Raw genomic sequence first — 72,089 nt, 5'->3', positions numbered from 1 at the left:
TACAGAAAGTCTCCTGCATCCAAATGAAAAGTAAATTTACTGTTTTAAGGAGCAACTGATTTGTGTGTTCTGCAGCAGGGCAGCAATTGCCAGTGGAAAGATCCTTTACAGTTTTTCTTCTCTGAAATGGAAGCAAATAATCTGGTTAATATTTTGCAATTTCATAATTTCCTCAAAAAAATTAATTCTTAAAAAAAGAAGTGTAGAGAAAGAAGAAACCCACATTGATAGGTGTCTTTTAGAGCTCAGAACCAGGGACATGAAAGTCCCTTCAGAGCAGCAGTAACATCTGCCATTCTCAAAATGCTATGGACTGTTTTTAGTGAGTTTTTCCCTTCTGCTCTCATTAACTTTACTGATGAAAGCCAAAGAAAAAGCATTTTCCTGAGAAGTTTCCAATTTAATAAACCATCACACCAAACAACTGTAACTTCCCAGGTACAGAAGAAGCTTACAGAAGTTATTTGAGACAGAATCGCTCCTTCTAATACTTACTAAATATGTGTTAAGCCTGTTAATGACTGTGCTGTCCCATCCACTGAGAATCTTGGACACATGGGATCAATTCCTTGGAGAGTGGTGGAGGCACACTCTTAGATTGGATCTGCAAAATTGGTTCCCTGGGTTTCAATATTTTAATATCCACTCAGAGTATAAATATGGTAACAGTAAAAGTTGTATAATGAGAAGTCTTTATTGAAGTATAAAAAATCTACCACTGATTCATGGAATGTGCAATGAATTTGCAAGGAATGCAAATGATGTGCTGATTTCAATTGAACTATTCTTACTTGCACCAACTGCAAATCAGGTTTGGGACATGTAAAGTGTCATTATTGGACACAGTGTTTACATAGGACATGCTTTTATTATTGTTCATCACTAATTCTTATACCCTTTCCTCTTCTACTGCCATGACATGTAGAAGGAAGTAGCCATCTAATAACTTCTGTGCTATTCCTTTTTCTCTGTTCTTATGAGTAGTGAGCAATATGCTTTTATTTTTTCCTGTGGATGTTTCAACTCCACTAACTGTAAAGCATCAAGTTATATTCACAGAAATTATAGTAAAAGACAGAAATAAAGTCACTGGATGTCAACATCTTGATCTGTTTTCTAAAAAAGAAAAAAAACACAACAAAATCAGTGTACTTCAGAAAAAAAAATGAAAAAAAAATTTTAAAAAATGAAAGAAAGCAAAAAATATGCTGTTGACAGGTGACAAGAGAAAATAACTCGTAGGAAGGTTTTAAGCCCTGAGGATTTATTTGTACCTGCTGGGTTAGAGACGGCCAAAGAGCAGAAATAATGATCAGACAGACAAATACACAACCACAAATAAGCCTGTGCCATTGCTCCTGGCAACTGTTCATTATTTAAAACAAACAAAGACCTGTTCTTTGTATAAAGGTAATGGAAGGCTCTGTTTAAAGATTGAGCATTCTGAGAGAACTTTGAAAGTAAAAGGCAGTGTTCCAGAAACATTTCTTGTGATAGATATTTAGAAACAGGTTGTGATTTTTCCAAAATCTGCAGCTCCATATCTATAGCAGTTCAGAAGGGGTTGTAGATGTCCATGTTGCTTTATTGCCATTTACTGACCCAAATAATTTCATTTAATTTCTGGTATGGTTTACATGCTCAGCATACTGGGTTTATTCAAAGGATGCAAATAAACTAGTAAATGTTGCACTTTGAAGGAATGGAAGGGGAAAATGGCATACATGAAATATTTTCTTTACATACACCACAGAATAAATCAGAAGCCCTAGACACAACCTTGATTCTGAGGGATGGCATGTCACCCTTCATGCATTCAAAAGTGTTGTTTGAATATCCCACAGGCACAAATATAACTTGCCAGTTCACCCAGGGAGTAAATAGTTTTTATAGTGTCACTTGGAGTGACTCCTCAGATGGTGATGTGCAGGATCAGGAGTTGGACCCAGTGATGCTTGTGAGTCTCTTCCAACTCAGCATATTCTGACATTCTATGAACTGCTAGTCACCTACACCATGAAAAAATCTACTGGAAGCCATTAGATTCATTTATCCTTTCTATTCTGGCTACTCTGTACTAGTGTTAATTCAACAGGCTTGAAGAAAAACAAACTTCCCACATACAATAAGGGAGCTTGATTCAAGAAGCCTGATGCAACAACATTTGCTTCTTTTCTTTTTCCTTTTTACTTTTGAAGAACTACATTGTACCCAGCAGTTTATCAGACTGACACATCTAGTTGTGTTACTGCCTGATGTGATGTGGCACAGTCCATCAGGTACTTGAGAGTCAGGTTCCACTTCTCCATTTTGGCAGCAGCCACTCAGTCCCAGCACAGGTTGCTTTTACTTTTTTTGTTTGCTCTGCTGGGTTATTATCACACATTTGAGTGTAAAATAACACAGAGCAGAGCTAAAGTCACAACCTTATGATGACGCATTCTGTACCTACGCTTCCCTCTCAGTCCTTCATGACCACACGGGTGCCTGAATGGTTTATCTAGACCTTCCATTTTAAAGAATAACAGAAAAACTGTGTTTGTTTTTTTCCCAGTTCCATATCAAGCTTAATGGTGCATGTCAATTACACTGCCATATCCAGGCAAGTGCATATACAGAGTTTAGGTTAACAAAACCAGCAGGACTGCAACTCCCACAAGAAAATTCCCTTCCAATTTCTTTGTTCAGCATTAGTCACCATCAGTATTCTTCCACCCCAGACTTATTACTGGGGTGCTCCACAACATTTCAGTGGTCTTTCTACATGCAGCTTCTGGAACTTTTCCAATAAAATGAGTCTGAATTTTTCCTTTGAAGAAAATGAATTTCCAGACAAAAAATAAATGCGCAGTTGAAGAGCTAACAGTCCTATCTCCTGTTGTTTCTCAGTTTCATTTTTAAGCGAATAAAAGGAAATCTGTGTAGTTTGAAGTCTGTAGGAATTCTCTCAACTACAAAGAAAGAAGCTCATGTTGCTGAGGTGACAGCAGACAGATAAAACCAATACTCAGGAGAGAAAACACCAGCAGCACCTCACATGGCTCAATTTGAAGCATTATTTTTATTATTTGCAGCTAAATCAATTATACCTAGTATTTTTAGCTGTGGATTGGATCTATTCCTAGTTTTATGTGAATTTTGATGAAAGCATCACTTTTAGCACACAGTCTGAAGGTTTCTTTGTAGCGAATAAATAATATATTCAAGCAATATTTTTCCCATTGAAACAAATATTTAAATAATTTCCACCTTCTCTTTAATTATGAATAACAATGCCCACTTTCATCCTCAGACAAGCCCCATACTTCGAAGATCAGCTTTGCCCAAGGTCTGCAGGCAATTCTAAACAAGTGTTTGAAGAGCCCTGAAAATGAGCCTAATGCTACTTGCCTCCAGGGTGGTTATCCCAGTTACACTCCCATATAGTGCTTATGCTAAAGAATTAACCTTTTAATCATACCAGAATGACTTCTGAGTGGCTCCAGCTGAATTTAAATAACAAAGGGAACTGAAAATTAAAAATTTCATAAGGGGTTTTAGTGGGTCAACTGAGGCAGGATGAAATAGCACAGATTCACTTGAGTAAATATGTGAGTATAGCAGTTACTTGTTTCCAAATTTAATTGCCTCTCTCTGGGAAAAGAAGTTAGGGTAATATTTGCAACACAAGAATTTTTGCTGAAATTTCTTCCCATCCATCAATCTTTTCCTCAATAATGTGGGAAGTTTGTTTTTATGAGCTCAGATATCTATTTTATAGTTGTAATACATAGAAGCAAAGATTACTCAGGGTTTGTTTTCATTTGGTGTGGGGTTTTCTTTACAGAAATTAACAGTTTAGCTTTGTGATTGCCTAACTTAACCAAGGTCACAAGGATAAATTGAGATTTAGAAAGGAAGTGTGTATAGTTCTGGGGATCTGGGCTCTGCTGTGCAGTTGCATGATCTCATCATCCACAAACTCATCCTTTCCCACAGATCTCCACTCACTTTGCCACTTTCTTCTCCTGCTGTCCTCATCAAGCAGGATGTAAGAAGAGGACAGGCTCACACTCATCCCACACTCATCCCACAAAGCACAGCCAGCAGGATCACAGAACAAGAAAGATTATTCCTTTCTCCGCCTCTCTTCTGCCATTTAGTTGTGAAACTAAGGGGACTGCATCAAGCAATGAGTATAGGCATGTCTGGAGCCAGGTCATTACTGCTCACTCAGCAAACTTAAGGGGTATAAGAGGAAGCAGAAGCAGACCCATGTAACAAATAGTTTCATTGACTTGTGGGGCCAGATGTGGCGCTACTGCAATTTCATTGACTTTTGTGAGATTATCTCTGAGTGAATATGGGCTGTGGAGAAATTAGTCCTCTAGGAAAAAATGACACCTCATCAGCCCATATTTTGCTTTCTGGAAAACCGCTTATGGCTTGAGAGCACAGATTAAGGCATGAAACAAAATTAAAAAAAAAAAAAAGAGCAATTACCAGTCAAGGTGAATATAACTAGGCCTAAATCAGTGTGATAGAAATTAAAAGGCTCATTTTTGTAAGATAGGAAGCTGTGTGGGACATAAACAAATGACAGAATTTTCTTTCTTTATGCAATAATAGAAGGTCCTTGGAAAGTAAACAAACAGCAAGCACTAGGAAGGTTTATGTCATAGCACAAGTTAAAATCCCAGCCAAGAAAGGGAAAAATACCTTGGATTTAGCTATAGCAATGAAAATATTTTAAAAGAACATCTGGACAAGCCTTCTGATAAAATGCTTGGATTTTCACAGGAAAAAATATGGAATAAAAATGTGCGTGCAGAAGAAGGAAAATACATGCTATATGAAAGCTCAGAATTAAAGAACAAGATTGTCAGGACTGGTTTTTAGCAAGTGGAAGAACTGAGGATCTCTTTAAGCATTTGATTGCCTCCCAGTCACAGTCTTAGAAACAGTCTCATGGCTCCAATATAGACCATTAATAGGCCAGATTCTTCATCCTTACTAACTGCATCTGGAGCTGTCAGCCTGTGACTCCTCCAGGGGACAGAGAAGGAAAAAACATTGCAAATCTCAGTAGAGCTAAAACAATAGAAGCCTTCAATGTACATTTGTTAGCTAAACTGGAGCAAGGGAGGTGTGGATGAATGTTCCCTTCTGCAGCTGTTTAAGAGGGGTGCTACTCTCCAGCAGGAGCACGGTAACAGCCAGCTGGCAAGGTGTGAGGCATGTGAACCCCTTCCACCATCCCACTGGGTTGCAAGGATTAACTTTTAGAATTGAAGCCCACAAAAGTGATTAAACACTCACCATTGTTGTGGGTTAACCCAGCATACTGAAGAACAAAACATCCAGAAGGTGGATCAGGCTGCTAAGGCTGAAGTGGCTCATGTGGATCTGGGCTGGCAACATAAGAGTGAATTATTCATAGTTCTGTTGTGGTTTAACCCTAGACACACTAAGTACCATGCAGCTGCTCATTCACTGCTCTCATCTCCACAGCCCTAGTGGGATGGAAAGGAGGATCAGATAAAAGTAAAAACCTGTGGGTTCAGATAATAATTAATAATTGAAATAAAATATACTACTACTACTACTAATAATAATAGTAATATAAAAAAGAGAGAGAGGAATAAACTAAAAATAAATCTAAGTAATGCACAATGCAATTGCTCACCACTCACTGACTGATGCCCAGCCTGTTCCCCAGCAGTGATTGTTATGCCACAACTGATATCTCATTTTTCTCCATCCCTTTGGTAGAAGAGTGAAGTTGAAAATTTGCTTTCACTTGGAAAAGTGTCCAGTACACCTGGAATCAGCTGCCCCAGGGATGGAAACACAGCATTACCATCTGCCACAGACTGATCCAGCCTGCACTGGAAGTGAGTGGAGCTCCAGAAATCGGAGATACACTGATGAAATTATTATGTCATGCTATATAGCAGAAGAGGTTTTTGAGAAGGGGAATTAAACAGTCTGAACCCTTCTGAAAAGTGTGTTGCCATAGAACAAACTAAAGTGTGGAACCTGCATGGGAGAATCAGTTTTTAGAAAAAGAATGGCAAGATGGACATCATCAGATGCCAGTGGGTCAATGGAGGTGACCAATATAATAACAACTATTTTTTCTTAGCATTATGAGTTTTGTAGAGTGAATATTCCAAATTACAGTCTGATTGTCAGTCCTCTCTATCAAGTGATCCAGAAGAGTGATTTCAAATGGGGGCCTGAGCAATGATGAGCCTTTGAAAAAAATCAAACAGGACATAGCTCATGCCAAAGACCTTGGGCCACTTTGGACAGAACAAGACATAAAAAATGTGCTCTAAAACACAGCCAAGAGAAATGTCTCTACCTGGATCCTCTGACAGAAAGCACCAGGTGAGACTCTAGGTCAACTCCTTAGGTTTTTGTGTCTGGGATACAGAGAATCTGAGGTGTGCTATACTAAAAAAGAAAATATTGGTTTGAGCTGCTTCAGAATTTTTTGTGTTGAAGACACAAGAAGCTCCTGCTAGCACACTGTCTGCCAGTGCTGGGCTGGATGTTTCAAAGGAAAGGTCCCCTCTACACATCATGCAGCTGATTCTACACAGAGTAAATGGGTCACACTGATCACACAACCAGCTTGAATAGAAAACCCCAGTCATTCAGGAATTTTGGAAGTGGTCACAGACTATGAAGAAGGCAAAGATTTCATAGTATCACTAGAGGAAGAGGTGACAAGCCCTGAAAAAGTTCCCTGTTGGACACCAGAAAAGGACCATTGTGGTTTAACCAAGCAGGTGCTTAAATACCACACAGTCAGTCACTTTCTCAGAGCCCTGTGGTGATAGAGGAGACAAATGAGAAGAAAGAGCAAAATTCATGGATTGAGATAAAAACAATATGACCGGAGAGAAAGGAAGCAATAATAATAATAATAATAATAATAATAATCCTATATACAAAACAAGTGATGACCTGTTGACCAATGCCCAGTCAGTTCCAAAATATCACACCAAAACTACCTTTCCTCCTGGTTTATATACTGAGGATGATGTCATATGGTGTGGAATATACCTCTAGCCAGGTTGTGTCAGCTGTCCTAGCTGTGTCCCCTCCTGGCTTCTTGTGCTCCCCCAGCTTCCTCACTGGTCAGGTGACATGAAAAAAGGAAAAGCCCTTGACTTAGAGTAAACACTGCTTAACAATAACTAAAATATCCTTTTTTTTCTGGTCAATATTCTGGTCCTAAATCTAAAATACAGCACCATACCAACTACCAGGAAGAAAATTAGCTCTATTCCAGCCAAAAAGAGGAACCTGTTTTTATCAATCACAATATAACATATAATTGTAATATTGCAACTATTATCAATTTAATATAATTGGAAATATAAGTTGATCTGATCTAATGTACTTGAGTTTGGGGGAAGAAGAAACTAAATAGAGTAGTGAAAGCGAACAACAGAAAGACTGTGTTTTCAAAAAGTTGTTAAAAGTTTTTGCTTCTCCTAAAATACTTGCTTCTTAATGAAAGCTTACAGCTATTCCAAAGTATTCTGGAGTCTGTTTTTGCTTTTCTCTTTGTAAGGGAACTTACTGCACTGTTGTATTTCAACCACTAAAACTTCCACACCAGGAACAGGCCAGGGGCAAAGTTACTCTGATTTTTGCACTGTCCCAGAACTGTGTTTTATTACTGTATCCCCTCAGGTCCCTAAGTTACAATAGATATCAAAGTCAGCTTTCCAAATCTATTTTCACAATAATTCAAAGTGGTTTCAATCTTTTTTTTTTTTTTTTTACATTTTCCATCTGTACCATGTTTAATATATGAAGCCAATTATATGTGAAAATGTCAAATGGTCTAATTTAATGAAAAAAAATAAAGACCACATGTACACTTGAGGAGAATAACCTGTGTTATTCCTTGCATTTATCCTATGCAGCAGAATATAAGTACAGGTTTTTGTAGCTTGTTCAGAAGTGTTGTTGGTAATATTTTTTTTTGCATTCGCTTGTCTCAACTTTATTCAAAGTGGATGTAAACAATAAATAAAATTATTGCCAAGGTTACTTTTCCTAAAAGTGGCTGTTATAATCAGAAAAAGGATGCCATAAAAATGGTATCTAATATCTTACATTTATTCTCCCTCAGTGACTTCTTTATCAATTGTGCTCATTTTGCAAGTCAAAACAAGATCCTTCTGACTGCCAATACTGCAGTTCTACATGTTACTTGAAAAGGAGACAATATTCTTCTACTCTCTTTTTCAACGATACAGATTTTTGAATAAAAACCATACCCACCCATCTGGATGATGATGCAGGAGGTAAACATAAGGCTTTGCAATTCTGCTTTGCAGTTCAGATAGTGGAAAACATATTTATAGTTAAATGTATGAAAATGCTAAAAACCTGAGGCAGATACTTGAGCTGCCAATTTGTGATTGTCCTTCTGATGCCAAAGCTTTGACTCCAACAGCAGGCCTTGAGGTATGGCAAGCATAGAAATTAATGCAGCAGTGATTTTGAGTAAGCACAGCAAAGTTTAAAATAGCTGAAATTATACTGAACTGTTGTCTTAGGCAGCATCTCCAGTGAGCTGATTGAGAGCTCAAGTCTGGACCCGAGTCACAGGACTTTTATGGCACAGTTTCTAACAAACTGTCAGACCCTTAGCACCTTATTTAGCCCTGAATAGTGTAGAAACAGAAAAAACTCAGAATGTAAAAATAGTCAAGACTGTTAAAACTCAGTGTTGTGTCGGTTTACAAATTTTCTGGTGGACTTTTGGCCTATGTATAGAAGAAACAAGGGAATCCACAATCAATGTAAGGAATAGTTTTCCACCTTTGATTTCCTTCTACCTTCTTCATAACAAGCCTATGTCTTTTCTGATTCTTTACTGATGATCAAAGATAAAGGAATGAATATTCCATTGTTACACCTGAAAATAAACTTTTTCTCTATAGCAGATACAAAGCACAGAGAATAACTGCTGGGACAGAGACAGAATTAAGGCTGGCATTAAAACCTTGCTCTGCCTTTTTTAGTGTTAGCGTTTTGCAGATTTTAGGGCTTCTTGTTTAAAAAGTATATCTTTGGTGTTGTGTGTTTCTTAATAATAAATTATGTCTTCCTGTTTTACATTGACAGGACCAGAAGCAACTTCTTGTATGAACCTAAAGTCTTACATTACAACATTGAAGGGGGAGATGTGGAAAAAATTAGGAGCTTTTGTTTTGGGAATGATGTTTTTGTTTTTTCCTCCCTCATAAATTTAACAACCAAAAGACTCATTTTGCTGTAGGTTCAGAAAATGTAAAATTTAAAATATTTCCAAGTGGCTGGCACATATCATTAAAAAAAATTATTTGCTCTAACTTGCTTTCTTTGATTTACTTGGAATCTTTAAAGAAACGATCTTTCTGCTCACTATTGACAATGTAACCTATTGTTTGTTAAGCGGCCAAGATCAATTTACAAACCTTTTTTTTAGAAAAAAACTTTAAACAGACAAAATTAATGGCATAGTATGTGCTGCTTCTGATAATCCAGTTAAAAAAGCAGCAATACAAATCTAATAAATGTTTTCAAAGTTTCAATGAACTGTCATCAGAGCAACTGCTGTATTGATCATCCTCTCTTTTCTTCTGCTCCAAAGGGTTACATTTATGCAGCTCACATATCTATTAAAAGAATAATCTTTCCTTCAATAACTTCTATTTTTTCTGAGCTTTTAGCACATTTGATGTGCTGCTGCTCTTTAGAGTTTAGAATTTATAAACAGCATTTTGACTGGCACACAATGGTTCAGTGTGAGTTACCTAAACCTATGCACTTATTTAACTATGGAAATTGTCACAGTGTCTTTCACAGCTCTACCTGCAACTGTGAAATTGTCTGTGCTCCAATACTTCATTGAATGCCTGACTTAGAGATGCTGAAGACTTTTGCAGTGTCAAACTCTAATTATCACCAAAGATCTTCTTCTAGGTGTTTGTTTACACATATATCACCCCAGCAAACTTCCCAGGACTTTACTTCTCTCTTATTTATTTTCTCCCATCCCATTGTATGTATTAAGCTCTAAACCAGCTTCTTCTTTAAATTTCAATGAAGGAAACACATTGCCATCAAGTTGCCCACCAGACATTGGTGCAATTGACATGATTTGCAGTAGAATAAGCAACAACCTAAGTGTGTTTACAGTGAATGCATTTTATTTTAGATGTTCAGCCTTGGGCACTGTCAGGTTACCCTCAGAACCTTCTCTAGGTTGACCTTTCCTTGATTAATGTTTTTCCCCTGGCAGAAACTTCTGAATAATCTTTCCCCCTTGCTATTGCTTTTTCTTTCTTTGCAGCTGCCTCTCTTCCTAACATACCATTCACCCACCACAAATAACTGTTGTATTTGTAAATAAGGCAGACAGACAGACACTGACTCATAGCCACGTATAGACCACCCAAATTGTCTGTAGCTTCCACCACATTTCACCTTTCTTGTCTGAAATTAACAATGACCAAAACTGGCTGCTATTAAAGTTCTGCAAAGCATATTAAAGGCAAGCTCACCAATAAAGTTTAATCATGTTTTTCTGAGCCATATTTCTCTGGTTCATATTAATGGGATTTATGATGTCTGTGTAGTGCAGGATCTTTGCCCTCTACTTTCATTTCTTTTCCCCTTAACTGAAAATGTAGCCTAGGTTAAACAAAAGCCATAAAAGCTATGATCAGTAAAAAGAGAAAATCAGATGCAGTGTGAGATGTTTCAGTCAAGCAGCGCAGTTAGAAACTCAACCCAGAGGTGCTGTTGATTCAGTTTATGTGTGATGCTGAATAAGCTGGAAGCTGTTCTCAAGATTCTTTGTTTAAAAACTGAGTACCAAAGAAAGTATTTCTGCCAAGTACTGTCCCATAGCAAATGAAAAAGTAATTTCATTCCTTTTTCATTTCCTCAGATTACAGACAGTCAGGAATCATACAAAGACAGAAAATCTATTCTTAACTTCACTGGAATGGGTGAATCAGTTCAGATTAAAGAAGAAACAGCACAAATCTTTGACTGAAACTTCAGCCAAACAATTTCAAATGTTCTAGGATAAAAAGGGGTTTAGTTAGCTTTGTGCTATTATTTCTAGTCCATCACTTCATCTTTTCTAGTGAAATCAAAATACTAAAATAACAGAAAAAATGTCCTTGTGTTTTTTCAAAAAACCTAGAGGATTGTTTTAGACATATGCCTCATGGTATGCAGAATATTTTTTCATGTCTGGCTGAGTTTGAAAGCAAATGAATGCACAATAGGAAATTATAAAAAAAAAAATTGAAAAAAATGTTTGAAAGTGTATGCTAGGGCAGATATGCAAATTAGTAATTTGCAAACAAGCTTTTGATAGAGTACTGTCAGCTGGATCCATACCTCTGTCCTTGCTAGAACTGATGGGCAGCACATGTGTCATATTTAAATCCTGCTATCTATAAACTATTGTTTGAGTGTAAGCAATCCATTCTATTTAGCTTTGAATACAACATATTATAAAGGAAAATCTAGTAAATTATAGAAGCCAGACAAATCAGAGCAGTGCAGATTCTAGGACTCCCTATATGCAAAAGGACTTTTCTGAGGTTGTGCTACTAATGATGTTACTGTGTGCTGCTGGAAGCTCTTTTTCAAAAGCTTCAGGATTAATTTGCTATCAAAATGGATGACAAACATTCACACAGAAAATAATGATATTTTTAATTCATAATTTATCATGTCATGTGATGTCATAAATTAAATAAAGCTGTATTAATTCTAAGTGAAAACATCCTTTCAGGGGATAGCAATCAGTTCTCACGTGATTGTGTTTCTCAGACAAAGTGGGAGGGTCTGTGAAATAGTTCTCCCTTAAAAAAATAAGTATTTTCAAAACCTGGTGAGGAAGTATAGAGGAAGAAATATCTGGAATGATAAACTGAATACAGTCATTGTTCAACTAAAAAGCAGAGTCGTTTAAATTTTTTTAAATGTAGAAACAAATTTCATATCACTTTTCAATCTCTTTTATTCAAATAAGATTATTTTTGTTGCCAGTAAGATTATTTTCAGTGTGGATAGGATAAAAAACTGAGGACCAGACTGAACAACCTTTTCTCTAGTGGAAAACCTGTGGATGAAATAATGACAAAATTTGATATCAAAAACCAACAAAGAGAAATATTTCACAAAATACATGCTGTTCTTTCTAGTTCTTTCACTAAACTATGAGGGACAAGAAGGAGCATAAGCTAAAAATATTCAGAAAAATTTGGTCAGGTAACCTTCTTCCCAGATATAATGATAGAGAGCACAGCACACTGCATTTAAGTAGGAAACTGAACAAACCCCAGGCAATTCTAACAACTCCCATGCTTCTGCTGCACTTGTGAATGTCAGAGTGCCTTGGAGACAAGGCTTCACTGTTGGCTGGAGGAGTCCTTGGGGAGGTGGGAGCTCTGGCTCAGATGTCTCTCTTCAGTTTGCTTTCCCTCCCCTTGCTGGCTGTCCTCATTCTCCTCAGAGAGCTCTTACTGCGTCAGAGAGAGCACAGAGCATTATCTCCTTTGTTCCAGGAGATAGCTGGGAAGTTGGAACTGAGCTGCTTGACTGTATTTGGACTTGGCTCATTATGAGCATACCCAAAAAAATTCACACAAGGAAAAATTGCAAGCAGAATTTAAGGTGCACCTAGATATTTAAGGAGTGAATGGAGATGTAAATGCTGGACAAACACAAAAGAACATTTAGGCTCCTTGGAATTCATCTGGACTGTGCAAGGGCCAGGCACAAACTCATCAAGTTAATAGTGGCCAGATTTCTACACCTATGTATTTTGGGTGTAGATACAGCATGATACAAAGGTGCAAACTAGGTATTGAAAGCAAATGCTGTCCTGCTAATGCAGAGCCCTGACTGTAAGTAGAACATGTTAAAACAGACACTAATTTTACAAAAAATGGAAATGTAATCTTGCAGTCCCAAATCCAACACAGCCTTCTCTAGTATAAACCCTCTAATTGTGCTCCTGGGAAGTGCATGCCCACTATGCATCTTCTCTGTGAATATGGCTTTGGATTAGATTTTTAGGTCTCTTAAAACACAGAATGGTAATGTGCAGGTTATTACAGATGGAGACAGATCAATACATCACAATACATCACATGTTTACAGGTAAAGTGGAGTCAAATAATTCCTTCCACTTGAATTTGATATTATATTTATTACTTCTTTTTAAGTTCTAAGTACCATTGACACAAATTAGAAATTTTCTGATAGTACCATGATTTTTAACCTAGCAGGAAAAGGCAAAACATGATTTGAAGGTTGGAACTCCAATGAGGTGCAGAGACCAGTATTCTGCACATGAAGAAGGGTGGTACAGGTCATAATGCTAGGTCCCCAGCAACATTTGTACTAAAAGCTGGTCTATTTTTACCAAAAAAAAAAAAAAAAAAAAAAAAAAAAGAAAAAAGAACTGAATTTGTCAACAAACTCCAGTGTCAGATAAGTGAAGTCAGTCATATTAAACTTTTCATAATTGACTCTCCTAATTTCTAATTTTCTGAGTAAGCATGTTAAAAACATTGAGTTTGTTTTTCAAAGGTCCTGAATAATTAAAGCCAAGGGAAAGACACATAGAAAATTCTTTAAGTATGCTGAAGTCTTTGAAAAAATCAATATTTTGTGATACAATGTTTGCAAGTTTAAGCTGCAGCTATTTTGGTACACATCTTGCTCATATGCAAATGGAGATTATCTTCTTACGTTACCTAATGAGCATTTAGATAATAAATTCATTACATGTCAGGCAAAATTTCTGCAATACTTGGCTACCTAAGAAAGTCAGATGGAAGGCTGGTAGTATTTTTTTACACATCACATTTCCCAGCGGCTGCACGTGAATTCTGTACTCATATGACTCCTTCACACAGTAGTGATATGAGAGAACAAGTTTCAGACACATACCATCTCTACTTCATTTTTTTTTTTCCATTTTTTCTTTATAAACTGGTTTTCATGGAAATTTCGTTGAGCTGATCACTCATTATATACATTAATCATCACATAGTGTTTAATAGCTTTACATAAGTATGGTGGTGCTTAGAAATTCAGGAAGGCATAAGGCTCTCCAGTTTCATCAGACATGTTCTGGGCAGACAACAGTGTGTAGTTAAAAAATATGATACTGAAACAAAGAAAATTACATTCTGTCCATTTTTCACTTGAAACAACAGCCAAACACATTGCTTATAGCAGTCAATTTGGACATTTCTAGGGCCCTGAAGAGAGATGGGAAAGCTGTTGGGCAGAGCCATCAGGTGCACTAATGAGATAAGGGAGCTGGAGAGATCCTTTGAAAATAGTTGTTGGAGAGGCTAGGAGGAGGGAGTTTGGAGGTTTGGGTTTTTCATTTTGGGGCCACATATGCTCCAGGAAAGATTCATATTTCCTATCTCAAAGGAACACACATAGCATACCAGTAGGAAATACCAAAGAATCATAAGCAGTGCCCAGCAACTTCTGCTCTCAGTGGATGTAAGTACAGAGATGATGAAAAGGCAGCTAAACACCAAATTGAATAACAGTGACTCTAAAATAAATCACAGTACTCAGTTCAAGTGTAACCAATATTATCCACATTCTTTTGCCAAAACAATAAGAAATTATTGTCAATTCTGGACAGACATTTTAAGACAATGTTTCTTTTCCTTCATTTCTAGAGGAGAAAACAATTGTGTGGAGAATGTTTAAGAATATATCTTTTTTCTTTATCAGACATTCCATAACTGACTAACCTGCTTATTCTCCTGGAAAAAAATAAATCAATAAAAACAATTAGTTGAGTTGAAATTGTATGTTTGACAGTTCAGCAAAAGTTCAATTTTTTCCAAAAGTGGATATACTAAACTCTGTGGATGAGTTTAAGTAATCTAGATTATCAAAGCAAACTCAAAATTACTCAGGTAAATAGACATTTTTATTTACAGAATTATTTAAAATATTTTTTTTTCTCTTATGATCTCTACTTGCTTAAAACATACACAGATTGTTCCAAAATCATACATGACCCAGAAAATAGAGATCTGAAATTTTTTCAGTATTTCTTTTTAGCTTGCAACCTTTTTCTTTCCAGTCAGTTCATGACCATTAAATTTTATATGTATTTTCTTCCACTAATGATGACAGAAAACTGATTCAGAAAAGTAATTGTGCTGGATTTCTTCAGTTTAAAAGAACACTTCTTCTTTTCATATGAAAAAAAAGAATATGAATAAAAAATTCACACATGCTCTTATGTTGTTTCAAAGTCAATGATCTTTGGATCTTTTGTCTCATAAACCTGTGGGGTTTTCTGGAGAAAATATTCACACAAATAAATGCTTTGTATATTTTAAAAAATAAAAATAACTCATTATGCTTTTTTATGACTATGAGATAATCATATCTCTTTTGAAACACCTCTCTGCAAGTGTAAACTACAAAATGCTCTCAGATCTTTAGGAGATCAAAAAGCTCATAGCTTTGAAAGTCAGTCTCAGTTAACTGCAGAAACTTCTACACATTTGGATACTTTATGATTGTTAAAATTTTGAATATTTAAAGACAGGACTAAGATTGGCAGAAAGTGGGGTGAGGTACTTCTTGAATGTGTTTGTGGTAAGGTACTTCTTGCATGTATTTGTGTTCAAAGGAGACTAGTATACAAATCTGCTTGCAGAAGAATTAATTTTGGAAATCTTAGCCAGTAAGAACATTAACCTTCATTAACTTTTAAATAGATTTATTCAGAAATTCTTTTCCTAATGATCTCACCCAGGGTTTGCTTTGACGTAACTGGGGCTTGTGTATCGAGCTGCTGAAGATTACTAGATTTGCCCTCATTCTATCTGAGGAAGAATATTTCCTCCTTCCATCCAAATGAGGTCCTCCCAGACCAGTCTATTAGGCAATGAAAGGAAGAATGGGGTCAACTAAAGATGGCAGAACACCATGGAAAACAAATGTCTTTTGAGAATAATGCATTACAAGATCTTCTGATGAAGGAAAGAATGGACCAACCCCTTTTCCTCTCTTCTCTTCTCTTCTCTTCTCTTCTCTTCTCTTCTCTTCTCTTCTCTTCTCTTCTCTTCTCTTCTCTTCTCTTCTCTTCTCTTCTCTTCTCTTCTCTTCCTAACAGAAGATTAAGATTTAATAATTATGTATTTGAAATGCAAAGGCAAAAATCATGTCTGTCATGTTATTTCACTTATAATTTTTGTCATATCTGAACATTACGTTGTGTATATTTTTTGTCAAAACTTGAATCAACACTAAGGGTCGAGGACACTATAATTGACTACCCTAGCAATGAACTTATCTATTCTTCATTTTCCAGATACTATGGCCTAATAAAAAAAGAAAACCTTATATAAAAGGAATACAGAATAAGAATATGGTAATGGGAAGAAGCCAACATAAACCAAATCAAGGAACAACACAATATCTTAGAGTTATATTTAGTCACACTCAGCTGGGACATGGGAAAGGAGACTAATTACAGAGGTTAGATGGGTCAGAAGTTAGGAAATTAACCTTAGATTTAGAAGACTCACATTCTATTCCCTACTGTGCCACAGACTTCCTAGGTGAAACTGGTCAAATCCTTTTACTTCTGTCTTGATTTCAATTCTTCACATGCAGAACTGAGGATAATAATACTTCCCCCACACATTCTGTTAATGATTTTCATTATTTGAATGTTACAGTGGTTTAGATTGTATAGATTCGGGTAAGGGCAAAGAGAAGGACAAAAGAAACGGTGTTTTTCTGAGAAGCTGAACTGCCTACAGAGAAAAAGACTCCAAAATAATTATAACCATTAAGGCAAACTCTGCCTTCAATGGGTTGCAATTCAGATAGCTGAAATTTATGCTGTAATGTCACTGTGGGTATTTATTTCCTTAAATCTCCTCTTTGTTTAAATCAGAGCCCTACCATTACTTTGGCCCATTTTTTTGTGCTGAAATAGAATGGTATTTATTAATAGGTTGCTCTTTTAGTTTAAGTCTATAATTTAAAGTAACTATGAAAGTCAAGATTCAGTAAAACCTGCATCCAGAAGTTCACAGAAGCTCTGGTAAGGGTGGCAACCTTTTTGAAAGTGTTCCTAAATTATATCAATTGCATGGTTTGTGGTATTATATACACTTAACAGTTTTCAGAGAACTAGCGGACAATTGAATCTGTTTCTGTACATTAATTTAAAAATATATATTTTCTCGGTCTTATATTTATTATTTTCAATGTAGCTGATAAACTGCTGAGGCTGAAATATATCAGGCCACTATGAATCCAGTATAGTCAGGACAGTTCATAATTGCATCAAATTGCATGATTCTTCCTTTAAAAAGTCAGGCCATGAAAAGACATTTCACAGGGAAAGTTAAGGGTAGCAAAAAAAAAAGACCAGCCAGTAACTTAATTTATATGCACACCCACAGACTCTTTCCTACAGCAAATAGACAGACAGCTCAGCTATCTACAGCTTTCTCTCACCTTTTCAGTACCTCTGTGTATCATTTATCCACATGAGTATTCCAATGGGTAAATGGGAGTGAGAGCAATTAACTGGGCAGTGCAGCCTAATGGAGTTGTGGCCCTCGTTATGTTCCCTTTATTTGCGTCACCTTCTCCAACTCTGCTTCTTCAGAGGCATCTGCCCAACTGCACAGCACTCGTCCCTGCTTGTGCAGGTAATGCTCTTCATGTGGCCTCTTAAATGGAAAAATTTATCCTCCGGGAAGTGAGTCACACTTCAGTTAATGATGATGCTGAAGTTAGTAGGGGACAATGCAAAGGTTAACATTATTATTTTGCAGCTGATATATTAACGGTATCATCCAGTTTTCCTGGGAAAAGAGCAGTGGTTAGCTTGGTCATAGTCACTATAAATTTCTGTAAAATGAAGAAGATCCAAAGAATAAATTTAATTCAGTCAAGAACTCACTAAAAAGCATTCAAAGATAGGGGAAAATATTTCCAAATTATTAAAATTTATTTCATCAGGTATAAATGTTGATCTCTATTTGATAAAACCACCCTTTCAATCCACCCCCCAGAGACTTCTCATGTAAATCAACTATGATTTACAGCTCGTGCATGACTTTATGCCCTTCTAGTAAAGTCTAAGTGTTACAGACTATTGAAATCAATTAAACTACTTATCACTATGCTTTAGAGTAGGCTATAAGGACAATGCAAAAGTTCTGAGATTAAGTTGTTTATTAAAAGCAAGAATCAACAGAATTGATAGGTAATTTATTTTCAAATATTATGAAAATGCCTACATGCATAATGATTACAATGGTATTATAGGTTATGTCAAAATGGTATGAAAAATCTTAGACATTAAACACATCTAATCAAAGATTTGTAGCATTTTATAATAGAGATCTAGCAAATTTCCATTAGTCTATAAAGAAATCTATAAGTAGGATTTATAAAATACATCAATTTTTTTTTAATTGATGAGTGTCACTATATAAGAATTTGCATCTTAAATGAAAATAAAACACAGAAATTCGACTACACAATAAATATTGCAGAAACGAGACCTTTTTCAATACCTGTGAAAGCCTACAAATTAAGGGTTTAATGTAATATTTTGCATACTATTTCATACTTAATTTTATTTTCATTATTCTTATTATATATGACAGAAAATTCATTAATTTAGGGTTTCTGTTGACATTTTTGTCTTTTTTTTTTTTTTTTACTTTAAGCAGCCCTCTTGCATGCTGCTCTGAGGAAGGTTTGAGAGGGTATGAGTCTTGGGTTTTGTCATTGAATATTTGAAAATAAACAGCTTCGAGTAGTAAATTTGCAGACAGATTTGCTCAAAATATCTTTCCTAAAGCATAAGAATAGATTGTTTTCCTTGGTTGTCACTCCCAACTCCCACTCCAGTAGCAGATCCAACATATCTTGAAGACAACACAGGACCCAAGTGGAAGTACAACCAATATACCAATGACAAAAGTTGTAGTTCAGAAAAATAAAGATGAAATAGCTCTCCTTTGCACCTACACACCTAAAAATAATTTTAACCCAGTTTTGCCATCTGAAAATACTTTCCTTCCACAAATTCTTTTTCTTTTTATCTCACACAATTTTAATATAACAACAAAGACAAATCTCTACATTGGATTCCAGTGCTTCCAGGACTGACTTGGTGTGAGTCAGATCTCAAGACCCTGAGTGACAGCAAACATACCACTCAACACCACTCATATAGCAAGAACTGACCAGGGCCAAAATCATCTCTCTAGTCAATCTCATGTTGATTCTGCTGTGTAAAGATTTTGTGTACAAAACCAAGAGAGCAAGGAATTTAAATACAATAGATGACATGAAATCTAGCCCAATTTTGACTTAAGGTACATGGTGGAGTGACCCAAATGAAACATTGATGATCCCATCATATGCTGTGTGACTCCCAAAGGACCAAAATCAAAGCCACAAATAACTGTCATTTCTTAGGAAGATCCTTAAACATGTTGATAAACTTTACTCCTAGCCATTGCGGTTTTTTGTGCAGCTGCTGAAACAGTACCTTGTCCTGCAGTATTCAAACTGACAGCAGCCATCCATAGCAGTAATTGCATATAACATTCCCTACAACAGAATCACAGTTGTCCATGTTTGACCCTGGCATGGAAGCCACTCATAAACACACAAACCCTCGTTTAAGCAGCAGACAGATCAGGAGGAGGGGGAAGTTCCCAGCTTTACTCCTGCCAGAACCTGGATGTGCCGCTTGGCTGTCAGATTTGGCTATGACAGCTTCCACCAAAGCGGAGAGAGACAAGTCATGCTGCCCTGTGACTGAGAGTGCTGCAGTGCAGGTCTGGGGAGCCCCCTCCAGAAGCCGCAAGATCTCCTCCTGTACCCTATGTGCAACAGTGGCTGCCAGGGCAAGGTTCCCTCTGCCTACCCCAACACAAACTTACCTGTAAAAGGGTTCTTGAAGCCATCTCAGAGCAAAAGCTGTATTCTCTCAACATATCCTTCCTCCTTTCCTTTGGTGAAACTCATCTTTCTGAGTTAAAAGAGAATATATCTTATGGTGTAAATTGGAATCCAGACTAACATCTCTCTAAAGACACTTATAATCAAATAGCATAAATCATATAGTTAACCTTTTGACACGGCAATTTTAATTAATACATTTTTAATCATACATGACAAGTTGTATCTCCTAATGAGTAATGACACTGGCTAGAGAAAGAAGTACGTATTGGGCTTCAGAAATTTTGCATTAGGCATGGCTGTGTGGATTTTAACAATCACCTTACTTCCCCATTCAGAAAAGCTCCTGAGCTGAAGCTTCAATACAAACATATGAGTTGCCTACAGACATTCTAAAAAAAATCTCTTTGAATCAAAGTCTTCACTTCCAGGTAGCTTTTTTCTCAATATGGACAATAGAGACTACTTAATCTAATTGCACTCTCACAAGAACAGAAGGATAATTCCTAAACTCTTTGGGGCTAAAAGATGTCACTCGCACTTTCATCTTGAGATAGTTTAATTACTAATCTCTACAGACAGGTTTTTCTTCTTATATGCAGTGAAGGAAGATGCAGGAAAAAGTTTTTATTTCCTTGTAATGTTAGTGATGTGTTTGATGGTCCAGTTCACTAGAAGATCAACAGCATGTGAAGATTTCCCCAGAGACCTTCATCGTTACTGGTGTAGATCTCACCACAATTCAACACATTTATTGCTCTGTCTCTTTTCACAGATGGCTGTGACACTAGTTTTCCTTCTTGGCTTTTTTTAGCAACTGTACATTAAAGAAAACAAGCTGGACTAACAAATCTTGTTAAGATTCTAACATAAAGCACTAAAAGGGTAGAAAAAATCTCAGTTAAAAGTGAAATGTACCATATGCCCTCGAACAACTATGCATCATTTAGAACTGCCTTTGTGACTGTCTTATTGTCCCCAATTGCACCTGGATGTATGTAGAGATAAAACTTTCACTACAAGCTGTAAATAGCTTCCTTTTCATTATTCTTTTTGTCAGTACTGAAAAATACTTTTTTTTTATAGGTTTTTTTCTGAGAGATTTTATATACAAAAGCTATGTAACGGTTTCATAGATATCCTTTGCTATGAACATTTTTCGTTCAAGAATGTAAACCAATTTTAATTAATGGGGATGAGTTTTTAACCTACTTCCCTTTTACAGGACTTACTAAAGATAAAAGTGATGTATGGAGAGTTGCTCTCTTTGAGTGTGTTATAACCCTTATTTGCATAATAGAAGAGACTATGCATAAACCTAAGAGTAATCATAAATGTATATTAATGAAGACATTTATAGACACATGAAAATGTATGCCATGTCAGGAAAAAAAATCTAAGATATTATTGTTGACAGATTCAATACAGATGATGTAATGTATGTTAATATTATTATAAATCCTTATTGTTATTCATAGGCTTATATTAATATTGTCATTATGAATCATATTCTCTCAGTTCCCATGAGAAAATAAAAATACATGATGGCAATACACAGTGGCAAAGTGGCATTGTCATGTTTATATTAATGTCAAGTTCAAATTAAGATTAGTTCTAAAATTAGTGACAAAGACATTGTTTTTGCATTTAAAAACAATCAGCATTCATGTTAATGCTGCTAATAAATTGATATTGAAATAACCAGCTTCAATAACTATAGATTGAATGTGTTTGTTGTCAAAGTAAGTGGAAATATAAGCTTTTGAAGTTGTCATTACCGAGCAATGAATAAGGAAAATGATGTGCAGACTCTTTGCTTATGAATATGATGGTCCTGATTCTTTTTCCTGATGACATTTATTTTGCCCTAGAGTTGGTTTATGGATGTCACACTGTTCTGTGGGGTTTTTTTGCTTATGCCACAGCAGTCAGGTTTAGGACTTGTTGAAGGGCATATATGGCTCTGAGATCAAAACAGAGGGTAGTCACTGGGTATCATAGGGTTGACTGAGCAGTACTTCACCTTCCTTCACCTCAGTTTCAGCTTTGGACCACATGCAGTGTTGAATTATCTTTGGTCCAGCCTGCTGCAAGAAGAATCCTGATGTTTGTTTGCTCCATTCAATTTCCTAGGAAACATTTAAATGAGAACTTATGCTAAATATAGGGGGTTTATTAACATGATGATTGAAATTGTTTCACCTTTCTTCTTCAGCCCTGCGCCAGTGAGGAGTTGTTTGTTGTATACAGAGTACAGTCAGCATTTTTGTTCATTGTAGGCACAGTTTGTGATAACTGGGAGTGGGTCTGGGGCTGAGCCACATCCCCAATGGGCTGTAACTGTGTAGGACAGGTGAAGAGTGTTGAGGGCAAGGAGGCATGGAATGCTGAGGTGTACTGAGCAATCACAAAAGGGGAGAAAGGGCACACAGGTGTAAAGCATGAAAGAGGAAGGGTATAAAAGGTTGTACTGAAGAGCAAGAAAATGCTGATGTTTGAAGACTTCTTTGGTGTCAGTCATACCTCCACCATCAGTTCTGTTTACATCAGGTAAAATAAAGTACCCAGGGTTTGCTAATAACAAGCAGACACCTGATCCTTTCACCACTTTTTCTCCTCTATTTTATTTTCCTTAGGCCAAAAAGAGATAGAAAAAAATGATATACAAAGAGGACTTGGTATATTATCATTTCCCAGACAAAAGCTAAAACAGTTGTAATACACCAAAATATATAATGAGCACCACTTGTGAGAATCAGAGTTTGGATTGAATTATGTTGCTAATTTGAAGAGGATTTAAGAAAATCTAATAGTTGATCCTTTGAGAAATATGGTATCTATACAGGGAGAGGTTAATTTTGAAGTTGAGTTGTATATGGATTCTCATGGACACAACATACTTTCTATACCAAGCAGTACTTGCAAATGCACATCTGTATACACAAAGGACTTTGAATGCATATAAGAAACTATCTCTTTATACAGTAATTTAATTTTCTTGTTTACTTTCCACAGATACTTCACAATGTAGATAGAGATTTTCATATTATTCTACCTATGGAACTTGTCCTTGTTTTCATAAATATTTGGGCTTAACTAAGGATACAAAAATCTATACAATGAGAAACTATGCACAAGATTTATACTTTAATTTTCTATCCATCTTTCTATTCCCTGACAGGTTACATTTCATTCAAACTATGCATTACTAGTGTCACAGGGGTATTGATAAAAACACAAAAAACCTGCATAGATGGAGCAACCATACCCAGTTGTTATCCCACTTGAGAAAAAATATCTCACTCTCTTTTACATTAATGTAAACTCTCTAGATTATTGCCTTCTCTGAGTTGAACTGAATTCTACAGTCACACTGGTTAAAACCTAATTTAATCTACATGGGAAAATTTATTTCAAAAAATAGGCTAATTAGTAGTCTGCACTAGTGTACAGATGCCCTAGGTAGTAAGTGCACAGAAACATTTGTGAAAGATGAAGAATTCAAAAAGATATAACTTCAAACTAAACAGATTTAAAGTGAGAAAGAAATGTTACATCAAGTCCACCCAATAAGAACTGATAATTTTGTCTGCAAAGCCCTAATCTTGTTTCCTGTTTAGGAAAAGATGACCTCAGTAATGCGTAGAACCCTGTTTCAGACAAATATTTTATTGGCATGATTATTTTAATAATGGAAATTATCCCACTAAAATCTATTTACAAAATCAGTGAGTAAGATACCTCAGAGAGCTTCATCCTACAGTCTCTTTTAGAAAAGCACTCCTTTTAGCCTAGAAGCACAGATCTTTGTATCAATGTCTTGGCAAAAAACCAAAAGAGAACTGTATTCTAAAAAGTATTTCTGAGTTTAATTTTCCACCTAATGTGCAGGAAAACAATCAAGGTCTTTTCTTTAGGTGTATTTTCAGACTGTCTTGATTTGTGTATGGATAGCTCTGACATTAATAAGTGATGGTGCCACATTTGGATCATGCCTGTTCTGATACCTCAGAACTGGAGAAAAAGACATCATTCCCTCCCCTCTTTTTTTTTCTGCTCATCCACCTTTCGTTTCTAGGGGATGAGAAACCATGTCTAACTCAGGGAAAGGAATGAAACACAGACATGCTACACAGCAATCTGCAGCTTAAGCCTGGCAAGAGATCAGCCTCTAAAGTGCTCCCTTTCAGAGAAGCAGCTTACCTACCTTCCATAAGTATGTGAAAGTCTGTTTCTTTTCTACGTTTTGTCAACACTTGTTTATCTCATCCTACCAAATCTCCTTGAATTGAGTTGTGTGTCTGCAAAATGAATCCGAAGCTCAAACAAGCCATTGACATTCTCTGCTCCCACCCAAGAGAAGTTTCATTTTTCTGCTGGCAATGATCCATGACATTTAAATTCTGTCTTCCACAACAGGCTTATAGAAAACTACAGAAAGAACTACAGGGTCAGTGCAGGAAACATAACTTTATCATTCTCTTTTAAAGCAACTAGCAAAGCTGGTCAGGATAATGTGAATTTTTGTTTACTAGCTCATTTCTTGACTTTTTACATGACTGACTTTGGAACATGCTGTAGTACGTCATTTTCAAGATCCAGGCATGCAGAACAACAATAATCTCCATGATCGTGAAAGAATAACAGCCTTGAGACTATACATGATTTTGTCAAGAACCAATTTTAGACCCATTTTAGCAAGGCCAGCAGCTGCTGTTTTAAACAGAAGTGAAAAGGGTGAAAAACTTCCCCAAACAACCCCGGCTCTCAGCTGGCTTCTGCCTGGCCATGTTCATGCCACCACTGGTCTGAAGGGACTCTAAAACAGACAGTCTGGCTGTCTGGTGTATTTCTTCTCACTTACTCCTAATGTTAACTCAAGGCAAAGCTTCTCTTTGATGTGTCGCCTTAAGGAAGCAGCATTACCAGAAACCTTGTCTCTGGGGTCTACAGAAATTCAAGCTGTAGGGAAAATAAGACCAGACTTCTGGAAAATTAATTTCCTTGAAGAGATGTCCCATTCAATGTCACCTGATAAAGTTCCTATGATTTCATGGCAGAACTCTGAGCACTCAAGTCTTCTTCCCACTGACCTTTAAGTCATGCTTTGCATTCCATATTTTTCCTTTTACATCTGACTAAAAAGAAATTATTTCTTGCAGTAATTTGCGAATCTGATGAGGAGCATATAGCTACAACTTTTCTTCTTTCCTGCAGCTCACAATTCCCCTATCTCTTATATTTAATTGAATATTATTTATATAATAATAATACTAATGAGAATGAGAAAGATATGCTAAATGCATTCTTATAACTACAAATTCATGATTGCTTCCTGACATATGCTCTCCAGGGATTTCCTCAAACTTACTGTAAAAATGTTGGCATTCCCATGGGGAAAATATTACCATGAAAAAAATACACTGTTTTCATATGCAACCTATATTTATTTAACCATAGTTAAGCTTCGATATTTTTCTTATCCTGTTTCATAATTATATTTGTCATGTATGAGTTCAACCATTTCCATATTTGCTATTGGGCTGAGTAAAATAGTAGGGACCTTTTTCAATGTTCCTCCTCTTTCACTCTTTCAACCATTGCAACTCTGTATTTACTGGTACCTTTCTGTAGGTGGTGGAACTGGAGGCAATAGTGCAGGTGTGATCTGGCCATAGAGGTTTAACCACAATGATGCTGTGCAAGTAATTGTTCCATTACTTGCACACGAGATCACATTGCTTTTTATTGCCACTGCAATGCATTACTAGCTCCTTCCTAGCTATTTGCTAGCTGTCAGCTCCAGATCTTTTCTAGCACAAGGCATTTCACATATCTCCTTGAATATCTGGGCTTTGGAAGCATTTTGGTTCTGTTATATAAACAAATCACATTTTTCTGCCTGAACATGTGTCAGAGTATCCACTTATAAGAAAAAAAAAAAAAAAACAAAAAAAAAACCAAAAACCCAAAACTTTTAGTCACTACAACTAGGGACATGAAAATAGTAATATTTTCTCTGGCCAGTACTCTTCTGGTGAGATTTACTTGCTTTTCTCACCATTCTGCAGAAGGAGAAAAGTGTTATGTTCCATATTTCCCAGACCTAACAACCCAAAGAAGACATGTGTGGCCTAATTAGTATTCATCAGCTCCTTATAAACACATGCATTAATTATCACTGAAAGATACTTGATACCATAGAAGACCTCATGCAAATTAGGCAACACTGGCTTTGCAGTTAACCTAGTATTGACTTCTGTCCACCTTTCAAACTCTTTTTTCTTTTCCAAGTATCTAAAGAGTTTTCAAGAACAGAAGGAAAAGGAAGAATTGTACCAAGAAACTTGCTGACCCCGAGTGATTCTGAAGACAGACAAATCTCTTTTCTCTTGGTTCCTATGGAAACATCCACCTCTACTCTCCTTTATCACCATATACATTATTTCTCATGTCTCTAGGTATTTTCTTTCTGCTTCCCAAAATGCTTGAATTAAATATACTCTTCATATTTACTCCTTATGTGATTTGACACTTCCCTTATCATCGATGGAAGCACTCAGCAAGATTTCGAGATAATCTTTCACCCACCCATTGGCAAAATCCCCATGATTTCACTAGAGGAAAGGATGGACTGTCAGAATTTCTACACAAAACTGTTCCTATTTTAGATGTGCTTCTTCCAAAAAGACCATGGGTGTTCACCACTAAGGTGAACTGCTGAAGGCCACATCTACCACAGTAGGATGAACTGATGAAGGCCATATGCACCTCTCTTCAGCATCAAAATCACATCTTGCCTGTGATATTAACAAAGGTAATAACTGTAAGCATGTAATTATGTGCATGCAGAAATGTGAAATACAGGTTGGAAAGACAATATATTGCTTCTTTTTCTAGAGCAAAGTGATACTTGTGATAGGTTCAGTACTTTAATTGTACCTTTAGGAAAAACACAGTATCAGAAGAAAACATTACAGACTGTGAGTGATATTATATACAAATCATTAATAGATCATTTCAGTACTGATGTATTTCCTATTAAGTTTAAATGAAGGGAGCACAGGAAGACAGAAACTCTTTTCTGAATGCCTAAGCCTGAAACAGTGTTATTCTGTATTTACATGTGAGTTTTTACATTCCCTGATGAAAAGCAAATTTTATCTGACTTCAAGATAAATGGTTCTTCAAGTTTTTTGTTTATAACACTACTTCTACCTTCCCTAAAGAGAACTGTCTTTACCAAGGATATATCATCAATGAAAATTACACTGTGGTTTCATGAACAATTTTTTCAGCAACAGTACCTGAGTGCAAATAAAAATGTATGGCTGTGGATAAAGAGAGAGAAATGTTTTAAATTAGTTCTAATAACAAAACCAATTGCAACACCAAGTCATGAAATTATCCCTAAACAGCAGTGATGGAACTGAATACTTAAGTGTGAAAAGAAAGCAAGCTAAAGACCAAGTGCTGGGCATATTTCTAAAACAAGAGAAGGCCCAAGTAGCCTTCAACTTCCTTTCTTTTTGCACTCTTTGCGTTCTTACTAGATGATGTGCAAAGATAGAAACATTTATGATTTTAAAACTTGAGAAAATTTCAGAGAGGCCTTGTGTTTGGGGGCACATAAGTCTCAAGGTTGTCTTTTTGCCAATGTGCTGTACTGTTATTACACTCAGGGTGCATTGCTGACAGTCACTGTTCTGCAAAAATGACAGAAAATAGGGAACCAGAGTAAGCAGTTTCACTTTTTGCACACAAAATGTCAACTTAGCTGTTATCTTATGGCCTAAGTGATTAGCAGAAATACACAATCATTTCTGAGGCTGTTTACTGTATCTGCCACAGAGGCAGCCAAATTCCCAAGCTATCTGAAATCCTCTGCTTCCAGTTCTCAGGGTTGCTTGCTTATATTAGAGATGATGCTTCAATCTCTCACAGTGATTCTGCTGCCAAATTTTTGTGTGTTGCTGTATTATTTTCTAACTCACTTCCCTTTAAGTCATGTTCTCTTTTACCAGAAGGTTGAAGTGATCGGACACTTTTCAGTACAAAGCCACCAGTCAAACATTTGTTGCATGATTTAAACATGTGGTGAGGGAGAGACTACCTGTATAATTCCATTGTGTTGTTTACTCAACATACTGAGATAAAGTCCCTAAAGGCACTGTAAGTATTAAAAAAAAGAAAAGAAAAAAAAAAGAAAAAAAAGTTTTTTCCTTTCTCATTCTCTTACTCCCTCATTACTCACTGGGATTTCTTCCAAAATTCTGGAGGTCAGTGTGAGGGGTTTTTTATAACTTAATGCTTAGAATCTAATTCTACACTTGTTTTTTCTTCAAGTAAAAGAAAAAAAAATAAAATGCAAAACTTTTCTCTCAGTTATAGACTTTTCTGAAGAGAAAGTTGGATTCTTACCTCCAGTGAGAATTACATTTTCTTTTCTCTCTTCAAAATGTGTCTGGTTTTCATAAGGCCTTTAATTATCTAACATATAATTGCCTGATTTGTCTTTTCTAATGTCTCATTTAAAGCAGAATAGTTAAATCTGCCCCTTCTGACAGACTGTAGCCAAAGTAATATTTTATTTTTTAATTCTGAGATAATTTATTATGATAAATAAATTACTTTGTTATGGTAGTGAATTACATTCATAATTGCTGTTTTATTGGCTTTAGGGCTCATTAAAAATATATGTTTCTGCTGTAGTAACTATTTTGCACCAATGCATCTTAGTACTGTGCTTTTTAAAAATATATACTATGTTTGTAATAAAAGTACTGAATTTATAAGCTATTATTCACCTAGGTAGAGACAAGATCATCTACAATACATACTTGTGAGAGACTCCCCAGAGAATCTTAGCATGAAAAAAAGAGGGTTAACATTCTTTGGGTGGACACAGAACTCCAGTACAAGTCCTCTGACCCCTTATTCTTTATGTGAAATTACATCCAAGCACCAACTGTTTTCCACTAAAAGACTATTTGGAAATTGTATTATGAAACATTAAAGAAAATCTTTATCTGGGGACACCACATATGTATCAACACTCCAGGATTTCTGAAACTGGCATCTGTGGAAATCACAGGTTAAAAACATCACCACACCCTTCTTTGGAGTGTACATATTTTTTTCATCAGTTCATAGTAGGGATATGATGGAACAGGCAATAAATGAGACTCTAAAAATGGTGTTCTATAGAAAGGGAATGTGTTTGCTGTTTATATTCACATAGTGGTAAACTGAAAAAAGGGTGTCATCTTGCAGAATTCCTCCCTCATAAGTGTGCATCACACTTAAGAATTTTATGCTGAACTAGAAGCAGCTGCGAGAAAAAGGCAAAAAAAAAATTCCTCTAACTTTTGAGCTTTTTTAAAAAAGTCTTTAAGAAATAGTGCACTGTGTTTTGCTTCAGTGATAGTAGACAAAACACCTCCATGCAGGTTTACCACTGAACAGCCACAGTGGTATTTGTTCCAGACTTAAATGTGCTTCCCACTGACTTTGATTGACAAAGGAAGTCAAAGATGCCTAAGACTTTTGTTCCTCACGGGATCGACCAAAAAACTTTGATATATCTGCATTAGGCACAACAATGTCTATTTTAAAGAATTTTTCCCCCAACGTATCATCCAAAATCCAGAGCTTTGAGCTGTGCTTCCTATATAATATGATAGATTTAAGTGCCTTATATGTATGATCCAAAAGCTCACACCCTTACCTTGGGAAGCAATTGGACAGTCAAAATAGAAATCCAAAGGTGTACATTCTGGGGTTTTCTCATCACATTGATGCCTGTCAGCCAGGACTGCCCATGACATAAGGGTAGTCACAGAGCATTGCTTCCCTCCTAACACTTTGTCTGAGCATGGGTTTGTGGGGTGGGATGTGAGAAGTCATTTTAGGCCAGCCAGTTTTCATGTGGATGGTTTTCGTGTGGACATCACCATGACATGCAATTATTTAATTGCCTTAGCCAAACATGGAACCAGATATGAGGTGGTTTCCGCACAAAAATGGTTGGGGATTACACTGGACCTGAAAGTCGACATATTTTGCTGTGTAAGATCTGGAAAACTCTTGGAAGTAACGTACTCACCTGCAGGGAGCAATGTGAGTACCTTAATAGTCATCTCCTGACCAATGGTCTTAACCTGAGCAGTGGCAGAGGCTGTGCTTTTTTTTAACTTTGAGGAGAGTGCCACTGTACGGGTTTGGGAGCTGAGTTGAAGGGCAGCCTAGCTTCACTCTCAAAGTAAAAGCTAAGCAGCAGCAATAATGAGCAGGATACCCTTGTCCATCAATGGCAAGCTAACTGCAATCTTTTTAGTGACCATGTATAGTGGCCAGGTCATGTTTCCTGTCACCAGAAGGCAAGAAAAACCACTCTACAAGTCCTGCTCTGAGCTGAACAATTCTCAAGTAACTCAGGCTGCAGATTGCTGCTTCCTTAGCAATTACATTCAGGAGTGGTCCCCAATTTCTATCTTAAAAGTCAGCTGTCAGTTCCAATTGCCAGTTCTTCCCTTCCACAACTTTTCAGTTAATGGACTGATTTCTGAACTGACCTGGGGTTTGCTTAACCATAATAGGAAAGTTCATTCAAAATAGAATGTTGGGCCATCTCTAACTCAGCTGATAAAAGCACTCCCCTTGCAATGACAGAAACATCAATATGTAGAGAAAGTAAGGAGATTTTTTTAGTGTTATTGAAGCATTAGCCTTGAATGCTGGGTTTTGGTAATAAGAAAATGACTCTCTCCCTAGCAGTGTTAGGGCAAAAGGTATTCAACATGATTACATTGCCAGCAAGAAAATTGACATAACAAGGTTTTCTGGCTTTATAACCTGTATCCACTAAAGCAGGTAATCTAGCTGCTAGCCTGGTGAAAATTACCTGTTTAGCGATACTCAGTGGTAACTGATTTCTAATGCAAACATTTATTGCAGTCATTAGTTTCAATACCTTTCCTATTTGCTTTCGCTAGTGGTGATGATTTTGTTTGTTGAGTTTTTTCATTATCCTTTATTCCAAAACTTGAGTCTTACCAGGCCAGAGAGTCTCAGGTTAAAACAATTTATGATCAGATCTCATCACATTATAATACCTCTACCTTTCTCATGTTGCCAGATTTACAGACCTAGAAAGTGATGGTCTGAAAGAGATTAGTTGGATTATTAGAACTCCAGATTTGCAGATAAAAAGGCTGGGGTTTCATCCTCCCAACCCTCCAAAGAGATCAATTCTTCTAAATCATTTAGTAGGAAAGGGATTTGACTGAATTAGTGTTCTCTATGATTTTAATTTATAGAATCAGACCAGTGGAAGAAGACCATACCAATATGGATTTAAACAGTTTAATGACCACATAAAATTCCTTTACACCATTTTCATAAATAATGTTTGGGCTAAAAAAAAACCCTAATGAATATTAGAAAGAAACAGAAAAGGAAAAAAATGCAGTTTGCTAAAGTTATCACTGAATGTAAAACTGAGATTCCTAAACTATAATTTTCAAGTAATGCCACTGAGCCATTAGCATGCACAGAGTGCAGGTCTTCACCACGTCTCAAGGCAGATATTCTTACAGGAGAGTTTCACTACAGCCAGTCTTCTGATGGAAAATTTTGAGTGAATTGGCACCCATTCATTTTTCCTTCCTTGGAGTCTCTGACAAGTAGCAGTTTTGTGATATTTGTCTATTAGGAACCTGGTAGAAATGAGCAAGATCTTTCACACATATCACATAGTTTAAGGCAAATATTTATTTCCTGGTATTTTTGATAGTTACATTGTGCTAAATTATAAGGTGAAGTTTTAATGACACAGAACTCTATTCAAGTGTTGTCAATGAAATACCTTGCTCTTCTTTGTAGTTAATTAGGGTTAGCTTTAAAATTTCATCAAGGTCAAATATTTCTGATCAAATTTGAAAAATAGATTGACAGGCAGTACTGGACTTTTTAGTAATAGCATTCTCTTGTTTTTATATGGTTTTGGATTTGGAGACCATTTTTCCACATGAAAAATTACATGGAAAATCAAAAAGTTACACAGATCTATTTGAAGTTGCTGTTTATATGATTTCCAGCTATATCAAAGACACCTAAAGGATACTTTGTAAAAAATTCTTGGTACAAAGTAGCTAAAAGATTTTGGTGTAATGGTCAACATTGTGAGATGGTGAACAAACTGGTAAAGCAGATGGTGGCTGATGTGAAAGCAGCTCCAGCACATATAAATTTTAATGTCATTGAAAAACATGAATATGAAAGGGCATGCAGTTTCTACTTTATAAATTTATAAATTTCACTGACATTGTAAGAAAAAAGTATTGGAACAAATTTGCCCTCCCCAGGAACCCCCCTCTGTGATATATACCTTGATCTACTACATGAAACCACAAGACCAGGTATGAAAATGGAAAATTTCCATTAGATGTGATTCTAAATGGCTTAGAAGTTCTTAAAAAGCTCTTCTGCAAGCCTCATCTAATTTTAAATTAAAATCCATGCTTGTCAGTCTTTTCACCTGAGATGAAGAACATTGCACCACTTATTAGGCATTTCTGGCCTTCAAAATAAAACTTCCTAGAAAAAGATAGGTCTTGTAATCTGCTACACCATATGAAAATTAAATATTTGCCTAATTTTGAAAAATAATTGGCATTCTTCCTTTTAGAAAGATTTTAGCAGTGCTGGAAATTGCTCCTGTAATCTAAAGTAGGGGCCAGAATCTCAACTAATGTAAAAGATTTTTAGTTCCATCAAATTCAAAGTTGCAAGCCAGTGTACCAACTCTGAATCCAGTAAAGCTGTACGTTAAGCTTCATTCTACTTGGGAAAGGAAAGAATGAAGATATGATGTAGCCAGACTGCTCCTTCCTAGCATAGTCAAGATTGTATTGATGTTGCAATACAAGTCTGACCAACCATCTTAACAAAGAGAGATTTGTTTAAACCAAGGATGTGTGTGCCTTGCAGGCCCGTCTCAGAGAAGATAGAAATTTCCTCTTGCCCTTTTTCAGTACTCTCCATACATAGTTTTATGAAAAGCTATAATATTCCCAGAGACATAGAAAAGATCCAGCCAGTCTTACTTACTCAGAACTGAAAGTTTTAAGGTTAGTCTTGAGGGACATTATTACACTGCAGGTCAATAATGCCTCATAACCTTTGCCATGCCTCCTGAGGGCAAACACACATATTGTGATACCCCATTCTGCTCTGCTCCAGATGAAAGCCTTTGGAAAGGCTGGCTTAAGGTTAGGAGTTGTATGAAGGAATGCCCCCAAGGATGCTCTGTTAGGGCACCAAGCTCGTGTGGAACAGCAGCAAGTTTGCCTCCCCTGAAACTTGCTCTGTGTATCACTTTTTCTTTGAAGCAAAGGTACTAAAGGAATTCTTGGCTCTAACAGGAGATGACAAAATGTTTTAGATCCATGCTTCCCAGACCAGAGAAGCATCTGAGACTTCTCTGCTCATAAACACGACATTTCAAGGCTGAGGAAAGAAGACACTGGGTGGGAGGGTTGGTTTGGGGTGGAGAGGCCAGTTTAGGTGGGAGTTTAGGTTGGGGGAGATTGAGTTCTATTCATTTTAAGATTGACTATGTTCTATTCCATTTTGAAGTTTCTCAGATAAGGATAAAAATTGCTCCAGGAATTTTTCAGTGGAGAATCATTTCCATTTTGTAATGCACTTATTTCAACAACTTTATCTTAACCTCCTGAACTAGAATGACCATACTAGATTTTGCTTCAGTGACAGGCTAGTGTGATAAACTCAGTTTTTAAGTTACAGTCTATTGGATTATAGAAGTGAAAATAAAAATAGCCATTTGGCTTACTGAATCATAGCTAAAGGAAACACTTGAAATCTAGACTACATTTATTGTGTTTTGTGCTTACACTTTCCTTTTTATTTATTGTTCATTTTGGTAAATCGGGATGTCATATTTCCTTTCCGATTAAAATTATTCCATTATATTGAAAACTAGAAATTATTTTTAAATTGAAAGGAGCAAAGAAAATTCTGCCTTGCCTCACAAGTCCATAGAAAATCAAGGTAAATTAATATCCTCTGTCTTCTGCTAATAGCAGAAGTCTTGCTGCACAATTAACCTTCCTATGTAGGCTGCATTGCTTAAATTCTAAAACATTTGGATTGTGGGTCCATTTTCACTGATAGGAACCACAAAAATTAGCAGAGAAAATCATATCTTCAGCTGACATAAATAAATTGCACTGAGCTGAAGTTTGTTGTTCTGTACTGATCTGAACAAATTTAAAATCTGGTCTTTTAATGCGTAGGAGGAAAAGTTCAATAGTTCAAGAAGTTTATATTGCAACAAACCTTTCTGATTTGGCTGTAAGAAATCTGTTTCAGAACCAGTCTGCTTCCAACTATCAAAGTTTGACCCCAAAAGTTAATAAGAGTGCATTGCACTCCCAAAGTAGAGGGTTTAAAAATAATTAATCATTTTGAAGGAGCACTGTTGCCATATTTTTGCAGGGTTTTTCCCATCTACATTTCCTACCAAAGGATTTTCTTTCAGATTTGGAAGAGATACAAAATCTAAACTACCTTTTTTTTTCTCTGCTTTTGCAATGTCCATTTCCTTCTTGGTTAAAGTAAGGTGCAGCTTTAATGCTTTCTCTAGAATCAAGAGAAATCCTTGCCAGCCTCACAGAAATAAACACAATAAGGATCATACTAGGAAACATGGACAGAAGATGCCAAGACATGTTGATGTGGTGTTGCATTTTCTTGTCCAACTTTAAAGTGACAATTTGCTGTTAACAATATATGTATTTTCTATTAGGATTAATTACTCATGTCAAATTGTTTTTAGGCTCACTCAAGCACATTCTGATTTTCAGGCTGCTGAGCATTGAATCAGGACTATTACATCTCAAGTGCCAAGCGTTTGTCACCTAATCATCCCTTCTCCATGCAGTCCTAGGACTACATCTCATCCAGGAATTTTGAAAACTTGTTCCATACCCTGTATAAGCCCCATCTCCAAATCAGTCCTTCATTTCACAGCTGAAGCCACTGCAGGTAGAGTCTCACACACCAGAAACCATTAAACTCAAGTTTCTTTAGTGGCTCTGTGGGACACAAGTAGGCTCAGCTCTTCAGAAAAGAAGGCCATTTATTTAATCACCTAAATGTAGATTTAAGTCCCTATTGTTGAGAATCTAGGCTGCAGAATATGAGCCATTTTCACAGGGACACCCTGGCCCCTTTTTCATTGCTCTAGCAAACAAAGCAGCTGTAAATCCAGCTGGGTTTATGGCTCTGTTGTATTACTGGAACAGCAGAAAGCAGCCAAAGAACACTAGTGAACCTGTCCATATATATCAAATACCTCAACATTGTCATTTTTAACAGTCAGACTTTTCAGATAAATAAATTTGTAACTTTAATGTTGGCTGTATAATGGACAAGGACAGTTAAAGAAGAAATTCCTGCTTTCTTTGCCTTTCTGAAATCTTGGCTTTTCTAGCAAGAATTTGCTTTCCTGAGAGCTACCTGTCTAGAACTTCTGGTTGCAAAATGATGCCAGTATATAAGTGATTTCACCTTTAAGTGCGTGTTAGAATAGATTCCACAATAGACACTTTCATCGTCACCAGTCAAAGAGCACATAGTAACACTCTGTACTTTGTCAGCACCAGAAAAGGTGCCTGTGTGAAGGTATCACAAAGCATTCTGTGATGGAGATGAAAAACCAGGTCTGTCACACAGCTGAAGGTTTAGTCAGCCATAGTTAATGTCCTTCCTATGATAAAGGGTGTTAATGCACACTTATATGTGCTTTACATATGGAGTCACACTCTGAGAAATAATCTGTCATTTTGCACTAGCTTGAGCATCTCTCCATCAGCTGTTTGCAACCATTTAACTATTCCTATTTATTTGGGACACACATGGGGGCCTGATTTTATGAGTGTATTCATGGCACACACAAAATTGCAGGTGAAAACTTTTAATCTGATCAGACCTTTGCCTTATTGTACATCACAGCTGGCAGACAGCCCTGCCATTGAACATGTCAACTCCATAGTTAGAAACTAGTTAGGCAGTAAGCCAAATCACAGAGCTATACATTGAATTGCAATAGATATATTCTGACTACATAATTGGTATATTCTGTACTGGGAGCAGTCACTTCACAGTTACTTCATTTTCCACTTTGAGGCGACACTTCCCTAAAGAGTATTTCAGTGCAAATATATTCACAATAGAAAAAAATCATAATAAATAACAAGTAGTAATAAATAACATATGAAACATTAAAAAAGTTATAACAAGTTGTACAATTTTCTGGAAATGTATTCTCAGTGCAATATACTGTCAGAGGCATTAAAGAGCTAAAAATCTATTTATGCTAATTATTTCTGTCACTAGAAGGAAAGCCAGCTGGGAATAGTCACAAACATAGATATGGCTTGTGTTTTCTCCTCTAACAAAACCATGCAATGGCCTTCCCAAGGGGCCCAGTACATCACCACAACTGCTAGCAGCAGCCAGCACATACACTCTATGAAAACATCCATGTCTTTAGCTACAAATCACAACTTTTGTATTTGCTTCTATTGCAAGCAGGATTTCCTTGTTTCCACTTGTTTTTAAAACAAATCCAACAATTTGAATATTTTACTTCTATAAGAATCAAGCAATTTTTCACTTCAGCAGAAAGAAGTTGGTGCACAGCCATGACAGCATCACTTTTTGATAATACCACTACAGCTTTCTGTCCTACTTTTGCACTTTTCCTTCAACTAAGATTTGCTGAAACTCCTTAAGCATACTCCTATTTTCATTCTTTTTTAAGCCAAACCATCTCTTTCTCTGCAGATGAAAGAAGGATTTGTGTGAAAATATTTACAACTCCCTCAGCTGCTGTGATAATTTGTGTTAGCTGCCTTTTCATCCATCACTGACCCAAAGAGCTGAAATCAACACAAAAAACTTCCTTTTATCATTCTCCTGGCCATGCCTCTGACATGTCTTCTCTACCAGAGGCAGATATAATTCCCTGGGCAGGAGATGGACATCTACCAAAGGAAGTCCAAAAAAAAGGGGTATTTACACAATGCAGACAGTAGGAAATGTGTGAATTTCAGTATCAACACACAGCAACCAAATTTCTGGGTAAGTAGTAAGTGCCAATACAAATGACTTAGTGCTGTGTGCCAGCCACACCAGACACCAGTGATAGGTACTCTGCCTTGGCCATAAATATCTGTTTAGTGTTCGGCACTGTGAGGTGGCAGGGCTTGGGTCCAAACTTTGATTGACTAAAAAAACTCTCATGAGGCAGAGCAAGAACAAAAGGGCATTTATTAATATAAAAGTAGCATTCAGGGGTTGTGCCAGGACCCCTTCATTTATTCAAAGATAAAACTAAAACCAGTTCCTTCCCCACAGATACAGTAAGTTATGGTCCTGATTTACAGCGTGTCTGCAGTAAGTGGCCATGTGCATGTTTTTGTTCCACTGTAAATGTGAAGTTCCAAAGGATGAAGAGGGGAAGATATATCCCAAAATTAGCTATATGTTCCAATATGGGTCATAGGCTATTTTTCTTCACCTTGAATAATACTTTATTGTTCAAGTAATACTGCTGAATGCAAATACATTGCTATAATTTGGAGACAGATGATAGATAGATAATAGATAGATAGATAGATAGATAGATAGATAGATAGATATTAGATAGATAGATAGATAGATAGATAGATAGATAGATAGATAGATAGATCACATGAGCAAGCCAGCCCAGTTGGAACACAGGGGAAAAAAATTGTGCCCTATAATTCCATGAGCTGTATTCAAGATATCCATGCTATTTTGAAAACTCAGCTATTAATAGCTATATGTATATTTAATATTATGCCCCTGTTAGCATATGTTAAAAATTCCAAGTCTTCTTTTTGACAGTAAAATTGTCATAAATTTACTTGTTCGACTTTAGGGAAGGCTGGGGTCTGAAATAGCAGTGGTGTCACAGGTTAAATCTCCTCTAGTGTGTGCCTGCTAGCTAGGTCTTCTGATCATCAGCTGAAATTCTGGGGACAAGATGAATGGTGAATTGAATTTCTTTGCTGCCTTTCCCTAACATATGTGTGGCATCACTAGTTATATCCTGGGAAAGGTACTTAGTGCATTGAAAATGCACCAAAAAGATAATGCTGATAAAAAAACCACTCAGAATAACTGTCTGAATAAGCAAATCTAAGCTCTTTTGGGGAAATATTAGTTTGGGCTTTAAACATTTTCAAAATGTTTAATCTATGTAATTTCTTAATTTTTTCACATTATTTAGAAACACAACAAGTACAGTGTACAGTGGGAGTAATATTATGTTTAGATGTAATAAGAATAATATTGTATAATTCTGTAATATTTTTAAATATTCTATTTATCATTTTATTGCTTAAGCTTTGATAGCTCTGATTAATTGATTTTTTTGTTTGGCTTTTTTTTAATCAAGACATCGTCAGGTTCTTAAGGTTTTGGATTAAAATTTGTGATAGAAAATATAATTCCAAATTTAAAAGGAGAATTTTAAGAGTGAATTGAATATTCATTAATTTGATGGGCACAGTTTATAAAGTAGAAAAAATACTGAATATTCAGAATAAATGATTTTTTTTCTTGCCTTTTCCTACTTAGAATGAGGATTTAGCAATAACATAATTATATATTTTAATATAGTCTGTTACAATCCCAACCTTGGTATAATACATACATAATGCTTACTATATTACAGGTCTGATTTTATGATAAACTGTCTGGCTTTTTCAGCTCTGATATGATATGTGCTGACCACTGTTGGGAGAGGTTGCCTAAAGGAAAATGCATTTCCTGGCAAAATCAGCAGGAATTAGCCTGATAAAAAATGGTACATGAAAAGATGACGTTGGAGGAGATGTGGTCTTTTCGTGACAAATTCAGCCATTGAAACACCTTGATAAAATGCATTTTTCAGTGAAGAAATCCACAGCCTTGACCTTCAATGTTATTCTATACCACCCCCTATACATGCATAATGGCTGTATTTTTCATCATTTTTTCAAGAGAAGTTAGTCTGTTCACAGCAACGCATGCACCTGAGTACTCCTAATTTGAAGGGATGTCTCTGCTTTTAAAACTCACAGTCACCTTTTCCTGCAACACGTGGGAGTTTTCCTAGCCTGAAACGCGTGAGTGGCGACATAAATAAATGTTAACATTAAATTCAGATATCACTGTTCCAAATGTCTGAAATGCAAAAAGCTATGTCTAGTTCTCTGCTTTATGTCTACACATGCCAAATGTCTCCTATGTGCCAATGTTTATAATAAGAGCCTTTCCTAATCATTGATGATCAGAGCACAGGGCACTTCTTCTCCAGGCTGAGAGACCTGGGCTTGTTCAGCCTGGAGAAGAAAAGGCTCTGAGGAGGCCTTAAAACACCTTTCAATACCTAAAGGGTCTAGAAGACAGCTGGAGATGGACTTTTTACAAGGGCATGTAGTGACAGGACAAGGGGAAACAGCTTTAAACTGAAATAGGAGTAGGTTTAGATCAGATATTTGGAAACTTTCTAGTGGAAAGTTTCTCTGCCCCTGGCAGTGGGATTGGAATTAGATGGAACTTTAAGGTCCCTTCCAACCTCAATCATTTCATGCTTCTATGATTGTAATTTTCTGTGATTTGGGGAGTTCATATAGTTTACTGCCCCCATCCACTGAGATGGTTTTACTGCAGCTGTGATGGGCAACTGGCAAGAAACAGAAAAGATATGTAGCTTTTATTTGACTAATTGATGTTGCAGGAAAGCTTTGAAGAATGTAAACTTTCTTTAGGTTTTTTTTAATCCAAAAGAAGCATTGTACTGACAGCTTGAACAATTTGAATGATGTCAGTTAATTAACTACTGTGGCAGTGAGTTGACAAAACCGTGTTTCCTTTAACAAAGAAACTTTAGAAGACCCTTAGTGCATCTTACTGCCTAACAGAAACATCTGCATAATTTCTAAGCCATCTATCAAACAGGCACCTGAATGCTAGCCACAGTTAAGCGAGCTACATAAAAAATATTAGACTATGATTATGCTCATTCCATGACAGGAAACTTGTTTATTAATATGGGGTTTTAAATGCCACTCCACAAGTTAAAATACAGCACATATTTCTACACTGGATTTCAACATATATTATTCAGCACTTGTTACCTAATAAAGCTTTACTTGTTTCTTCTGTGAATGTCTTATTCTCTGTGACTACAGTTTTTTGGGTTTGGGGGAAGAAGAGAAAATAATGACAGATCATAAGATATCTTAATTCCACTTCATGAAACTTTTTAACAATACTTTCTCTGTTATAAGGGCCTTAGAAAAAGAAAATTCTCAGTTTCACTGGTAAAATCTTGAACAACATTCAGTTGAATATTGAGCCATGTATTCTTTTTTTTCTCTCCATTTCTCTTCTGCTTATTTTTAGTTCTTGAATTTATGATAATCAGCTCTGTTTCTTTCTTTATATTTGCATTCTATTTTTGTAAGGGATGCTGTCTTGGAGCACTGGTGTTCAAAACTGAAGGGTGCCAGACCCAAATCCCACGCTGTGTGGTAGTCTGAAAGATTATCTTCCACATTACAGTGATTAAATTAGACCAGACAGTACCATAGACCCTGATGTGCATGCAGTTAATACTTTGAAAGGACAGAAACTGTTCCCAACAGCTTCAAAATTGTCCAGCACAGAGTAGCTGCTGTGTGGGCTTTTATCCTCCTACAGATAACGTCAAGCATATCTACTGCTGTGTGCATTCTGCAGCCTTGATAAGAGGAAGAAGAAAACTTTTCATGACCACAAGACATAGCTAAAACTAGAGCTTTCTCTCTGGCAGACTTTTGGGATTAAAATAGTAATTTTTTTAGTTTTATAGATATTGAGGCTATAAAAGTATTTGGATTCAGTTTTTTCTGGAGTTCCTACTAGAAAAGTCTATGCAGCTGCAACGCATTTAATAATTACATTACTCTTAAATAACTAGAAGCACAACCACATTATATAGTGACCTTAGAGATAGGACAGATAATTACAGTACAGTGACAGAGAAAACTTCAGACAGCAAAGTTGTTGTCTTTACTGTTAGTGATAATGCTGCACATTTAAGTTATGTAATAGATTTATATGTCAAATTAATCTTTTCCTCAGCACAATCCTAGGAAAGCACCTTTGTTTCTATGCACTCTCTAAAGTACCTGCCTCTGTAAATCATCAGTCCATTTTATTATTAGTCTTCTGCATTTACTCTGTAACATTATGGAAGGTGGCTTAAGCAAAATGACCTGAAGCACTGCAATGCATTTCATGGACTTGAAAACACCACTGGAGGGAGAGGAAGGAAACAAATGCCCACCTATCCTTTTTTCATTATTATTTTGTTTTGCTTTGCTTTATTGGTTTTGTTTGGGGGGTTTTTTAACATAGTTTTCTCCTAAGGAGATGAAGGCACTTTGATGAAAAACATAAACAGGTTATATACTCTCAAATTAAACACATGAAGTGAGTATAGCAGGAAGAGGAATATCTGTATTAGGAGGCTAAAATCCACAAAGAACCTGTCTTCTGACTGCTGCTTTGTCTTGATCCTATGTTTTCTTTGGCAGTGAGGGCAACTTAAGTGCCCATGTTCCCAACAGTCCTCCCAGCAATTAGATATATTTGTTTGAGGAGATTTGAAAGGTTTGGGAAAACTCTTTGCTGTTGTTTTGGGATGTATTTTTTTAACCAGCAGGGCTTCAGGAACCTGCTAAAGAACCTGGCACCCTAGCCTGCAGTAGCACAGCTGAGGCAAATGTTGAACAGAGAGGTGGGAGAGGACAGAAAAGGTCAAGGGAAGAAGAGAGCTCAGCTGAGTAACATAAATATGTAGTTACACCAGAAGTCTACTGGCTCATTTTTGGCAGCCAGTGCTTGGCCCTGAGGATGCCATCAGTCTCTGAAAGCTCCTCTCACCCAGTGACTCCCCACCTGTCCTCAAAGTCAGTGCTAACATGGCACAGCCACCCTGGGACCAGGGACCAGGATACTGTGAGAGGGCTATACAGGATGAGCTGCTGGTCTCCCCTCCTCCCTTTTTGCTCCAGAGCTGCATTTACACTCAGGTCCTTGCCTGAGCTACTTGTCGGTGTGTCTGCACTGGCTGTGTGTCTTGCTGATCCTGACTTTGATTTATTTCCAGGTTGTCCCTGGACCCGTCCCATCCCTATGGACCCAGAGAGTGATCTGGACTGGGGCTGACCCTGGTACTGTCACTGGACCTGTTCTGCTCTTCTTGCTGGAGTCCCACAGGGCTGCATCCTGTGTGTGTGAGGGCACTGCCACGCTGTCACCCACACACACAGCTCTCCACTGCTGCTGCTGCATCTGGCTCTGTTGTTCCCTGATATCCCCAGAATCCTGATATTTTTCAGTGAAAATGACAGCTTCCCAACTGCTTCTAAGTTACATCTGCTGAAGGCCTGCTTTTGTCTGTGCAGTCCTCTCCTTTACCCACAAGCTATGGTACTTTTCTAACTGTTATAAAGTCCCTCATCCAAGCTGCCATTAAGGCAACTCCAATAAATCACTTCTTTTATTGTCTTGTTTTGTTTTATTTTGGCTTTGTTTGGTTTGGTTTAACCTTGCTTTTGGTGTGAGGGACAAGATAAAAAGAAGTTATTGAGGCCAGCAAGTCACTTCTTAGATCCCCTTAGCTGCAGTGAGAACATTCATTTAAGGCTGAATGAAAGCTCCTATGCAGGTATGAAAGTTCTTTAGTCCCTCACCCAGCTTAGTTCTTAATCACAGAAATGAACTGAAGGAAGACTGACTGAATTTATCAACTGATTATTAAGGTACTTCTGTTCAAATTAGTATTTTATTCAAAATAGATCAGCTGCAACAAGAGCTCATAACTAGTTATTCAAAATAGATCAGCTGCAACAAGAGCTCATAAACTAACTCTGTAATTCACCTAGGTAGAAGGTTAGGGCAGTAATACATAAGCAAAGACAGCTGGATTAATAAATGCTTCTGAAGAGAGAGAGCAAAATCTTTTAAATTAAAAGTAAACATTATTTTCTCTTTTTTTTTCTGCCAAGACTCCAAAACTTGTTCTAAACTCATAAACTATTCCAGTCAAATTTGAAATTATATTGTGCAGCAAATTAAAAAATCATTCATTTTCTCCTCTGTATTTTCAAGGTTTCAGTGCTGCTGAAATAATCCTTCTTAGATACGCCCCCCATAAGTGAGACTTTCTCTCCAGCAGTAGCTGCAGGTGGCAGCTGTGTTAAACCATTGGAAAGGACTCTGGTACATGATTCCTTTCCAGGTAAGCTGAGGAACTTATTTCCCTTGCCTGTTTCCCCTGCCTTCCCTGCAAAAGATTGTTACAGGGGCAGCAGAGCAAGTAGTAGGCCTACTCCAGAAAGCAAGTATACTCATAACCAAGGGAAGCAATTTAACTTATCACATATTTCTGTTTTAAACTCCAATCACCAAGCAAGCATATCCCTTGATGAACTCAGGCAGTAACTTCAGCTGGAGCTGGGAACTGGGTTTATAATCTTTCCAGTCACTGTTCCCATGTCCAAAACAAGTTCTGTAGGTAGGGTAGGATAACTTCACATCATCAAGTAAGCTGGCTAAGAGAAGTTAATGCTCTTCATGTGAGACAGACTCTGATCATTTGTCTACTCCTAGCTAGTTTTCAGTGGTGTTCAAGTTAGCTGTTCTTATTTTGCATGGGAGGAACTTGGGAACTTCCCAGCCCTTGTGGGCAACCACCAGACTTTCAGCTGAGGTTGCTGAACAGCATAAACCAGAGCAGGCCATGACCTTGTACTCTGCTGTGCCAGCACTGCTCCTTGAATGACTGGAGAATAAGCCAGTAAAGAGAGTCAAAGTAGCCCTTTAAAAATAATAATAATAATTTTTAAAAAAAAGGAAAAAACGTTTAGAGTGATTTTTCTCTCTGAATGTTTCATCCTGAAGTGTATACAGGTGCAGGTGCCAGTGAAAGAAAAGGAATGGAAACATCTTTCAGGAGCTGCCAATAAAGGCAGAACCATGGACACGCTGACTTGGACTGACTGAAATTGTCACAGGATTGTCCCCTCTGGGGACAGTAATTTCCAGCTGCAGGCACTAGTCTCTTACAAAACAGTACTTCAGTCACTTGTGATTCTGTGACCATAACCTGAGGTTAATGGCTGACATTAACTCAGTCATGGTTAATGTCATAACAGAGCTGGCATTCAGTGTACATGACAGCAATTTTAGGCAATGTGTGTTCAAGGCAAATAAACATTTCCAGACCAGGTCTCGATTAAGTTTCTCGTTTAGTAGCCATGATAAAACACCCTCACATATTTATTAATGAGGCTGATGGATATGAGCATTAATGAAAATGGACAGGTAGGTAATGAGGGAGGTACAGTCAGAACACAGGATTAAAGTCAGGTACAATTAGAGTTCAGCTCCCTAGTCAAACACAGGCTCCTTTGGGGCCCTAAGTAAATCATTTATGCACAGCCTCTCAGTTTTTAAAGAGAGGATAATAATATTCATTATCTTCACACATTCATCTTGAGAGTATGAGCAGTTTTGCTGTATTTTTTTTCCTTAATTCTCAGAAGTGCCCAGTAGATTACCAATATCATGATTACAATACTGGGCAGAGCTGGAGACAAACAAATGCTGCATAAGTTTCTTCACAGAGCTCTAATAACATATTGCAGACATCTTTAGCCCTTATCAGTTATGCTACTCCACTTTAAGCTTAAGACAAGCTGCCAGGAAAATACCTGCTACCTGTAGGAGTGATGCCACATCATGAGACAAGGTCTAATGCAGAGCTGCCCTTAAAGACCACATCTCTGGGAGTGACTTGTAAGACTCAGCAGACAATGGCAGCACAAATGTCAGATATCCTGTAAAGGAGAAAGCAGAATACCTGTCCTACCAAAGGTTGTAAAACAGAACCAAATAATGCAGAGAAATTGCAGATAAGGAGAGGAAGGAGGGAGTTACTGAGAGAAAGAGAAACCACTACATCAAGCCATCTGGATTAAAACCAGATCCATCATTCTAAATTGGTGCTTGAGTGCTGAGCAAATGAGCTAAAGGAAGAAGAAAATCAGTGTGTTTGTATAGCTGCATCGCAGGGCATCAAGGAAGTGCTGGTTTACATTCTAGGCAGAGGAAAGTCTGTGCACAATCTATTATCTCTGGCTGATATTATGAAGCTGTTACTAAGAAGTGAAGTGTATTTTGGGATATCCCTATGCACATGTACTGCTGACCAAGGTCTGCATTACAACCTATCCAGAACTTAGGCAGCAGTTAGTAATTAAATCTTAATGGTTATCTGCTGAGATGAAAACACCAGGGACAGAAGAAACTGAAGTTTAAGAGGCTCATCATTCCATAGAAAGAGAGTTTGGAGCCAGGAAGGGTTACCACAGGCAAAATAAAGATATGGAACACAGAAAAAAAAAAAAAGGAGAAAAAAAAAAAAAGAAAAGCAGGGAGATAGTGAAGGAAATAAAGAAAGTAAAGAAAGAAGATCCCTGTGGACAAGCCAAACAGGAGTTAACAGAGGAACTACAGAAGCAGCTTAGGTTGTCACAGAATGAAAAGAAACTCACACTGGGAATATAAAGAGGAGTTGTTATTTTAGGCAGGTTTGAAGATTTTCTTGCTCTATTTAGCAGAGAATAAAGATAATTTGTTTACAGCACCACATGCACCTGAGAAATGGGTTGCAGCTCAGCATGTTCATGCTAGATAAAAAATTGTGAAAGGGTAATCTGAAGTAAGGACAAATCTCAAGGACTAAAGGTAATCCTAAAACTATACAGATTTTGCTCAGATTTCAAGGCTTAAGGCACACATATTTTAGTGTCTGGTCAATGTCTAGCCAGGCAGCTTAGCCAGATCTAAGACACAGGGGATATTTATATAGATATATGCCTTAAACAACTGAGCTTGCACCTTGCCTTAGCAAGCACCCGCTGTAACAGAACTGTCCCCAGACCATGCTTCTTTCTGTAACAAAGCCTGTCCAGAAAACAGGTGAATCTCTGTAGACAACAATCTATTTCTCTTCTTTCACAGCATTTTCTCCTCAAGTACTCTGGCTTTTGGTGATAAACCTGTTGGTCATCTTTTAAATGCAAAAAGTATCAAATGCATTTCAAACACTTTTTGCTTTGTTTTGTTACCTCTGCAGCATTATTCTGACTGGAGGGAAACTGCTGTTAACTCAGGTGCTTAGACTCAAGTGTCTGTGAGAAGAGGTCCTGGAAAGTTCACAGCTCCAGGAACAACAGTGGATTACAGAATAGGTGGAGTTGGAAGGGACCTCTGGAGTTCATCTAGTCCAATCACCAGGCAGGGTCACATAGAGGAGGTTACACAGGAATGCATCCCAGTGGGTTTGGAATGTCTCCAGCAAGGGAGACTCCAAAAATGGAAGGGAAGGTGCTATTTAAAAGCACCTCACTCATCTACCATGCCAGTCTAAAACTGGAAAGGGATGTGGAGGAAATTTTTTTCCCCTCAAGGATGGATATACTTACCTTTGTGAAATGGACTAACTACTGCTTCAGATTTTTTACTTTACAGTCAAATCTGGTTGAAATTGCCAGCAGATTTGAAAGTTTGACAGAACACTAGTACACATTACAGTCATGTAACTTGTACTGCCTTAGAAATCTGGATACAAATATCTTGAAATTACCTTCTCAAGGACATACATAGAATCCTAACTCATATTCTTTTTTCAGTTAGACCTGTATCAAAATAATCTGTTATATGGTAAAGATTGCTGGTTTGTTCCTTGCTCTAGTTTCTATTTCTCTTAGTCTTCTAAGCTCAAGGAAAGCTCAGTCCACTTATAGCAGAAGTTGAAAAACACCAGGTGTTTCACTATCTTTGCTCAAACTTGCTTAAGGAAGAAATAGTTTGTGTCATATCCTAGACTAATCCTTCTCAGAAAAACTATCTGTTTGGTGATTTTCAGAGATGCTGAAAGGAAAAAAATACTTAATACTTAAAAAAAATACTTTGAGCAAATTGGTTTTTCATGTAAAATTCCATTACTTCCTTCAGAAAGCAGCTCTTAAAATCAAAAGGGAAATCAGCTTCTAAAATCAAATTGGAGACAGACCCTACTTCTGAACCTGTCAGCTTGCAATATCTCAGAACTGAAAATCCTTGCAGCCCCAGAGTAATCATATCATTCTAGCTTGATTCCCTCCGGAAGTAAGGCTTGAACAGTTCCACTGTGTACAAGTGTGTACACATTTGAATCCTGTGGCTCACCTCAACTGTGAAGAAAGGTAGAAAGCACAAAGATAATTTTCTACAAGTTTCTCATAAACTGGCAGCAGAGAGAAACTCTCTGCATGCTCTGGCAGATCTGAGAGACCACTTGCAACACAAAAGCTCACTTTATCAGACTTCCAGAATCCACACTGCAGGACCACTGCAGCAAAGATCCCAATCAGAGCTCCTGAATAATTAGAAGATACAAAATCATTAGTAAGAACTCCAGCACTCTCAGAATAACTTGTTAAAAGTCAAATATCTCCATAAATATACAAACAGTTTGAGCATCCTCTGCTTCCTTTCCCACTGCAGGTTGGAGTACTGCCAGAAAAAAAAAAAAAAGAAAGAAAGATGAAGACCAAAAAGACCAAAAAACCAATATAAGGACTTCAAGCAGGTTCCACATTTGTGCTTTTGTGATTTGAAACAATGTGGTGTTCCCAAATGTAAATAAAGATATTTTTAGCGCTATGTTTTATTTCCTTCCTCTCAAATGTGATATAATAGTAATGGTCAGAGTCTATAAAGCACGTGCAAACTTTAGAGACATAGGGAAGAGCATGGGGCTACTGGAAACTGCTGGTCAAATTACTTTGTTTAGAAAAATACATCCCAGACAGATGCATGACTCATATCCACTGCCATCTGTTAGACGGAAATAAGCCATCTTTGCCTCATTAAGGTAGAAATGATCCTCTTTTGTAGTCAAAGATGACCTACTGACCTGGACCCCAACAGCTCGGATCAAGCAGGTTGGGACAGTTGATGGTATTAGGACCATTTCCTTGCCACTCTAAAAAATCATAATTTAATCAAATTTCCACCCTCTCCTTCTGAAATAATTCCTCTAGGTCACAGCATTAGGATTCATCACCCTCCCTGCTGTCCTTTGGTTGAAGGCAACTAAATGGCATAAACTGTAGCAGAGCATTCCTAACGATAATAAATCTTCATCTCTCCTGGAGCCTGGTGAAAATTCCCTGGATATGGGAGTGATGTGAGGTGGGATTCACAACATCTGTGAGGCCTAAAGCCAACTCTGTGGGTATTTCCAAGGTGTCAGCACCCAGACAGCAGGTAAAACTGTCAAACCCCATGAGGAACAAAGCCAGAGGATCACCTGCTTTGCAGCTCTCAGCCAAACTAAGGACTTGCAGGTGCTCCCTGCAGCCATGGAGCCACAGCGGTGCTCCTGAAGGGGTCCTGCCAAACCTCTGCCACCTGTGAGAAACACTGACCACAGGGAGGCCATGGGCTGATGGCACAGAGATGGCTTTTGCATCTAAGAATTCAAATTCAGATTCCAAAAAAGGCATATTGCGTTTGCAGTCTGTGTGGGTGAGGGTTAATTTTGTGTATGTGTGCACAAACTACAAAGGGTTGTATTTCTTGACCTTCCTCAGTCCCAGCACTGTGTTATCATTTTGTGAAAAAAAAAAAAAAACACAAGAAGAGTGCTCTTGAATGCAGATATCCAGCAAAAGTGCTAACAGCAGCTGTAAGCTGGTAGAACTACCAAACAGTCAAATATATGGAGAAGGATGAAGTTAAGGTTTCTATTCCAGAATTCCAGTTGTTTTACAGTCTACTTTCCATTTGTGGACTCTAGTTCCAAGCACAGACTGCAGGCTGCATACTAGAAAACACAATGGCTGAGCTGGGACTATCTTGAAATTATGGACTTTTCTATCATCACAGGTACAGCATCCAGTTTTCATAACATGAAATGGCTTCAGAAAAGGGAATATACATTCTCTTGTTGCAAAAATTGCCAAGATTACCTCCCCCTGTAGATCAATTTCATAGCTATGGCCACACTACAAAGAAGATTTGTTCTGTCTAATTCGCAGATAAAACAATTGAGACATTACAAATAAAAGGTATCTAATCTTTACAATTTATGATAATTTAAATGCTGAAACATGAATCTACCTTCTTTTCTCTAAGACTGGTGAATTATGAGACCAAAACTTTTCTCTCATTCCCCACCCTCACCAACCACCATCTCAGGGAAAAAAAAAGGTTTAAACCTGCATTATACAAAATACCTGAGCTGTGCTGGAGTGTGTCTGACTTGATGCAAACAAGCAAGCACAGCATGATTCCTGCTTCCTAGCAGTGTACAGCCTAATTAGATGGAGACCCAAAAGTTCCTGTCAACTCCTGCACCAGGGGAACATTTTCTAGCTCTTCACAAAGCAACAGCATTCCTGTGATGCCTTAAGTTTAGTTTTCTTATTTTTCCAATTCTGTACTGCCTTAGTATGTAACTCTGAACTACATATAAAGTGTTAGTAAGTTCTCTTCACAGTTTAGTTAGACAAAACAAAATAAAAATTCTTTTCTAGACGGAGAACCAAGGACACCGTTGCAGCTTCAGACACAAAAGTACAAACACTGAATTGAAGAGAGCAAACCAGGAGGATGTGACTTCATGACCTGAAGCTGTAATTGGACAATTAACCCCAATATGTAAATGGACCAAAACTTATACAAGTGTGAAAACTCATGACCAGGAGTCCATCTTGGGTCCATCTTGGGTAGAGCTGTGGCCAGGCTCTTGTACTGCCCAAGGTGTATGCTTTGAAGGCCTTTTAATAAATGCCTACTTTACTCCTTTAACACTGTTTAGCCCCCGTTCCAGGTAGCCTCTCAGGCATCACCTGCACACCACAAATGCAATTAATTAGGATCTCTGTAAGTATGGGAAGAATGGCCAAAAGGTTTTGAAAGCTCAGTATTGCTTGCAAAGATATTGAATACAGCAGGAGCCGCAATGTGGCTGAAGGTTTTGGGATTTTCACCTTGCTTAGGCTGGAATTTGGAAAAAAAATGGGATGTGAATATTCCAGAAAAACTTAGATGTTTTTCAAACAGAAAGCCCTACAAAAATGTTTGAAGAATTGCCAGGAACAGTTTCACTTTTCTTTTACTATCCATCAGACCTTTCCCATTATTTTCTGTCAGAGGGTGAAGAGAAGGGATAGATGAATAAAGAAGCATTGTGGAAAACACATTTATTTGTTTTGTTTTACAAAGTTGTAATCATGTTGTTAGAATTAGCATAATTTTAATTAGGCAGAGACAGAAGTCAGAAGCTGGCTTCCAGCTGTGCCTGTGTGCTTGCAGGGACATGCTATACCTGCTAACCACAGGGGATTTGCACGTGTGTGTGTTTAGAAATGACCTGCAACATTTTTGAAGCCTTCTTTCTCAAGTCTGACATCCCTGCAATGAGATCCAAAACAGAGGCTGAGTTAGCCTGAGCCTGGCAGGACATGTCAGTGAGATGGATTAAAGCTATCTTGGCTTAGATGAAAAATCCATGACTGAGACTGCGAGGAGACTTTTTTATGAACTCCTATTCTGATTGCTGATACCAATACTAATACTCTTTTTCACTATTATTTTCCATATTAGAAAAACTCTTATTTTCTTCATCTCGTAGTTTTTTGGGTTCACTGTTCCAGTGCTGAGCTTTTTTCTTCCATGTAAGCATAAATTGTTGCTGGCTGACTGCAGTCACATCTTTAAAGCTCACCTCTGTAAATGCGCAAAGAGCTAACTGCTCTGAATACCTGATGTTCACGGGGGTTTAGGTCTAAACTGGTTTTCTAGCCCTTTAGGCACAAACATTTGAAAAATTTGTTCCTAAGAATGTCCTTCTAGTTGAATAATTTTAATCATAGAGTTTGGAGTAGGTTCCTTTTTTTTTCCTTGTCTTTTTTTTCCTTTTGCCTTTGTTTTTTCTTTTTCTTCTTTTTTTTTTTATCGTATAAACACTTGTGCGTGTGTGTGAAATGCTACTGCTGTAGAAAGTGTGACATACAGTCTAGTGCAACTTATCAAATCCAGGCTGTCTGGCAGTCAATTTCCAGCACATCGTGTTTGTCTCATGAGCTGTGACTACAGCCCATGTAGTTTTGATTTCTAGATCTCGTGACTGACCACATACAGCTGCTGTTTACAGAACTGTCATATTTAGGCAGAGGGTGTTAAAGCAAACCTTCTTATGCTATAGAGATTAGCTTGCAAGAGTTTAATGAGGGAAATAAAACAGGAGCAGGCTAGAAAAAATGTCTAGGTACTGCAAAAGCTCTGTGTTAAAAAAAGCAATAAGCGCATATACAATACACCCACACACTCATACATAGACAGGTGGGTACAATTATATACTTAGGTGTATATATAGAAGCACACTTCTATGATCATTGAAAAAATAACTTTAATACTCATGAATTGTATTCAGTAAATAGCATTCATAGTCAAGTTACAATCTGTCATTAAAGAAAGTTGTTCCAATATATTTTGCTGTCAAAGACATATAAATCTCACTTGCAAGCAAATCCCTCTTTTATTTAAGAAAATATTTAAGAGCTGCTTCTTTTACTGAACTCTTTTTTCTGCCAACGCTTTTATAAGAGAAGGGTACAGCAAGTATCCTAAACTAAAAATTATAGATGATGACATTCTCTTTCATTATCCAGGATAATAAGCAATTTTCATTCCTTGGAAACAAGCAGACTCTACAGAAAGCCTTCAACGTATAAAAAGATGCATAATAGATGCTAGGATCATCTAATGTTTCTCTTAATTTCCCTTTTTTTATGGATGACAAAGTTGCACTGTGGATTAAAGATTATTTGGAACAGAAAATAAGTTCTCTTGCAAGTAAGTTCTTTAAGTTGATTTTAGAAATACTGTTATGCTTTCAAAAAATGATACTGTCTTGCAGTCAGAAGAGGTATTGAAATTTACAGTTCTGGAGGTGTGCATTTGTTCCTTTTTAGCTGATTATAAAAGTATCTATGACTTGGAGCCCTCACCTGAAATTAAACAGTGCCTTTAGCAAGCAAATTTTACAGAACAAAGAAATATTTTTAAAAAATTGAAAAATATCCACAATAAATTTGCTTATAAACATCAGCAAGAATTAAATAGAAAATAATTCACTGGAAAAGGATAGATAGAAGCAGCTAGTTGATTATTTTTCTAAGTTTCTTACCCCCGTGCAAATTTGCCTTAAATAGTAGCTTAGTTAGAGCCAAACTGACAGTCTAAGAACATCAAGATGACAATTCAAATACTGTTACTGCTTTTAGAAGAAGACAGTAACTAATTTTAAGGGGGTACATGTTATACAGATTCTGTCTGGTTTGTCTCCCAGAGCTGGGTAATTTCTTCTCCTAGCCCATTTCTGATGCAAGCCCAAATTCAGGAAAGGATTTACAATTCATTTTAAATAGATGAACAGGGTCCTTTGAAGGACCCTTTGAAGGACGTATTTAGTTTCTTAAAAGGAAGGAGAAGGCTAAAGGACTAGGAATGGATTTACCAGAGTAATAAAAATGTCACACCAGTGCTTCCCTCCACCCTCTCACCAACCCCGGATAAACACTTTAGTGCCATCTGAAACTGTATGCATGACTCCAGCTGTGCCATTCCTCATCTCCATGCATAATGGTGGCCACTCAGTTCTTCTCTGATTTGAGACATTTGTTCTTTTGTCCTCTGTGGTAAAATTGCAGGATGTGCTTCCTCCCTCCAGCTTTGCAGCCACAAGTTGACACATAGAAGAACTGAGGCATCGAGTAAATTTCAAGACACTTTGTCAGCAACAGGAAGAGGAGACACCATTCAAGACCTTTTCTGCATTTCAGAGAACGTGTGCTTAAATGACATTTGCCCATTACCTAAATATCTCAGCAACAAGTGAAGAAACCCTGTCCCCTTGTTCCCAAACATGTACATCCACATTACATGAAGCCTGTCATATGAGTTGAAATATAATTTGCAGACATAAATAATTAAAAAAGGTAAAAAAAGAAAAGAGAAGCTGCTCAAGAACCAAAGGATGAAGGGCATATTTCATTTGGAAACAGGTGTCAAATCTGATAGGGAAGGACAAAGAATGGATTCAGGAACAGGATGAGCAGAGATGAAAATGCTGGTCAAAAAACCAACAACTACTATAAAAGCTATCAGATGCACTGCTTCTAGTGGTGACAAAGATAAAATGAGTTATTTATGATGAATTTCACATGCATCTTATGTTTGTTGCACACTTAAAAATCCATCCCTCTACTCCATCATATCTCTTTTGAAAGACAATTTGCTCAGCAACTGTTTCCTACATTTTTTTTCCCCCAAATAGATGCAAGTCTAAAATTCATCAGAATATAGGAGTTATACAGACTTCAGTATATAATATGTTCTATTAAAACACAATGTTTTTTTGGCTTTGACAATTCACTGGGTGTTAAATTATTGTTTGAAGTAGCTAAAGGGAATCTAAAGGTCTACTCTCAAGAAAAGTTGCTCCTTTGTTCTTGTCAAATGGTAAAGGACACTAATAATGCAGTATTAAAACAAAACAGTAATTGAGAACAATAAAAATACACATACCTGTTCTATCCAAACTGAAATGCTGCTTGTCAGTTAGCAGAAAAACAAATCACAGTACTCATATTTTCTTTACTGATATGATGAAGAACCTTCTTTTCAAAGGCAGGTGACTGGGACAAACATTTACTCTGGTGAGGCTAGTGTAAAATGCCTAGGTTCTTTAGAGAACCATTAAACAATTAAACAGACTGTGTTTCTTTAAATTTGAAAAATTAGAAGACAATTTAGAGTCTGCAGCACAGTAGCTGCAAAGTAGGACTATGCCACATGTAGGAGATAGACTGAAGCTCAAAACAGGAAATCTTGTGCTTGAAGCATTGGCATTTATTGCACAGCAGTGGCTTGCACAGCATTCTGCTGCTCAACACCACATCCTTAGCTTGTGTAAAATATTTGGAGGATTTGATAGCCCAGAGCTCTGACTGATTTTATTCTTCACACCTGCAGGGCCGTGATCACAGAGAAGTAGTGGGATGGCTCCTAGGGCTGGAGTGTTGGGAGGGAAGGATGCTTTAGGAAGGACAGGCAGAGGAAATGATGAAGGAGTGTCACCCTCTACATCAGAGATCAGCTGGAGTGCATAGACCTCTGCCTTGGGATGGATGGGGAGACAACAGAGAATTTGTGGGTCAGGATCAAAGGGAGGGCAGGGGCAGGTGACTTTATAGTGGGCATGGTCTACAGGCTGCCAACCAGGAAGACTGAGTGCCTGAGGTGCTCTATAGACAGATAAGAGCAGCCTCACATTTACAGACCATGGTCCTAAGGGGGAACTTCTGTTGGAAGGTCAATACAGCAGGTCAGTAAATCCAGGAGGTTCTTGGAACACAATGATGGTAACTTCCTTCTCCAAGTGACAGAGGAACCAAAGGGGAGAGGTGCTGTGCTGGACCTTGCTCTCACCAACAAGGAGAGGGACTGGTGGGGAAGGTGAAGATCAAGGACAGCCTTGGTTGCAGTGACCATGAATTGGTGTCATTTGAGACCCTTACAGCAGTGAGGAGAGCTCACAGCAAGCTACCCTGGACTTCAGGAAGGCAGACTTGGGCCTCTTCAGGGATTTGCTTGGTAAGATAGCAGGGAATAAATCCCCGGAGGAAAGAGAGGCCCAAGAAAGCCGGTTAATTCTCCAGAATCCTCATCCAAATTCAGGAGCAATGTATCCAAACAAAGAGGAAGTGAGGCAAAATCACTAGAAGGCCTCTGTGGATGAACAAGGAGCTCCTGGACAAACTCAAACACAAAAAGAAACTTTAGACAGGATGGAAGCCAGAACAAGTAGCCTAAGAGGAGCACAATGAAATTGTCTGAGCTACCAGAGATCATGATAGGAAAGCTAAAGCCATGATAGAATTAAATCTGACCAGGAATGTCATGAGCAACAATAAAAGCTTCTACAGATATGCCAGTGATAAAAGAAAGATTAGGGAAATGCTGCTTGTCTCTGGAAGGAAATGGAAGACCTGGTTACCTGGAATATGCAGAAGTCTGAGGTACTCTATGATTTTTTTTTTTGCTCAGTCTTCACTGGCAAGTGCTCCACCTACACTGCCCAGGTTAAGAAGACAAAGGCAGGGACTGAGAGAATGAAGAACTGAGAAAATTAAGAACTTTCAGCTGTAGGAGAAGATCAGGCTCAAGAATATCTAAGGAACCTGACAGTGCACAGTGTGACCAGCAGGTCAAGGGACACAATTCTGTCCTTTTACCCTGATCTAGTGAGACCCCACCTGTAGTATTGTGTCCACCTCTGGGGTCCCCAACAAAAGAAGTTCCTGTTGGAACAAGGCCAGAGGAGGGCCATGAATATGATCAGAGGACTAGAACACCTCTCCTGTGAAAACAGGCTGAGAGTGCTGAGGTTATTCAGCCTGGAGAGATTATCGTGAGACCTTACAGAGAAATTGTGAATGTTCCTGGAAGGGCTCAAGGCCAGGTTGGATGGAACTCTGAGCAACCTGGTCTAGTGGAAAGTGTCCTGCCTATAGCAGGGAGGCTGGAACTAGATGATCTGTAAGATCCTTTCCAACTCAAACAATTCTATGATTTTATGATTCTATGGGAAGTGATTGGTTTTACAGTTAAGTAATTCCAAATCTTTCAGCTGCTGCAGCAGTTAAGATCTGTTCTTTATTCACCAGGTAGGGCATAGTCTTCACAAGTAGACTAACATCTAAAGGGAAAAGGTATGAAACTGCATGACTGAAAGCACTACTAATCATTTATGCATACTGTTTGGAAACAATTCTCAGGTCTGAAAAGTGCCTTTCAAATAAATACAGACCAAGGAAATGTAATCATCAAAAACGACTTAGACATCACACTCTTCAAAAGGAACAAATTATCATCATGACATGTAATAGCTCTTGAACAACATTCACATCCCTGTCAGGGGTTTTAAAAGATTGACAAAACGGGATGTGGATATTAAATTTATTTTTTTCCTAAAAAAAATACACATGCATGATAACAGTTTCCTGGCAAGCTGAACTTCACAGTTTTTGTCATTTTTTTACAGGCTGTCTTGATTTATAGGAAGTGTTATCTCCAGTATGCAATCTACAGTGCAAGGGGAACTGCTGTCTCTGGCCATGCACAACTGACCCAATTCTTTACATGTGGAGATTAAAAGCGAAAACTCTGGAAAAGATTATGTTGACCCCCTGTCATGGTTTGAGAGGAAGTGAGTTTTTTGGGATGCTGTGGTCAAACCAAGGGGTGCTCAGATTTGAATACTGGCACCTGGTGTGGCCACTGGGGACGTGGATACACCTCTGAGAACACCGGGGTTAAAAGCAGAGGACTCTGAGGAAACCATTCTCTTGGGTTCTGCCGGGGAAACAGGTCAGGCCTCCCCTGCCCAGCTGCCGGCTGGGCGGGGGAGGGGAGCCATGCGGCCGGGTGAGGTAGGCCTGGGCCCTGAGGAGCGGGATGGAAGGGTGGAGAAGCGCCAAGAGGCATCGGGCAGCCACCCCCACAAACCCCCCCCCGGCACCAGGAGACAGAGAGAGCACCTGTGCTACCTTGAAATTTGATATCATGTGCTGGCAGCACAGCCCGGCCGGCCGGCGGAGAAGGAGGGAGTGCAGCAGGGGCACGGTGAGAAGTCCTGGGAGTTCTGGGCAGGCTGAGCCTGAGATTTTAACCCTTTTCTTGTAACCTCTCTTCTAATGGAAACCTTACAAATACTGACCCTCCTGGATCTGAATGGGCAAGTGTGATGAAAGTTTGTGCAAGTGAAAGATGTTGGAAGAGTTGAGAAGAATCCTAGGTGGAAGGGGATGATGGAGTGGCCTTTGGCTGGACTTTTCTTGTATAGCCATGGACAGAACCATTTTTTCCTGTGACACAGAGACTGCATTTAGGGGGGAGGCAATGGCTCAGAGCCAAGAGAGTGCAGTGATATTATGGGAGTGCATGAATAGAGACAATGGATGATGAGGGTGGTGGTTGGTGCCTTTGATCTTCAGTGCAGGAGATCTCTGTTCTTGAGACCCCCTCGGTCCCAGGGGGTGAAATCTGGGGGTCACAGGTGTCCCGAGAGTGAGAGACTGTGCTCTTTTTGGAACTGGACAAAGCACCCTTGAAAGGAAAACCCTAGAAGCAGCTCTGGTCCATGCACAGTGGTGAGAGCACTGGACATGGAAGGAAGATGTCACAAGGGCAAAGGATCTCCAGGTGGTGCCACATGTGACAGGAAACACAAGAGGTCTCAACTGTGTTTCCAGGGGAAGCCTATTGCACAAGAGGGATTCCTCTCTCCTTGATGAACTGAGAATTGATTATCTAAAGGGTGGTGATGGACTGAGAGTTGGTGATCTGAGGGATGGATGTATTGGAAATTTGGTGGGGGGGGAGAGGAGGAAAATTTTTTCGAAGGTTTTCATTCTTTCTGTTGCTTTTTAGAATTCTTTCTGTTTGCTTTTTTATATTTGTAGGTTGGTTAATAAAGTTTTCTCTTCTTTATTTCTAAGTGGGGGCCTGCTTTGCTTATTCCTGGTCACATCTCAAGCAGACACCAGGGACAGTGTATTTTCATGGGGGCACTGGCATTGCGCCAGTGTCAAACCATGACACCCCCCACATCCCAGTTCTGAAAGCTTCACAGCACTCCCAAGTTATGAGTCCCAGAAGCCAAAGCTTCCCTGGGACAAATCTTTCCCTTTGGTATCTGTTAAAACAAGAATGAGACCATTTCTGGAGGCTGTTTCTTTCATTCCATATTCTGCAGCTGAAGCCCTGGATTTGCCCGGGGAGCCCTCCAGCAAGCAACCTTGGAAGAGAAAGAACTCTGGGAAATTCTCTCCTCCCTCTGGGAGACCACCCACACAAGGTTGCCCCACTGATCTGAGGTTGAAAGGCTGTGGTTCCCTCTTCTGCCAGAGAAGTGTGTCCCAAAAGTCACACCAGCAGTCCCAGAGCTGCCTGGTTCCTCCTCTGCAGCTTCAGGCAGCGTGGGAGACAGGCCATTGACTGCCATGGCCTTGCTCCTCCCTCAGGCAACTTCGTGCTTCCCTTTTCTGTTTGTTCGTTGGCTTTTTTCCCAGTACCAGGGGCAGGTCTGAGTTGTCAGCAACTTATCACAAGACAAATATCGGGCTTCACTTCTCCTACTCCCACCCTGGCTGCTTCTGCTACTCTGCCCTGGTTCCCAGTGAGAAGGGGAAGGCATGGAGAAAAAGGAGTATCTTTTACATGTTCAGTGCTCTGACCTTTGCTACAAGCTGTTTTTTTGCTTGAATAATGTGGATAAGCTATCAGCACAGTGTTCCTCTCCTCAGTGGTGGCCAATGCCTCAGACCCATAGACATCCCCTTCCCACCTCAAACTGAAATCTGCATGCAGCATACTGAAGGGCACAATAATAACAATGGATGTGTTCCTCAGGGTCAGTTTTCAAAGCACAGAGAATGAATGAAATCCCCATCTGTTGCTTTATATCCTGCTGCTTTAATCCCCTGAATCACTAGCAGTAAGACAGGAAGTGCTGGACATGTGAGAGAGACATCCCAACTCCTTTCTGCCACACTGCCATGGCTGCAGGAAGAAAAGCTACTCAAGCTGAAAAAGAGGGTGGTGGCTACAGAGAAGTCTCTGTGAGGAGTTCTTATCTCTGGAAAGGACTCAGTGGTCTGAAATAGCCTGGCACTGTGGATCTCCACAGCGTGCTACAAGAAGCATTCCTCTGCTCATACTAGTGATGACTATGACATCTTCAGAAAAAGAATTTGTGCCAGGTCTGTAACAAGTGAGGGGAGAATGCGGTCGCCTGCTGTAAGTGTTGACAGCAAATTGCCAGGTTTTCTTACTTTGTCTTTATATGTTGTATTGAAAGAACCTTTGTGAGCATCCTAAAAACGTGACATATATGTGCAGACAAGTGGTGACTGTTGTGCCTTGGGTTCCCCCTGCCACCCTCCTGTGATGTCATTTACTTTTCAGTTGTTATTTACTGGAATTGAGCAATAGGCTCATGTTTCCCTTGTGCAGGTATATCCACAGCATGGACACCACCTGTAGCCATAATACTTTCAGCTCAGCTTTAGCCTTTAGGCACTAGCAGCTTTTCTCTCTTTAGTAGGGCTGGGAACAGGTGTCCTTTGTTCACTTTGCTTTAGTGTGGAACCTGTGCTGCAGGGAGGGAGATGAAGGAAGGGGATGGAAGGTTGATTTAGAAGTGAAGCTGTTAAAAGGGAGACTGGTGTCTCCTCTCAGTCTCAGGTGGATTTCCTTTTGTTTAGTCTAACAGAAGAGAATCATATTTCCTGCTCTGCATGCACTAACAAAAATATAAGAAAACAAAACCTCTGAACAAAGGTATTGAGAGTTGTGGGATTAGTGGGTAAAAAATTAAACAGGAACAAAACAGCCCCCCTCACAATCCCAGCTTCCTTGGATGGCACAAAACATCATAAACAAAGTTCTACAGCTAATATAGTGCTGATATGCAGGGATATACAGTACTGCCCATAAAATTAGCCATGTGTTACTGCACAAAGTAGTGTGTTCCATAAGAGCTGCCTATTTAGCAAGCTTGATCAACAACATTAAATATGAAAATAAGAAGAAAACATTTAACATTGTTGAAAAGTAATTAAAAATATATTTCACCATATGCTTCCCTGCCATTACTTCATTTCAGCAAAACAAATGCCTGGAGCATTTATTATCCCCCATCATTTTTTAAAGAGGCCTAATGTTTCCAGTTGGCACAGGAGACACACAGATAAAATGAATCAGCCCTGAAATGAATTGTGTGAAATGCATTTGTCTGAATTCAAAAAGCTTCTCTGTAGTCAAAAATTGCAGAAGTATTTCCATTCTCTCAAAATGCATATCTTGAAAACAACTATTTTTTGCTGGTTTTGCACTGTAATCTTTGACACAAAGGCAAAAATTCTTTTAGCTTTATTAGGGCTCTGCTCCTGTTAGAGTCAGTTTTACAAAGTTCAGGTTACTGACTCAGCTCCTAAACACCCTTAGTATTAAAAAAGTAAAACAAAATAAAAAAAAATTAAAAATATAAATAAAGTACAACTATACATCAAAAAGCTTTCAAAGCACAACTAAACTCTTGAGACTGAGTTCATCCACTGTGAAATTATGCTGTTTCCTGCACTGTGATGCCAGGCATAAATTTGACCACAGGCTTTTAAAAGATAGATTATAAGCAATTTTATTTTAATTCATGGTGGACAGAAGAAAAAGGTATCTTCTTTCATAAGTGATGATTCAAAGAGGAGTAGTTTTCAGGGCTGCATTTTGAGATTTATTTTCGAAAGTATGTATCTCTGCCCAGTTAAAGGCAGGGAGGGGAGGGCAGATATTATTCTTCAGAAGAATAATGGATTAATAAAACAGCCACTTAAAAAAAAGTCCTTGTTTGTGTCAAGTGATAGGAACAACCATAATTAATGAAAATAATTTATAAACGCAGCTGGATAAAGATGTTCATGCTGTGTAGTTGATGTGGTAGTTTATTCATTACTGGCACTGAAACACACGCTGTGCCTCTTTGTCTTTACACCAACTCCTTTTGAGCGTGTGAAACTTGACCCCCCAGCCTGTATACCAAAGCTCTGCCATGCAGGACAATTCACTGGCACTGACCTGGCACGTAGCTGTGAGACAAGTGACCTGAGACAGAAATCAAACACAGCCAATTCTTCCTGGGTGACCGGAGGCGAGGAATGCATTGGAAGTGATGTGAGAAAGCCCTAGGATGCCCTGAAATGGTCTGTAACAGTCCCTCCCTTTCTGGGAGCAATGAGGGGAGACAGAAGCAACTGAGGAGGAAAGAGTATATTACATTAGTCCAAAAGACCTGGCTTCTTCTGTCACTTCATAGAAGGAAGCACAGAGAAAAATGTGGTAGGAATCAGGGAAATGTGGATAAGGGCTTTGGGTCTTTTAGTAGACTCAGCAGGAGCAAACTTTGCCACGGCACCACAAAGGCCATAGCATGTTTTTCATAGCAAATAACATGTCTTTCCTTCTCCCTTCTTCTATTCCACCCAATAATGTATTTCAGTTCAAACACCACATTCTGTTCTCATTTGAAAAAAAAAAAAATGAAAGTGCAGCACTGGCTTCAAATGACATCTACAAATGGAAAAGCTGGATTGAAATGTTTTAACTGAAAACCACAATGGGGCTTGGTAGCCTGGAAACCCTGGAAACTCCCAAGTGAATTATTATCCTTCACTGCTGACCACCATTACAGAACATGACCGGGAGAAATGTCTAAATATTATCAGATGCATAGTGAAACCATGATAGCTAACAGAAGAGTGTGCCTTGCAGCAGATGCAATTTTGTTATGGTTCCACATGACAGAAGCTGGCTCTTCAATGCAAGCTCTACAGATGGGTTCGTTCAGCTCTGGAAGTCCCTTTTTAAGCAACACTTTATCAGGCAAGAGTACAATACTGATGCAGAGAGAAAAGGTGATGGAGCTGGGTAATGTAACAGATTTCCCTCTTTGTCAAGTGACCAAAGGCCTATGCTGATCAATGAATCCCATCAATACAGTAATGTATTTCAAACACAAGGGTCATTTGTCCTTTACAGAAGAAAATAATCTGAGCTTGAATGAGCTTCTTTAGCACTTTCAGCCCATGATTTGATCTACTCTTAAAAGTTTTGCGAGTATTACTGAGCAGAAGAGGAGTATGAAAATAAATCACACTTAAAACCAGAATATGGAGACTTAGTTCCTCAAAAAACAGATTTTATTCTCTACTGAAAGAGGAACGGTTTTACTAATGGAAGTTGCATTTCCACTTCAGAAACATGCTGGTGTCAATGGGTATAGCTCTACTGGTAGACCATTTTAGATGTAAACAATCCCTATGAAACAAATTAAGAATTTAAGTACAGATTCTAAGAAGTTTACCTAATGTTTGCAAATTGCTGTGAGATCTCCAAGTGAAAGGAATTCTTAAATGCTGCCAGATTAACTACTAATAAAAGAACATTTGACTAATTCAGCTATTTGAAAAATCTTCCATTATTTTATTATGTCTAAAATAATCCATCATCTTCTAAAGCATGCTGGATTCATAGTACAAAGCTGAAAAGCAGAGGAAGGAGAAATGTCAATAACACTCAGCATGGCCACTCCCCAAATTAGCTGCATATGCCTAGAAAAGGCATATCCTACATACAGCCTGGATAGAAGTAATACATCCTGGGATATATGTCCCAAGGGCCTCTCAGCCTCCAGGACCCAGACATTCAATAGTATAAAACAGCATCATAACAATGCTATATCTATTCCCCAATTTGTGTGCATACTGTAGATATTAGTGCAAGATATGTTTTAATTAACTAGTATTTTTACCTACTCAGAATGACTGAAACTCAGCTTTTCTCCACCAAGGAAGTATATTGTGTTAAGTATAAATTAGCTCTATTTTGAGCTCAGAAACTGTGCATAAGTCTGTTGTTGTCCATAAAAAAAAAAATTCTGCCTGAAAGAGAATGAACAAATAATTGTCATCTCCTGAAAAACATAAAAGCAGAGGAGGAAACACATATGTGATTTGGAAACAGGATTACTCATAGATTCAGAAGTAATAAATCCAATTACCTTGCTTGATTCATCAATAAATGGGAAAGTAGTATTTGTTTTATTATCAAATTAAGTTATTCTTTGGAAGTAATCCACTTAAAATAATTGTTTCCTAGCATCAAGGAAAAGTAATCAGTAAAAAGGAACATAAAATGTCTTTCTACTCCTTTCTGTAAAAGGCTTTTTCACATTTTTCTGAGCACAAGATAAGTCCATTATAAACAGTGGAAGAGAAATTCAAGGAATCCAGACAAGTAAATGCTGCTTTTATGACATCTTTTGCTCTAACTGCATGGCACAGTGATTTAAAAGCAAAAGTTCTCACACTCTAGATTTAGAATAAAATGGTCTTCTGGGAACTCTGCAATTCAGCTACTGTTGAATTTTCTGTCCTCAGTGAAGCAATGTTGGTGAAACCTTTGACTGCCAGGGCTGAAGTATTCCTAAATGCATCTTCTGCTCACAGGACTTTACTCTCTGTGTGCAGAGTACAAAAATATTGGCACTACTGGTTCACCAATATTGGCACAACAAATACAGGTTCACCAATCTCAGGAGTAATGGCTTCGACACAGACAGAGGGAGATAGAAAAACCTACAGAAGCTATCTGTTGTGGCTAAAATACACTCCTGAAATTTTTTTACTTATGTATGTGGACATGGCATATGTAATATAAGGAGCAAAACAGAGAGAAAAATACTTAAAATCTTAACCTTTCTTTTTCTAAATCTCGTTTCTGCAAGGCAGCAATGTCTCCTACAGTCTTTAAACTCTCAAGCAGTAAGCCATCTAGAACACTGTCTCATGTTCAGAGTTTGGTATGCAAAAGAATAAAACATCCCTCTGTTTATTGAAAAGGAAATCATAAATCCCACCAATGCAGAAAAGGCTTTTATTTGTCATCAAAGAACTGATTCGTCTCATGCAGAGTGAGATTCAAAACTTGGATTACAGAGATTATCTGGCAGTGACCAGAAGTTTTTGTATTCACTGTATTCTAGCAAGACTAAGATTTTTGTCCATCTGCTAGGGAAGCCTCCCTGTGTTTCTTTGGTGAATCAACTTGCATTGCCATGCTAGACACATCAGCACAGAGTTTAAGACAAAGCTGTGGCTCACTGATGATAAATTAATTTTTAAATGAAAATTTTCTCACTTTGTACAAGTCACAGTCTGGAGCAGCCTTCTGACAGTGTAAGCTCCAAGCAAATGGACAGTTGCAAACAGTAAATAAAGGTATTGATTTATGGCAATGTCTGTGGAAAGCAGCATGGTATGAGAATCTGTTTCCATGGCCCAGACACTCCTTTTTCCCCTGTATCCCATGCTCCTAAATTGCTGGGAGCTGCAGGGATTTACCAGACCACAGTTCTCCAATGAAAGCAGCCATTAACCCCTCAGATATGCATGCTGTTCAGTTCTCTACTCTTGCATATATTCAAGCTACGACCTAGCATAGTAATGGACAAGCCACTGAATCCTTTGGAGTTAATTATTTCAGCTCAGCAATCTGTTTCTGAGTGTCACTAATATTAATGTGGAAGTTGTATGTTCTTGTCTAGGACTGTATTTATAGCTGGCAGAGTCCCATCTGAAGGCATAGTTGGCTGTCTAGGGTTGGAACAAAATGTCAAACCATCCAACATCTAAAAATATTAATGTAATTGCATGCTGAAAAGTGATAACTGAGTAAGTAAATACAAATGGATGTCAGTTTCAAATTGTGAAATATGCTATTCTATTTTTTCTTGCAATTGGCATCAATCACTTTAATTTTTTAAGATTCAGTATCCAAACATTTTTTCATACAACAGTAAAATATTTCAGCTTAACTTTGAATACCTTATGAAATAATGCATCTGAATACTTAACCACAACAAAAAAAAAAAACCAAACAAGCCAGCATCCTAACACATTGTAATATTTGTAAATATTTACATATTTTTAAAATAATAATTGTATCTAAAAAGACTAAGTTCAAAATCTCATTAAAAACTCAGGTGCTAGCATGGGGATTGGATTTACCACTATAAACATTATAGGAACATTATAACTGCACATTCTGCTTCTGAGATAGTTTAATCCCACATTGCCTTTTAATGATACTCATTCTCAAATGAGATTCCTGTACTTCGAAATTTTGGGGAGCCTGAATTCAGCAGAGAACTGTTTAGATCAGAATAACCAATCATGTATCAGACCAAAAATCTAGGATAGTCAAAGGGAGGGAAAACCAACAGTGATTAAAATAAATGAACAAAGAACAAAACTCATAGATATAAATTAAATCAAATACCTTTAGGCTCCTGTGAAGTCTGAAGCATATCATTACAGTCTAATTTCAGGGAGAAAAATCAGAGGAGGAATTCTGCAGTGATTCTAAATAAAGTATACTGTGAGCACAAGGATTAACCACAGTGCACTACATAAAATATTAAGCTATTTTTGTCATCTGGATTCTATGATTCCATATATTTCAGTTCCACTATGGGAGCATTTGTGATATTTTTTTCTCCTCTTCACTACACATACATGATTTTTCACTGAGAATTCATTTCAGTAACAGATCAGAAGCACCTCTGGCGCGTGTACACACACAAGACAGTATGAGCAAGAAGGAGTACTATCCCTTGCAAAATTCTAAATTCTGAAATCCTCCATTATTTCCTCACATGAAGTCCATGGCTATCACTCTTTAAGTTATGCTATGGACAGAACTCAGTGCTGAGGAGGGTAGCAAAAAGAGACTGAATATAGAGAGTGAGGACCTGGGTCCCTTAGCATTTGAGGGTCTGGGCTGGATGCATCTCTGCTAAAGAAGCTGGGAGAGCTCTGTAGTCCTAGATCTTGTTATGTTCCTCACCTGCAGGGGACCTCCAAACTGGGCAATACCCAGACTGCTCTGCAACTTTCCCACTCCTGACTTCCTCAAAAAAGGAAAATATGGTTGTGACTGAGGTGGGAACTACTGAATGTTTCAGTTTGTGTGCAGAGGGGGAAATCAAAGGACGAGAACCCAAAAGTAGAGCCTCTGTGACAGGGCAGACATTGAACCAAATAATTAGAATTGCTTTGGGCAGAAAAATCTAGCCCTTTCCCACCTTATTTTTAAAATCTGAAATCCTCTAAAAAGGGATTATTAACTTAAAAAGGTTAATAATGTATTTACTAATATTTCCATTATTTGGACTTCTGCTAAGACACTCTTATTTCAAGTACATAGCCAAGTCCCAACAGGATGTGTAATCTTAAGGCTTCTCATCTCTAGCTTGTAATTTCACAGAACTGGGCAAACAGAGGAGCAATTAATAAAATATGGGATTTATGTTTGAAAGGAAAGAAATAATCAAGGCAGACTCAAAATGCACAAACATTTTTGTTAAACAGCAGTTTACAAAACCCTGGGTCATACACAGAGCAATGAGTTTTACTGCCAAAGGTAAAGTTCTGGGTGCATTCATCAGTTCAGACCTCATTATTTCCTAAGTACTTTGTGGGACAGAAAAAAAGCCTGCCACCATTCTGTCTGAAGAAGGCCCCCTACAAGGGTGGAACTCACACCCAGAAGACATCAGAAACCTTAGAACCTCAGTGCTTTCAGAAACCAGTGTGGAACTTGTCTTTTGCACTCTGTCTTTCTTCAGAAACTCACACAGAGCAATCTCATTATTCCCACCAGCATGGAGAAAGCAGATAGTCACAGAGATCCCTTTCTGTCTGTGATGAACAGCTGCAGGTCCACAGATGTTGGGTTTCATTTGGTAGAGCTCACCATTGTGTCCTCTGTGTTAAAAGGTGCTGAGCTGGGGTTTGATGTGCTGTTGTTAAGTGGCACAGCTCCATTTGCACTTCTTGGACGTCTGTACCCGTTTCTCTGTCTGGGTTTGTCCTTTTGCTAGCTGAGCTCAGTGAACTTAGGTTCATACAGAGAGCACAGGCTTTGAAGTTATCTGAGGCAGGTGTCAATGTTATCATCAATAGCACTTCTGACACATGACTTCAGCTGGGATTTTAACTGCATTTTTGCCAATACACAATCCTTTAACTTCCTCTAACTTAGCATAATTGCATTACAGGAATTTCAAGGAGTTCTTTGAACCAAGGTACAATTAACATCCTTTCAAAGAACATTCCCACCCAGCATTTACCCTAGGTAAACTTCCTTTCTGAATAAACTCTCTGTGTAAGTGTAAATCAGCTTTTTCACTTGTGGAAACAGTTTCCAGTCTCTTCTCAAATACACTTTCACACCAAAACCAGTCTGCAAGACTTTGCATGTTACAAGGTACATTTTTAGCTAGAAAGCAGGTAAAGAAGTCAAAGATTATTAGAAAATAATCTTTGCCTCTAGATCACTTGCCCATGAATTCAAGAAAGAAAAGCTATAGACAATGGATTCCTAGGTAAAAAGATACCAGTGGTCTTCCACTTTTAATCTAATTTTCAAATTATCCTGAGAAATCCTTATTGCAAGCTTTGGTTCACTGGAAAACAAACGGCAGCTGTAGAAGACAGAGGAAAACCAACCTGAATGAAGCAAAGGCAAGATTATCCTGTCTTCTGTCCACTGCTGAGCAAAGAGGAGACTTCAGCCTCCAGAGCTATCATTTTAACACCTCTATATCACACTAAAATATAAGTTAAGAAAAATCCAAGTGTCTTAATCACTACACAGTGTCATTTAGGGTATCATCTGACATTAGCTAATCATGCACATCCTCTTCCCTTCCCTAAGTCAGGCACTGCTACTGAATGGGAGAAGATAAGAACCCCATTTTAAAAAGATTTTTAAATGACAATGTTCGATTTCATCATTATTTTTAGGAAAGAAAAACCTTTATAAGCCTTTTAAATAACAATCCACAGCCCTGTGGTAACAGGCTGGCAAATGTAGGTGAGGGTACTGTGCTATAAGAAGCTTTGAAGTGTCATAACAAATTATCTCCTTTCCTTTGCATCTAATCATGCTGTGCTCAAGCCATGTAATTTCTAGAGGCAGCCCATTCATGTGCTGTGAACATTTATGAGTTTATACATCATATAGTATTTATTAGAATTTGGATAGAAACCCATGAGTTTTAATGGTGGAGTTGTATCACATTTTGCTGAACACACACACAGAACAGCTTGAACTACTGCCTCTATTTTTTTTTCTCTTGGATTATCAAGGATTAACTTAATGGTTTCTGTGGTAAAAAAAGTCCTCATAAAAGGAAAGAGTAGGAGAGGAGAGTTCTCATCATATTTAAACAAAAGAAATCATTGCTAATAGCTAAGTAGATGTGATGAAAATATAATTTCCACAACTTAGATGTTCAGGTTGTTTTTTTCCTGAGCCAAATGTTCAGCCTTTACATGTCTTTGCATTGGAGATCTAATAAGCTTCATCTCTTTTCAGAAATACGTGATGCTATGATTAAAATACAACCTCCTTCAACAAAGGTCTTTTAGTCAGAAAAACACTGTTCAGGGATAGCACATAACCACTTATGGATCCCTCAAAATACCACTTACCTGTCAATCCAGGGTCACACATTTGTTCCTGGACTGCAAGGGAAGGTGGGTACCATTGGATAATCCATATCCAGAGTTCAGGGCCTGGAATAAGAAATCTTAATGATCATTAACTTCTGAGTTTAGTGGCTTACACTACATATTGTGATATTTCTTGTTTGGGTCCAAAGCAATGGAAGTGCTTATAAAGTTCATCCTACATCTGGCAAATACACGGTAGAGGAGATCTAAATCTGTGTTCCGGAACTAATTCTGTCAAAATGGAGTCAAAGGAGGATTTAGTCAAGTAGAGTTAATATATTCACCAAGCCCTTATGATCACTATGGTCATGCTTTTAGAAAAGATCACAAATCTCAAAGACAGCTGCTCTCAAAAAAAAAAAAACAGAAAAAAAAACAAATAAAGCGGAACAAGCTTAAGCTCCCAGAAACTTGCTTCTTGCTGTGCTAGTCCAGATTGTGTCTGGGGTGAGAAGATAAAAAGCACTGGATTCACACTGCTCCAAAATTGAAGGAGAGCAGGGGTGAATCAGGCCATTAAATTTGTAATCAGATCTGTTGATTGTCTGTAGTGCTTTTCGTTCTGCTCTGTTTTAAAATAACTGGAATTCTATTTCAAAAGAGAACATATACCACAAACAGGCTACCAGTCCTGGAGAGCTGCTTGAAAAAGATAAATTCTCAGATTGTCAGATAATTTCTTAAAAATTTCTATTCAAATTATTCCATTACAAAATCCATGTCAAAACATTATTGGGAGAGGTTTCAACCAGTGATCATTTCTTTCCCATTGAGATCAATGTCTTCCAACCTGTTGCAATCGGGAATGTTTTGGTTGGGTTTTTGTTTGGTTTGTTTGTTTTCCATTTGCACTGACAAATCACTCCTGCTGGTGCTTCCTTCCTTCCTTCCCAGGCAAACAAAAAAAAAAAAAATACCCTAACTTTTCTCAGAATTTATTTAGCCAAAAGGTTCAAATTTTCCAATGAAATAGAATGGATTTCATGCTAAAACAAATGTTCATTTACTTACCTTTGCTCATGCTTGTTTCCACAGTAATTTCTTTGTCAGAAAGACATTAAAATATAATTAATATTTTAAATGACTTATACATATACATAGATATGTTTACATATGCAGACACACGTGAGTTCAGATATGAGGTTAAAAAGTTTTTCAATTGCAGACATAAGATACATTGGCAAAATTGCCCAAATAAGCATCAATAACAAAGAAGTTAGCAAGTCCTTCCTGGGAATAACCTTAAACAACACTGCTTTAATCATTTGGTGGTCAACCTTGGAGTAGAGACAGAGAGCATTATGTATTTCCCCCACAGCTATGGAGTCATTTGTCGTGTACATTATGAGTATATGGAAAGGACATTCTTTAAACAAAGGCAGCAGGAAATAAAGTCATCTTCAATCACTGTCATGAATATTCTGCTTAATTGCTGATGGCTTTTTTCACTGCATTGCAATACCCAGTCTGCTGTCTTGCAGCCAGGCATTGCAACATATCAAAAGATACAGTGGGCTCTTACCCTTCTCCAGAGGTCCAGAAACAAGAGCAGAACCTGCCAGTTCAGACCAATAACTGCTGCGAGGCGATGACGATGCTGCAGGAGGAAACAGATTTCTCCCTGAGAAGGCACAAGACAAATACCCTTCCGACTCACTCTCCCGTGATTAAAATGACACATTGCTCCATCTTTGTCTTACACATGACTCTTACAATCACAGCTCATAATCCTTGACCTGTCCTTAATGATGTAGTAAGGGCTGAATAGACTTTTTGACTGCCCTATTCCCACAGAAAACTTCTGCTTTTCCTGTCAGAAGCCATATAGTTTTTTAAAATGTCTACCTTAACAATTCCAAGAGACTTTGGCTGCATCAGCAAAGAGTTCTGCTCTTTTAAAAGAAATATCCTCTAGCCTTGACAAGAAGTAAATAGATCACCTAAAGCTACTTATGCTTTTCTCCTGTATTTGACATCCAAAGGGAGATCCAGAGTGTGTGGCTGGTTGGCCGTGGAAGAAATGGTAATTCTGTCCTAATGAGATAACAGGTAATTCTGGAGGGAGTCCAGTCTACGAGGAGAAGGAATCAAATTCAAAGACCATGCTGTTGTTGGTTGCCACATGTTATGGTCTTCCCATTTTAGAAAATTCCACATTCCTTTGAAGCACTCACAGAAACATCTGTGGATTTGTGGGTTGATCCTTGTAAAATGTTAACTACTTTATGCCACAGAGCAAGACCTCTCACCAGAGCCTGTCATCTATTTGAACAAAATAGTGCAAAAGAAGCAGGGTAAGTTTTGAAAAGATGTCTATCCAAAACTTAGTGAACATAAATAACATATTTCTTCCTGGCCTTGGTCTGCTTTAACACAGCAGCAAAATAGCAGCCTTGCCATTGCTGCTGAGTGCAGCTAATGGTCTTTTTTGTCTAAATTACAGTTGGTCCCTCTAAAAGTGTGTTTCCTGCCAAGTGTGGTTTCACAAAATGCTGAGTCAGAGGAGCTGGAGGAGGGACCAACAGCAGCAGCGGCAGCTGGACACGGGCCCATGGCATTAGTGGCATTTCTAAAAGAAGATTAAGAAACAAGAATGTTCCTGGGCAAAAGGTGCAAAACTGGAAGGCAAATAAACTGTAAGGCGGGGTAAGTTACAGTGTATCATTTCCCAGAAGGGAATGCCATACTATAGTTGCTTGATGACATATAGACTAATGCCTTAATGTTTAGGAGTTGGTCCTTTAAAATATTCATGTGCTTCCTATTGGACTAAGGACCCAGATGCAGGTCACCATGCATCAGCACAGTGGTCTGCCCCAGGAAATTTGAGGCAATTTGCCCTAGTTCAGGGTTCTACAAGAGAGACTTAAGTAAGGCAGCTCACTTTATTTTTGCTTGAGGACACACACATTTGCAGCTATTGTACTCCAGTTGATAAGCTGTGGGCTGTTAACTCACACACTGTTAGTATCCAGTGAACACAGTCTTGTGAGGCTGTTGGCCAACCTTCTGTCTTCCAGCTAGGGTAAGAAGCTGGACCTCATCTACATGGACTTGCCCTCAGCACTTCCACCCAGAACCATCTCTGAAAGACACAAGACAAGAGGGGCACACAGGCAGCAATGGAAATGATGAGATGAGTTGAAATATCATTTTCTTTTTGCATTTCATGTCTGAAAATGGAAATAGCAAAAAGGTGAAGTGAGGTGGTGTTAAAAGCAGTTTAAGCAACTCCCAGCTTCTCTGGCCACTTGTCCTTGTTCCCTGTCACCCTCAGTTTTTGTGACTGCAAAGCATAAGTGGGAGCACAAAATGAACAACATAAGGGATTACATGCATTTGCAAATTAACCCCCGCCAAAACTCCTTGTTTTCTACCCAGAAAAGTAATTTAGCTCCATGTACAAACTCCAGGGTCAGTGTAACAAATAGGGCAAGAACAAGTGACTGCAGGGCTGTTTCAGTCAGCACAACAATGGAAAAATGTCCATGTAACCACAACCACCTTCTTAACTTTCAATGTCTTTTCCTGCTCCAAGCTCTAATTCTAGCAACCAGTTACCTGATCTTTTTTTCCACTTAAATAAACTGTAAATTTGCCATTAACCTTGATATAAGTAAGATTGATTCTTGATATGTAAAGGATATGATTTTCCACATTTCTTCAAGG

The 72,089-nt window shown here is 38.0% G+C and overlaps 1 long non-coding RNA gene across 2 annotated transcripts; it reads right to left on the bottom strand.

Annotated features, from left to right (window-relative positions):
* Positions 1-14,968: 14,968 nt before the first annotated feature.
* Positions 14,969-70,019, bottom strand: LOC136554491 (uncharacterized). Of its 2 annotated transcripts, none has more exons than XR_010783340.1 (4): positions 69,943-70,019; positions 68,400-68,483; positions 19,998-20,086; positions 14,969-16,179 (listed from the first exon to the last, which is right to left on the bottom strand). It is a non-coding gene; the product is annotated as an uncharacterized lncRNA (long non-coding RNA). The 2 variants fall into 2 exon arrangements; XR_010783339.1 differs by lacking the exon at positions 14,969-16,179 and adding an exon at positions 17,559-17,819.
* Positions 70,020-72,089: the final 2,070 nt, after the last annotated feature.

This window comes from Molothrus aeneus, chromosome 1 (genome assembly GCF_037042795.1).
Source record: "Molothrus aeneus isolate 106 chromosome 1, BPBGC_Maene_1.0, whole genome shotgun sequence".
Lineage (NCBI taxonomy): Eukaryota > Metazoa > Chordata > Aves > Passeriformes > Icteridae > Molothrus > Molothrus aeneus.
Note: the sequence above shows the minus strand (reverse complement) of the source record. Positions and strands in the feature narration are given on the sequence as shown.